At 37.3% G+C, this 60948-nt stretch overlaps 6 protein-coding genes and 1 long non-coding RNA gene across 14 annotated transcripts in view; all 7 read left to right on the forward strand.

Annotated features, from left to right (window-relative positions):
• Positions 1-16890, forward strand: part of LOC116177128 (protocadherin-like wing polarity protein stan) — a 27679-nt gene extending 10789 nt beyond the window's left edge. Inside the window, exons 11-34 of one of the 3 annotated variants that reach the window (XR_004146610.1) lie at positions 1-93; positions 149-274; positions 446-680; positions 725-929; positions 3246-3678; positions 3730-3896; positions 3947-4502; positions 4550-4873; positions 6121-6320; positions 6371-6580; positions 6652-6838; positions 7944-8851; positions 10475-10693; positions 10742-10962; positions 11011-11157; positions 11204-11392; positions 11442-11541; positions 13310-13425; positions 13478-13593; positions 13644-13973; positions 14398-14796; positions 14908-15061; positions 15573-15634; positions 15690-16890. The exon at positions 1-93 is cut by the window's left edge and continues 82 nt beyond it. Coding sequence is in view for 2 of the 3 variants with exons in the window: in XM_031496007.1 (XP_031351867.1) it covers positions 1-93; positions 149-274; positions 446-680; positions 725-929; positions 3246-3678; positions 3730-3896; positions 3947-4502; positions 4550-4873; positions 6121-6320; positions 6371-6580; positions 6652-6838; positions 7944-8851; positions 10475-10693; positions 10742-10962; positions 11011-11157; positions 11204-11392; positions 11442-11541; positions 13310-13425; positions 13478-13593; positions 13644-13973; positions 14398-14796; positions 14908-15061; positions 15597-15627 (5666 nt within the window). In the remaining variant the exon portion in view is untranslated. The remainder of the gene's footprint in view (positions 94-148; positions 275-445; positions 681-724; positions 930-3245; positions 3679-3729; positions 3897-3946; positions 4503-4549; positions 4874-6120; positions 6321-6370; positions 6581-6651; positions 6839-7943; positions 8852-10474; positions 10694-10741; positions 10963-11010; positions 11158-11203; positions 11393-11441; positions 11542-13309; positions 13426-13477; positions 13594-13643; positions 13974-14397; positions 14797-14907; positions 15062-15572; positions 15635-15689) is intronic. The other 2 variants (XM_031496007.1, XM_031496008.1) reach the window with 2 other exon arrangements.
• Positions 16891-19429: 2539 nt separating this feature from the next.
• On the forward strand, positions 19430-20636 carry LOC116176411. The gene is made up of 5 exons (XM_031494952.1): positions 19430-19587; positions 19636-19778; positions 19925-20165; positions 20213-20354; positions 20408-20636. The coding sequence occupies exons 1-5, from the start codon at positions 19557-19559 to the stop codon at positions 20562-20564; spliced, it is 714 nt and encodes a 237-aa protein (XP_031350812.1). The 5' UTR covers positions 19430-19556; the 3' UTR covers positions 20565-20636.
• A 4660-nt stretch (positions 20637-25296) lies between these two features.
• Positions 25297-35726, forward strand: LOC116175908. Its single transcript, XM_031494282.1, has 9 exons — positions 25297-25457; positions 25641-25822; positions 25866-26142; positions 28743-28890; positions 28946-29094; positions 29933-30066; positions 30119-30377; positions 34868-34994; positions 35042-35726. Exons 1-9 carry the CDS (start codon positions 25421-25423, stop codon positions 35223-35225), a joined length of 1497 nt encoding a protein of 498 aa, XP_031350142.1. The 5' UTR covers positions 25297-25420; the 3' UTR covers positions 35226-35726.
• A 63-nt stretch (positions 35727-35789) lies between these two features.
• Positions 35790-36887, forward strand: LOC116175913 (27 kDa hemolymph protein-like). Its single transcript, XM_031494290.1, has 5 exons — positions 35790-35945; positions 35993-36129; positions 36174-36450; positions 36502-36646; positions 36696-36887. Exons 1-5 carry the CDS (start codon positions 35912-35914, stop codon positions 36820-36822), a joined length of 720 nt encoding a protein of 239 aa, XP_031350150.1. The 5' UTR covers positions 35790-35911; the 3' UTR covers positions 36823-36887.
• LOC116175909 (aminoacylase-1-like) lies at positions 36888-45421 on the forward strand. Of its 3 annotated transcripts, none has more exons than XM_031494286.1 (10): positions 36888-37052; positions 37977-38143; positions 38190-38463; positions 38509-38617; positions 39923-40710; positions 40762-40931; positions 40981-41152; positions 44445-44591; positions 44641-45049; positions 45097-45421. In XM_031494286.1, the coding sequence occupies exons 5-10, from the start codon at positions 40608-40610 to the stop codon at positions 45299-45301; spliced, it is 1206 nt and encodes a 401-aa protein (XP_031350146.1). In that variant the 5' UTR covers positions 36888-37052; positions 37977-38143; positions 38190-38463; positions 38509-38617; positions 39923-40607; the 3' UTR covers positions 45302-45421. The 3 variants fall into 3 exon arrangements, with proteins under 3 accessions (XP_031350146.1, XP_031350145.1, XP_031350143.1); XM_031494285.1 differs by having other exon boundaries at positions 36906-36994; positions 37048-38143; XM_031494283.1 differs by having other exon boundaries at positions 37015-38143; positions 39923-40084; positions 40143-40710.
• LOC116175614 (27 kDa glycoprotein-like) lies at positions 37988-40055 on the forward strand. The gene is made up of 4 exons (XM_031493826.1): positions 37988-38143; positions 38190-38463; positions 38509-38617; positions 39923-40055. The coding sequence occupies exons 1-4, from the start codon at positions 37988-37990 to the stop codon at positions 40053-40055; spliced, it is 672 nt and encodes a 223-aa protein (XP_031349686.1).
• Positions 45422-46365: 944 nt separating the features above from the next.
• LOC116175914 lies at positions 46366-59364 on the forward strand. Of its 4 annotated transcripts, none has more exons than XR_004146386.1 (8): positions 46366-46462; positions 57368-57957; positions 58118-58232; positions 58343-58455; positions 58578-58693; positions 58792-58904; positions 59030-59134; positions 59333-59364. It is a non-coding gene; the product is annotated as an uncharacterized LOC116175914 (long non-coding RNA). The 4 variants fall into 4 exon arrangements; XR_004146384.1 differs by lacking the exon at positions 46366-46462 and adding an exon at positions 47742-47847; XR_004146385.1 differs by lacking the exon at positions 46366-46462 and adding an exon at positions 49578-49690.
• The last annotated feature ends 1584 nt before the right edge of the window (positions 59365-60948 follow it).

Genomic DNA, 60948 nt, shown 5'->3' on the forward strand with positions numbered 1-60948 from the left:
ATGCCTCTAACTTTATTAGTAGCGATACCGTGTTGTTTAGGCCCATTTATCCTGTAACGACTTTCACATGCAGGTGTCCTAAAGGATTTACAGGTGAGTAATCGATGATTTCTTTGGCGTTTTGACTCATAGTTTGATAATCCGCTAGGATCACGTGAGCATTATCTCTGCGACACGGAGGTTAATTTGTGCTATTCAAATCCTTGTCAGAATGGTGGTGTGTGCAAGGTTAAAGAGGGCGGATACACGTGCGTTTGTCCCGGTGGCTATACAGGTGAGTTTAAGGTATGGCTCGGTGCCTTCTTGGCATTAGTAAAATTGCTAGGGAGATTTACAAAAGTTGGCTGAAGGAATTCCAAAAAGTTCTTTAAAACGTTTTCAAGAACCATTAAGATTTTAAAAAAATTCAAAGAAAAGTTCTTTTCTCCAGAGTTTGTACTTTTAGGTATTAATTGTGATATTGAACTAAACGTCGATCCCTGCAAACCGAATATATGCAGAAGTGGTTCCACGTGCACACCTAAGCTGAACGGGGGCTTTCAATGTGAAGATTGCTTACCGCTGGCGGGTTCAGAACACTACACATCCCTATGCGAGCTCCGAAGCAGAAGTTTTATAAAGAATTCCTTTTTAACATTTCCAAGCCTGAAACAAAGACACCGCCTGCATTTACAGCTCAAGTATGCATTTAAAACGCTTTCAGATGCTATAACGGTTGTTGCAGATTCGCCACACAGGCTCCGAACGGATTGCTGCTTTACAACGGGAGATACAACGAGCAACATGATTTCATCGCGCTTGAAATTGTTAATGGAAACTTGCAGTTTTCGTTTTCTTTAGGTAGCTCCGTTTCGAGAACGATTGCGTCAATTCCAGACGGCGTTGTTGACGGACGTTGGCACACTGTGACGGTGATATACTTCAATAAGGTAGGTGGAAACGGGTCCAGTAGATGGCATGCAACAAAACAAATTCGTAAAGTCACTAGATATAGAAAGTACCGCAATCATCCGCCATTTTTGGGCAAATTTGCTGCCAACTTAAAAAAATTGATAAATAAAATCTGAATAGCTGTCATTTTTCATAACCTAACTTCATAGTACTGTCATGTTTTATAATAATATATACCAATTACAGATATCTCCAGACAGGTGAAACAATCCCTAACATTAAAGTTACTAGAATCTGGTAACTTCCGCCATTCATTAACACTTATTAAATAAGAGCCTAGTGTAAAAATTTGGCGCTACCCCAAAATTGAGGTTACTTTTCTCAGGAAGCTGACATTTTTAGACTATACGTTCCTATCCTTCTTCTGTCGAGTGCAAAAAACACAAGTTGATATCTCAAAAAATCAGGAAGTTAAGGCGTTTGGAAGGGGGTCGTGTTTGTTTTTTTGAAGTCTATAAAATTATAAACAAAAGCATGTTCATAGTTCAATAATTATGCTGCTTATTGCTGTGTGCAATTGCGTGCGGTCATTACACGACCCACAAAACACTTGTTCAATTATAGCTCTTAACAAAACAACCTTTAATTTTACCTGGTTCTCATTAGGAAGAAAAATTTCAACGTTGATACTTTAAATTAATAATAAAACTACACAATTTTTCATTAAAATCTGACATCTTTGATACGAAAAGAAAAATCTGCCATGAAAATTCTATCCGGATCGCACAATGGATGCGAATAAACACACAATTAAATGAATGACAATGACAAAAATTCATTTCAAAAGGAAATAAATAAAACAAAAGCCCAATTAACACCTATTGGTAATTGGAATTCCCTCATAACGGTCGCTTATCAACCTGATATCGGCGTAAACCTACATGGCCTTGCAGTTTTAATGCTCGCTAAATTAATATAGGAAACCTGCTAATAATGGCTTAATGTGGCTGAAATTCTAAAATATTAATTTGCCCTCGTCTTCGAACGCATGAAAAATACTTGATATATCTTGACGGGAACGGTTACAAACGGCGAATTAACTGCAGTGTTATGTGCGGTAAACCACAAATTAAATCAATTACCTTAGACACTTAACTTCTAGAACCAACACAAATACTTTCGGTACGACACTTTTCGTAATAAAAGCTTCTCGATACCGGGTGTTCAGCAGAGCTGGTCGATTCCCCAATTATACAGTGTGGTCATAACTTCGGGTATGGAACTTCAAGCGGGAAACCGGGTGCTTCGTTACAGGCTTGCCTTATACACAAATGAAAACACTGAATTTTTTGTTACTATGCAGATTTTGACTTGCAAAAACGAAACCGGCGCAAAATTGAAATTCGCTACTGTGGTGACAACTCACATGTGTACATTTAAAACGATTTCTGTGACAGAAACAGGTTTGTTTATCAAAAACATGTCTATTCCTTAGAAACAGCTCTGTTCAGTAGAAATAGGTCCGTTCAACAGAACTGGATCGAATGACCTTGGACTTGGCGCATGTGCAGATTTTAAGGTCAAAGTGCGTCAGAACCGGTGTTGTTTATATGCTTGATAGTAGTAGATAGTTGGCAAACAAGCCTGATTCTAGCCCACTTTGACCTTGAGATTTGCGCAGACCTGTTAAATTTAAATTAATCAAGTGGAATAAAAGAATTAAGTACCTATACGTCTTTCGCTATAGAAACCGTTGCACGTCATTGATTTGTGTATCAATTTTAGACATATGCTGCAACACTGCAACATGTACACAAAAAAAACAAGTGTGCGAAATCTATAGAAAACTTGTCTGAAATTGATTCATAAATCAATGACGTGCACCGGTTTTTATAGCGAAAGACGTATACCTAATTATTCATTAGTACCACCTAGGGTTTTTAGTAACCGTCGTGGCACCACGCTCAGAAAGTCCCTGACAGGGCGTGTCCGAGGGCGCTAGAAATTCAAACCGTACATTCTGATGCAAAATTTAAAGACACTTTAAGGGAATTACATACCTTATCAGAGCGTAGATCCAAGCTATATGCGCCTTGAAAAAGAAGAGTGTGCATAAAACTGGAGACGGAAAACTTAAAATAAAGCAATTACAAGAAGCAATATGTGTAAACTAAAATAACGTGAAGCGTCAACTGTCAAAACGGAATAATTAATAATTATGGCGCGGAATGTATCGCGTCGTTTTGCAGAGGTTCTATTGGCCAGCCTGAATTATTTCAAAATTAGTTCGCATATTTTCCGGGGCTTTTCTGAGCATGGTGGCGCTTGTACTGAAGTATAATGATGAATTACAGAGCGCGACGTTATCGATCGACGACTGCGATATTTCCTTCGCTTTAAAACACGGCGAGGAGGTCGGCGGGAAATGGAATTGCGCCAGTTACGTCGAGCACCAATTGGAGCCTCGTTGCACCTCGCTCACCGAAACCTGTCATCGATTCCTGGACTTGACGGGCCCGTTACAATTGGGCGGACTTCCCGCTTTACCGGCGACTTTCCAACCGCACAATCACCACTACGAGGGTTGCATATCCGATTTTAAAATCGACTACCGCTTCATCGACTTGAATAGTTACGTAACCGATAACGGCACTACGGCGGGATGTCCGGAAAAACGCTCCTACTGCAACTCGCGACCGTGCCGGAACGGTGGCGACTGCCACGAAGGATGGTCCATGTATCAATGTACCTGTCGAGAGGGATACGGCGGACGTGACTGCAGTGAACGTAACTCTTACTTCTCCACTTTTAATTGATTGTAATTCCGTCCCGTTGTAGTTATAAGCCAACCGTGGAGATTTTCGGGTGATGGCACCTTATCGTTTAACCCGCTCCTTCGTCCAATTCAGCTACCTTGGCTGAACGCCTTATCGGTGAGAACTCTACAACCGGATACGTTTCTGATGTCGGTTCAAGTGGGACAAAATAGTTCGGCGGTTGTTTCGGTAAGCGACTCTCTCTATAAATACTTTTGTCACGCCTTTTCTTTCCGTAGCTCAAATCCGGGATTCTACACTACAGCTATAACGACGAATCATTAAATTTGACCTCGAAAGTTTTATCGGACGGAGAGTGGCACCGAATCGAGGTGACATGGATTGGAACTGAAATAAAGTTGTCGCTCGATTATGGCGAAAGGTCGGCGGTTATATCGTTCTCTGTCAAAATTCAAGGGTTGTTTGTCGGTAAAATCTTAATCGGTGGACCGGATAATAGCTACAGCAGTTTAAACGCCGGCTACAATTATTTAGAAGGCTGTATCCAGGACGTACGTATCGGTAATCATCAGACCACACTGAGTAGGCCGACTGTCAGGGATAATGTAATCGACGGGTGTGCTTCGTTGATGGACTGCCAGAGGGACTGCCCGTCGACGGCGGAATGCGTCGTCGAGTGGGGCGATTCGTATTGCGAGTGTAAAAAGGGGTATCTCGGTCCGTTATGCTTGCCAGTTTGTAAGATGAGTCCTTGCGAAAATACGGGCACTTGCGTGGAGAATTATTCCAAACCGAAGGGATACGAATGTAGGTGCAATTCGACCGACTATTCTGGTATGTATCCTGTTAAGGTTTTTAGTGTTATTTTCTGTGTATTTCAGGAGAGTATTGCGAGAATAAGGTGTCGCAACCCTGCCCTGCCAGTTGGTGGGGCTATCCCGTTTGTGGGCCCTGCAATTGTGATACAGACGCGGGGTACAATCCAGATTGTGATAAGAAAAATGGCCATTGCTACTGCAGAGAAAATTACTATCAGCCACCGGATACAATACAGTGCATTCCGTGTGATTGCTACTTAACGGGGTCTTACAGTGCACAATGCGATCATGCAACTGGGCAGTGTCGTTGTCGGGAAGGGGTTATTGGGCAAAAATGTGATTCTTGCCCAAATCCTTATGCGGAAATCACCTTGAGGGGCTGTGAAGGTACCTGTAGTTTTTTATTGCTCAACTTTCATATTTTGATTTGTAGTTTTGGTTGTCTATTCTTTTGTTTATTTACAGGTATATCCACAAGTAAACTTTTGATGATCACAGGTCATATGACATCTACTTCTTTCTTTTTTGATAACGATATCTAATTGATAGTATCAACATCATAAGTAGAACACCGACACCAGCCCCCCTCCCTCCTCCGGTCGGCCTTCAATTTTGATCCAAGGTCGTTCAAAACGAGCAAATGATTATTTCAATGAGATTAATTCAATTATTGTTATTATTATTGCACATTAGAATTAGTAAAGTATTGAATAATATAATAATAATAATCTTTGCAAAGAAGAAGAAAAAGTGAAGTGTTCAAGCAACACAAAAGGCTTCTGTATTTACTTTTTATTAGTTGTTCAAAAACCTTATTTTTTCCAAGTTGATACAATATTCACACGTGAAAGGGATGAACAGTTAATACTATCACTACAATCGTGTAAACTTCAGAAGAGATGAGAGGCTGGATAACATTGGTAATGATACGGTAGGCAATGTTAACGCACGCGTTTGTGGACAATTGCAAGTATCTCTATACAATGAGTTCAATCAGAAAAAAAAAACAAAGACGTAACTAATGAGAAACCTTGTTTTGTAGTGCAAACTAGTGATCTTGGTGTTTTATTTCCCTGGCAAAAAATTCGTGACTTTGATGAGTGGGATATTCCGGTTATGAACCCTAAGGGGTGACCTTGTTTTGTGTTGCAAGGTCGGGTCATTAGATTTCCCAGGCAAAAAAGCGCAGTTACGTGGTCTACTCCTAACTCCACGACCTTGGTACAGAATCCACGCCTTAGTTACGTAACCGGGGAAATGCTCCGACCTTGGGCCGAAACTGGGGGGAGTAGTGTCCGTGTTCTACTATTATGTGAACAATACCACTACTTATCAAATTATGCTTAAGTGGTATTTGGAAAAACCTGATTAGGAATCTTCTTAAACCAAATTATTCCTACAAATCTTAAGAAGAATCATCCTCAGTATGAGCTTATATAAAAAAATTCCTTAATCTTTCTTTGAAATCTTCTTAAAAATATCTTTATTTCAAAATATTCTTTAAAACGTCCCTAAGGCGTGATCTTTCTAGAAATTCTTTCTTAAAAACTGATTAGGAGTTTCTTTTGTTTATTTATTATATAGCAGAAATCTTGTTCAGTGCGGTATCCCTAATCCTCATTGTTACTTTACAGTTATATACGACGGTTGTCCACGCAGCGCATCAAATGGCATTTGGTGGCCTCGCACGAATTTCGACAACGACGCCCTTGAGAATTGCCCTAAGGGTTCCGTCGGCAAAGCGTCAAGATCGTGCGATAATCTTCTGGGCGGGTGGCAGAAACCGGACATGTTCAACTGCACTTCGGATAAGTTTGTCGAGCTCCGAAACCAGGTTAGTCGGGAATTAAAATCGCAACCATCCGAATGCAAATTTTGTTTTAGTTATCCTTAATCGAGGAGGGAGAATTAACGTTAAATTCGTTCGTTGCGATTAAGCTGGCGTCCGATCTGCAGAAGGCCACAAATTTAACTCTGAACTTGTACGGGGCGGATGTGTTGATCACGTACGATCTCCTGCAAGAGTTGCTTAAGCACGAGTTCGCCATGAATGGGCTGAATTTGACTCACAGTCAAGACAAGGACTATGTTCACGTAGGTGGCACTCTTTCGATTGTGAACCGACTAACACGTCAATTGTTCGCTATACTAATTTTGCATTTTAGAATTTAGTAACATCCGCAAGCGCTGTGCTGGATAACAAGTATTTCTCCCACTGGAGTAGAATTAAAGAACTAACAAGCGAAAGTGCTGAGCATCTCGTTTCCGCTATCGAAAATTACATTAACGTTCTGTCATCTAGTCAACATGATACTTACACTAATCCCTTTGAAATCGTTTCCTCGAATATGAGTGAGTACTTTTTCGAGAGGGGGAACAACAAAACGATCCTGTTTGACAAGCTCTCAACATTGATCTAGTAGCTTTTGGTATCGCAAGCGAAAAATTAAAGCTCTTTTTAGTCGGTAGGAATCTAAAGTTTATTTCGGGGTGGGCAAGTGGATTCGGCACTCTCACCAATTAGATTTTATAAAGTACGAGTCCTTTTAAGATTGAATCAATGCTAGAATTGATCCTTACTAAACCATGGATGCTAAAAAAATTTTAATTCAACCAAAGGAATGGTATCACTAAAATTGCCGTTTAATGAAAAAATAGTCCTTTCTTTGGATCCGATTATTATCGTTAACATGCGAAATCTGTTTCATGCAGTTGATTTTCACAGGTCGGTTCCTTTAGGAATATTATGATTACGTTAAATAATTCTTTTTATATAAATTTCTAAAAATAATTGACCAACATTTCATACAAATCAAAAATTTAAAGTAACAGCACCATGCAGTCTGTCCATGATGCCCGTTGGTGTCGCCAGGTTGATGATGAACTTACACTAAGAATGCGTGTTCTCCGGTTGCGTTGGCTATGTGTATTTTGCCCGCTAGAAAAACCGAAACGGCATACTCGTGAAGCCGGCCAGTTCTCTGTTTCTTATACATAGACATCCATACGGTCGAATGCCCCCCTACCTCTCTGCAGCAGCCGTTTTTAGAACTGGCAACACCGTGGTAGCGTTTTTCAACTAAAAACACTCACGCGCAGTTTTATCGCTCATATCTCCAGACATACTTTCGTTCAAGTTTACTATGAAGCGGTATATGAAAAAATAATTTTTGAAACTGCAAAAGCAACCGCCCGTTACTTATGTAAATAAGAGTGTTAATTAGCTGCTATTTTATGCATAAAATTCTGACTTGAAATCGGTAAAGGGCCGCAGAGGAGAGGAGCCGATAATAAATTTCAGATTCTTACCAAAATAAGCGGTCAAAAATCGCGCGTAATTTCGATGCAATTTTTGTTATTGATTAGTAAGGGGGGAGGGGAGGGGGGGTTGCGAGAACGTTTTGTTGATCCCTAAAGTCATGAAACCTTTGAGTATTACAATTGACCCCGTTTTTAGTTCTGGGGTTGGATATAATAACACCCGAATCCCTATACGGGTATGAATCGGATCACACCTCTCTATTATCGACTGTCACCGAACGGGTGGTGATACCAGACACTTCGCAGTTTTTGCAAAACGCCGCCGGCACCTCGTCATCGAACGGACCTACCGTCTCCTTCCCGAAATACAACAATTACATTAAGGACGACTCAAAATTCGACGTCCACTCGAAAGTCTTCGTACCACTGAAGCTACTGGGAATTCAACCTTTGGAAATGGGGGAGCTGTCCACCAAGCATACCTTATCCGAAAGTAAGGCGGTGTTCAGTTACGTTCAGTATAAGGAAGCCGGCCTGTTGTTTCCATCCACGTACGATGACTCGGTTGTGCGACGTTGGGGTGTTGATATAGTGGTCGGTTCGCCTCTTATCTCGATTAGCATTCTGGTACCGGAATATGTGCTGCCTATTCGAAAACAACCCGAACCTAGGCCCATATTTGAAGATTACAAGCCCAAAGACGAAGAACTAATGAAGCAGCTCAAAAAGACGGTTAGCGAGCCGGAAGTGAAGATGCACGAGAACGACGCTCAGTATTACAAGTTTGAAACGCACAGAATGAAGCGCGATCAAAGCTCCACCAGGAAGCTGCTCTACAAAAGCTTGTCGGGGGTTTCCCTCTCGATGCCCATTCGAATACAATTCTGGTTGGACTCCAATGTGACCGTTTTCAACGAACGTTCGAATCCGCAATGCGTGCATTGGTCAAGTGCCAGAGGTCACGGCGAGTGGTCACGTGTGGGCTGTCGCACGGATATCGGAGAGGACTGGTTTGACGTGCTCGAAGACGGTCCAATACTGGTCAACTGCAGTTGCAATCACTTGTCTACTTTTGGGGTGCTTGTTGATGTTGTCGATTTAGAAGTAGGTATCTTAAGTTGTGCGCCCAAAATGCCCATTATATTATACACTATACAGGGTGGTGACTATGCATCATAGGGATTTCAATTTACAATTCATAACATGCGATTATTTGGCTCCCCAAATTATTTTAGAGCAAAAATGTATTAAGGTTTTTTGTAGAAAAAAATTTTTTACTCCAATCAAACCGTATTGGTTTTCAATTTTTTGCATAATAAAGACGGAAAATTGGAAAAAAAACCTGCATCTTTTTCAATAATCTGTGATGCCATGGAATTTTCTAAAACAAAAAGATATCCAGTTATCAATTAGCAGGAGTTCGAAATGGATTTGTCTTGCAGTTAACGGTGACTTATTCGAATGTTTATTGTAAATTGTTATATTAGGAAACCGTTTTTAGTAATTTGGTCTTTCTTTATGTTGAATTCGTTGTTCTAAATATAATACTTTTTGATAGACTTTCATTTGTTTTATAGCAGACATTCCATGGCATGACGGATATTGGCGTAGTTTTTGTATTATAAAATTCCATGGCATCACAGATTATTGAAAAAGATGGGGGTTTTATGTTTCCAATTTTCCCTCTTTATTATGCAAAAAATTGAAAACTAATACGGTTAATTGACGTAACAAATTTTTTTCTACAAAAAACCTTAATACATTTTTTGCGCGATCGGTCATTTCTGACTATTTACCATGGGTGTTTCCATGACAGTAGGTAGAATTTACCAGTTGCTATGATTACGACGACGCCAAAATTACTTACCGATCTAAAAACAGAACAGCAAAAATACTTACCGACGCCTTTTTAAAAATCAACAGTCTTACATTACATTTAATCTTTAATTATTGTTAGGTACATTAAACGTACAATTTGTGCTGTTGTTTCCTATAGCAAGACGCTCATAAAGTCATAAAGGAAGTTCAAAGCTAGTAAACTACATCAGACACATGCACATTTTTATGAAATTATTAACTTCAATTTTGACAAATAAACTGGTTACCTAGTGATATACACCATACCACTTCGATCATTTCGATTTATTCTGCTCGTTAATTCTTAGTGCATATTTATATTGGTTGCATAAATTTAATTTCGATCGCGCAAAAAATGTTATAAGCACGTCGAACGTTAAGGGTTACCGTTCTCAGACAATAATTGGAGTCGTCGCTTCGCTCCTCCTCCAAACAATTGTCTTCGAACGGTAAAAATCCCTTACCGTTCTCCATACTTAATATACTATTTGCTCTAAAATAATTTGGGGAGCCAATAATCGCATGTTATAAATTTTCCATTGAAATCCCTATGGGGATTTACGATAATTCAACCGGTTTAACCGGGTTGGTAGAAATCACCATAGAAACAATTGTCTCAATAATTGTAACCATAGCAAAATCTACCAACCCGGTTAAACCGGTTGAATTATCGTAAATCCCTATGATGCGTTACGCAAGTCACCACCCTGTATATACAGGATGTCCATAATTGTCAAAAGCTTACGTGTATAAAACTTTTGCAGAAAAAATACACCCTGTATAATGTATAAAATTCCCATTAAAAATAGATCTTCTATATTTTAATAGCTTTAAACGCATTTTGGTTTTAATGCTCAATTGATTTTTCAGTACATCCCCGAACCCTCACTGTTGGAAGACATTTCGAGCTACAGCTGCTTCTGCATATCTCTTCCTTTACTTCTCGCAACCTACCTCATTCTGGCCTTAATCAGAGGACTACAAACCAACTCGAACACAGTTAGAAAAAATTTGATTCTATGCGTTTTGCTCGCCGAATCGCTGTACTTCGTCACGCTCAAGGCGCGGAAAACGGTCGTAAGCAGTGAGGTAAGCGGAATCAACCAAAAGGTCGAGATCTCAACGCGTTACTTCCAGTTCACCTGTAAATTAATAGCGATCTCCCTCCATTACTTGTGGCTGGCGGGTTTTTCGTGGATGTTAGTCGACGCCTTGCATTTGTATAGAATGCTGACCGAAATGCGTGATATTAACCATGGACCAATGCGATTTTATTATAGTGTAGGTTACGTATTGCCCGCCGTTGTAGTTAGTCTGGCAGTCGGCGTGCGCGCGCATCAGTACGGCAATTACTACTTGTACGTTTAAAGTCTCGTGTTCGCAGTAGATTACATCTTTAATTTCAGCTGTTGGGTTTCACTGTACGAGAGCGTAGTGTGGAGCCTCGTCGGACCAATTTGCCTATTGGTATTCATTAATTTAAGCGTGTTAGTCTTTTCAATACGTGCTGCGTTCACGTTACAAGATCACGTGTTGGGATTTGGAAATTTAAGGTAGTTAAATATTTACAATTTCAGTTTCTTACTTAATTCGATATAGGACGCTGCTCTGGGTGTCTGTTGTCGCCTTACCACTGCTGGGGGCTACTTGGGTGTTGGCTCTGTTGGCGGCGTCAGAACGTTATCCTTTGTTAACGCCTTTGCTGTCAATCGCAGTTTTGACGCACGCGGTTTTTTCACTGGGGGGATACTGTTTTGCCAATACCAGAGTGAGGCAAAATTTGTTGCGGTAAGTTGTCAGAACATTCAACGGAGTATTACCTTTGCTTCATGTTTAGATCGGTGATGCGGTGCATGGGGAAAAAGGTGCCATTACTCGAAACGACATCTACTGCTGCTGTAGTTAGTAGCAGCAGTCATAATATTAGCGGACAATCGGTAAGTGTAGTTTGTGTGTTTAGAGGAACTTTAACAAAGTTAACATTGTACAGTCATCTCCACACTACTGTCTAAAATAAAGATATGTATACAGAGTGCTCCAAATTGCGTGTTTTCGATGTTTTTCGGGGATATATTGAAAACTAAAAGAGATAGAGTGATGTGGTTTGCACTTCTTGTGGTTACTGTTCAAAGCTGCCTAGATTGACGATGTTAATTTTGACTTACACAAACGTGGCAACAGCGCAAAATTCCAAAAATGCAATAAAACGTTTTTGCTTTACAACTCGGTTATGTGAAGGGAATATCAAAAAAGTAGAAAGAATAAAAGTTTTCCATAGCCTGCTTGATTTTTTAAGATACAACACCAAACTTTATTTTTACCAAGGTATCATTGGGGTAAAAAATGACCCCCCCCCCCCATTTTTTGACGGAAATACACGTTTTGAACCAGAAATCTGAATCAAACAAAATCTCACTGATGTTGGCTGTACTCTCATTTCTGACTAAACAGTGGAACTAATTGGAACCAAATTTGGTACACATATTCTTAGACATAAAAGAAAAAGCTGGAAAACCTTTGGTCAGAACGCTCATGCGCAGGTGTGCGGTTGGTATTTGTGCTAGCCACAGCAAATTTTTCAAATGGAATGTATAATATTTTTTTGCACCAATAATTCCTTATTTTTTTTCGAATTAGGAATATACCGGGTGCTGGTCCGACCTCTCAGTAATAGCAATTTACATGTAAAATCACACTTTTGCAGAGATCAAAGTTATTCAGAATTTAAAATGCTATATGATAGGTAGGTATTTATTTTCAAAATAGTACTAATTGTAGAAGAAAACGAAGATATAAATTAGTAACAATTTGAAAAAAATAACAATAGCTATAATTTTATAACAACATTTTGCGTCATCAGCAACTATCAGTTGTTTTTAATAAAATCAAATTAAATGCTCAAAGATCATCAGCGGGGGCATATTTTTGTTTAATGGCAACTACTAGTTTTCATTACATATTCTTAAAGTGCACACTTTTTTGAATATGACAACATAAAAAATTTATTACGTTACATAATGAAATTTAAGAGCAAAATTTAAAGTAAGGAATGTAGTGTTAATTAATTTTATAATTTCACTTTTTGCGTTGAAAAAAAAACGTTATTCTTTTGCTAGTTATCACAAAGCAATTTATTGTATCAAAAATTATTCAAAATTTACAGGTAAATCTATATGCTTAAAGATTATTTACAGTGGCGTGCGTCTATAGAACTACGAGCTTTATAAAGAAAAGTACTATTTTCTGAGAGTGCGAGTAAACTATAAGCACTCTGTAAAAAGCTATCCCCTGTTCCCCCACATTCATATACATCCATCTCTTTTGTTATGAGTGACTCTAATCTATCTAATCTCAGAAAAAAGAAGTCATATTGATTTTTCTTTCGGTTTTTCACAGATAAAGCTCCAGTCTAAATTAGCCTTGATAACACCAGTGCGTCCCCACTTACTCCGAACTAATGCGCACATCGTTGAACACCGTTATAACAAAACCTCTTATCGCAAACGACCAGATGTGCCTAGATTAAAGCATCTTAACTAAATTGAATGAATTACAACAACCAATAATTCTAAAATGGAAAAATAACACTACAGAAATACAAATTCAAATGAAATAAACCGATTCTGTGCTTATTCGTGAATAATGTAAATGTGTTTAGCATGATGACCATAACGGCCTTAAAATTAAATGCAAATCCCCTTTCAGAGAACAGCTATGAATTACCGCGGCGCAGGATTTGACCTAAATCGTAGGAACATTGGAATTTCGGCGTCTAGCACCACTTCCAGATCAACTACAAAAACGGGGTCAAGTCCTTACAGGTGCGCCCCTCTGAAATAAATACACAAAAATGTGCACAATTTAAATTTTCAGAAGTGACAATCAGCTACGGCAGACATCGACGAGTACATCAAATTACAACTCGACTAGCGACGTGCCTTCTTATATGCACGGCTTCGAAAACGACACCGCCTTACAGCATCACAGAAGTATGACCGCGCCAAAACGCGAATTTCCCCTAATCGTACCCCTCTTTCAGTTGCAGAGGAAGAGGAGCACCGTCGAGAGAGACGACCGCAGAGCGATTCGGATTCGGACGCGTCCGACGGCCGCAGCTTGGAGCTCGCGTCCAGCCACTCCAGCGATGACGACGAGTCGAGCTCGAGGCGCCATCGAACTCGAAACGCCGGTGTCAGCACGATGCGGCAGGGATACCTACCCAATATAACGGAGCATGTCGCGTCGCGTTGCGGGACGCCGCCCTCGCTGAACGTCGTGACAAACTCGCAATTGTTTCCCGCCATTCAGCCGATGTACGCGACGCGATGGTCCAGCCAACTTCCCGAGGCTTATCTGCACAACACTAATTGTAAGGAGCCTTTAATCTTTATAGACTCATTAAGAGCGGCTTTTTTACGTTTCTTAAAAGCGCATGACGGCCTTTTTTAGTCTTTGAGAGTAGCCTTCATAAGTCACCAAATGTTTTCCCCAAATGGTCTCTCCCCAGCCTTCTAGTGGCTTTTGTGTATACAGTATTTAGAAGACGTATTAGTTAATATCCAAATTGTGAAAAATCTTTAGAGCTTTACAACCTTTATGGGTCTCTAAGTATTTAACAGCTTTTAAGAGGCAAAGTTTCTAATACTTTAAGAAGGGTCTCCAAAGTTTTTAAGAGAAAAAACAATCCAAGGACATCTTGATATGTCATTTATGTAAATATTAAACAATAGGGGTTCAATACTGGAACCTTGAGGCACTCCGCTAGACTTAATTGAGGAATGTAACATTTGCAGTACCGGAAGTTGGTCGTTGGTCTGCCGAAACGGGATCGGACAACGAGTTCTGCCAGAAGACGAGCTCTCCCAATCCCCTTCCGAATCCCGACGTCACGCCGGATACCTGCGTGCCCGCCAATCACCCGGAACAGTACGTGGGAAGGATGCACTACGATCCGCACTACATCATGAACACGGAGCCCAATCAGGCTTACATGGGCAAAATGATGATGCACCGCGATAAGGAGTACGGCGATTACGTCGAGGATCACTGTTCCGATCTCGAGGAGAATAAGCATCACATCAACGATAAATATTTATTTCCCTATACCGCCGAGGAGGATCACCTAAATGTGCATAACTATCCGCAGTCGGGTCGAATGATTTCCTCTGTTGGGAATGACGTGAACCATACAGGTGAGGGTTTTATACAGTGTGTTTCAAGTTAAGGTTAAGCATTAAGTTATTATTATTATTATTATTAAGTCGGTCGTAGTTCAACACTGTAATTTCAAATGTATCTCACAGGCGTCGACTATCACGGTTCAAGGATTGGTTCCCGTATGGGATCAGTTCTTGGTTCCGTGCACGAATCGATCTGTGGCAGTGTTAGAAGTTCTCCTTCTCCGCTTATGCCACCTGTTTCGATGATGCACGCAACTCACCATACGGATCCTCCACAGTAAGTGCTTGCAAATTTCTTAAATTTTAACGATTTCGTGCGCAGCTGAACCCTGATTATCGCAGCTTCTTGATAGTTTTTTCAGGTATCTATTTGATTATATAGGCAACACACAATACTAATATGTATATTTGGTTGCATAACTATAATACAAGCAAAGATGGAACATGAGAATATACCTGTTTACCAATTCTCCAAAGAAAACAAATGACTGTCATTGTAAAAAACAAATAATCAATATCACTGTAATTATTTATTTTATTTCTCAACTTATACAGGGTGTTCCAGATTGAGTGGGATTGTAAGTTTGTTTGCAATAATACATGGTGGGCCTTGTGAACCCTAAAATTGTGCAACAGCACAGTTGTTATTAATTTTTTTTTCAATTAGTATCAAAATAAAATTTGAAGGTCCAATGAGCATATTATTTCAGGATAATCAGGGTTCTACTGTACAATTAAACGCTTGAATTAACCACTCGTGCATTCTGATTTTGATTTTCAAAATATAGCTATTAATAATATTTCTTGGATAGATGGTGTTGGGAATATACCATTAACAATTAATCACAGGGTAAGCCCCGATTAAAATCTTTTGAATTTGAATTCAAACACAATCTCTGAAACAGGATCGCCAACGATGAGGAGACATCGGTATGAATTCCAACAGGACAGCTACACCATCGAATCCGTGTATATATTCAAGATGTTTACCGCTTATTCATTTCATTTCGTGCTTCCATTGTTCATTTGAAAGGTCCCCTACTTCACCCACGCACGTTCAGTAATTTATTACGAGCTTCACTTTGCGGTAGATGTCTTGTATCTTCAGCTTTATAAATATTGTGAAAAATGCACTGAAAATACGAAAGCTTTAATATTAGTATATTCTAAATTGAAAGTATATCGGTAGCACTCAATCTACTTTAATATTGATGTAGAATATATTGCAAATTATTGCGTTTTGACCAAGTGTTTATATATACTACGTACTTTTAATTTGCAACAAATTGCCATTTTGTGTAGTACAATAGACAGTCGCTTAGAAAAGAATGGACCTGTCAAGCTAAGTCATTGCTGATTGAATATGCGTTTGTTTCTTTGAGTAAAATCTGCAGTAGAGTTTTCCACAATGGTGCAAGTTTCATCTAGAAACTTTTGTAAGTGTTTTCCAGACCTTTTGGCAGCTTTATAGTTCTAGAACTTTTTGTTCACACAGGTCCATTCTTTATTGCCGGACGTACTGTACAAAGTTTTTTTTTAGTAATTGATGCGAGTTGCGCCGGTCTTCGACCATTTGGTCCGGTGTACTGCCTTTAAACACCCGACTAATGGAGGACACCGCAACCTACATCATTAAAATTTTGTTTTATTGACTGACTAGAGATGTTAGTTGTCTTGTACTTAGCCATTTGAAAGACTTACGTTTTATAATATATTATACCCAAAAGTATATTCGATATTTTACAAATACTCAGTATTTTTCCAAAACCTTTTGGAATATTTTAGAATAATTTTGTTTATATACACTTTGTATTTGAGAGAGATATTTTTAGTACTTAAAGCAGAACCCAGTGCCTGAAATTTTTGTATATTAATAGTTTGCTTTAGAAGCTAATTTAAAAATTAAGGGTCGCCCTCTAATTTTTAAATTGTAGAATTATCGTAAGATCTCATTTTATAGTTTGTAGTGTTAAATTGTACAACAACAACAATACTGGGATTGAAATAACCAAAATTGTGCAATCTTAAACATTCCTTATGTAATACATTCCATGTTTCTTATACACTCAAGATAATTGTGATTTTTTTTCAAATAAATACATATAGAACTCATATTTGTTCATATAGTTAAGTATCTTTCTAGGTTGGCTATTTTTTAAGAATATATTTAGAGCAGCTCTTTAAAAATTCTTCAGACATTTGAGATTCCTTCGATTATTTTTTCACTTTCATCAACTTCTTCGAATTCTTTACATTTATCAAAGTTGTTAATATCTGTGTGATTCTTTCCTCTCTTTCTCTCTATTTAATTTTTTTTTTTATGTCGAGGTACATTCACCCTCCTTGCGATAATGCTCGAAAATTAAAACTTTTTAATTGATTACGTCCTTCTCAGACAAAAAATACGGGAATTTCGAAAGCAAATTCAAAGGGCTGTAACTTTTGAACTAGTAGCCCAATCTTGGAACTGTTTGAAATTATGGATTCTACAGGTGACATTCTATAAGAAAATGTTTTTTCCCGGTCGATCTGAGACAATTTTTTTTTCGGGCCAAAAAAAAAGGCAGTGTATAACCTTCCTTTTTTACCAAAAATCGACTGCACCAAAATTTCTCAGGAAAACACTTTTTCTTATTAATTTTGGTGCGTAGAATCCAAAACAATTCGTACTTTTTCGATCGGACTTCTCAATCAAAAGTTATAGACTAGAAACCAATTTCGAAAGAAAATTCAAAGGACTGTAACTTTTGAACTAGTAGCCCAATCTTGGAACTGTTTGAAATTATGGATTCTACAGGCCACATTCTACAAGAAAAATTTTTTTCCGAGTCGATCTGAGACAATTTTTTTTTCGCGCCAAAAAAAAGGCAGTGTTTTTAACCTTCCTTTTTTACCCAAAATTAACTGCACCAAAATTTCTCGGGAAAACACTTTTTCTTATTAATTTTGGTGCGTAGAATCCAAAACAATTCGTACTTTTTCGATCAGACTTCTCAATCAAAGTTATACACTAGAAACCAATTTCGAAAGCAAATTCAAAGGGCTGTAACTTTTGAACTAGTAGCCCAATCTTGGAACTGTTTGAAATTATGGATTCTACAGGCCACATTCTATAAGAAAATTTTTTTTCCGAGTCGATCTGAGACAATTTTTTTTTCGGGGCTCAAAAAAAGGCAGTGTATAACCTTCCTTTTTTACCAAAAATCGACTGCACCAAAATTTCTCGGGAAAACACTTTTCCTTATTAATTTTGGTGCGTAGAATCCAAAACAATTCGTACTTTTTCGATCAGACTTCTCAATCAAAAGTTATAGACTAGAAATCAATTTCGAAAGAAAATTCAAAGGGCTGTAACTTTTGAACTAGTAGCCCAATCTTGGAACTGTTTGAAATTATGGATTCTACAGGTCACATTTTATCAGAAAATTTTTTTCCGGGTCGATCTGAGACATTTTTTTTTCGGGCCTCAAAAAAAGGCAGTGTATAACCTTCCTTTTTTACAAAAAATCGACTGCACCAAAATTTCTCGGGAAAACACTTTTTCTTATTAATTTTGGTGCGTAGAATCCAAAACAATTCGTACTTTTTCGATTAGACTTCTCAAAAAAAAGTTATAGACTAGAACCAATTTCCTGATTTTTTTGTAAATTATTAAATATTCAAAGCAAAAAAGCATGGTCCTGACATCTATCATTATTAATGAAAACTAACATGTTAACGATAAATGCTGGATACTTTATTATTACCATTATTTTAATTACACCTATTTCTGGAAGATGTCGCCAGAAAATTTTTAAATATAATTCATGAAACCAACGTTAGATGTCAGAGCGTTTTTTTTACCTACAGTAACCATAGATACTGTAACGTGATTTATAAATTCGAGTTCGATTGATATCAATATTTATTAAACAAAACTAAAACACTATAAAAACTGTACAATTTATATCGACTATTTATATCACACACTTCGCAATTTATATTTCCGCGCTCTATGTTTCATCCGTACTCTATCTCGTTCGGTAGTAGACTGCCGCGATGTTCGGTCCGCAACCATTTATACACGCAAGCAATGTAAGTCCAGAACACTCGTGAACAGTCTCGAATATTCCTACACAAATCCCACTATCGCGCGCGTAGAAAATTCCAGAGCGCCAAAGGCGACGTCATGTCTGGAGCGTATAGACTAGAAACCAATTTGAAAAAAAATTCAAAGGGCTGTAACTTTTGAACTAGTAGCCCAATCTTGGAACTGTTTGAAATTATGGATTCTACAGGCCACATTCTATAAGAAAATTTTTTTCCGGGTCGATCTGAGACAATTTTTTATTCTGCCCAGCTCTGCTCGTGGTAGTTCTCTAGTGATTTCTCCGATGACTGCACTTAAAGAATTTTCGTGGAAACTTTGAATTCTTAAAAATTGTCATAGAAATCCTTTTAGAAACCATTTAAAAACCAAGAAATATCTGGAACATGCAACCAAGGCAACTCTTTTACGATCATATGATGTTCATGATTCATCCTGTGTTATTATTTAATAACTACGTTTTCGTTTGATAAACAAAATTCTCATAATTGAAAATGGCATCTAATTGACATTAAACCTCCAGCAATTGCCATACCTTTTGAACGTAACGAAAAATAACCGACTTCCAGTGGTCATTAACAATTTGCAAGAAATTGTTAATCCGCCTTAACTAACGCATTATTCAATTGACAATATCCCACTATAAAAAAGGATTTTGTTCCGTATCTTTGCGATTTGCGAAACGATGCGTCTTCTGGCGGTTTTATGTTTGTTGGGTGAGTACGTTCCAGAACGCTAACTTTCCGTTGAAACTGTGCTTTCAGGTGGGGCTTCGTGTAACGTCATCAGGACGGAGCAGAAGACCGCCAAAAGCGATGGCGATCTCGGCGTTAAGTTTATCTTCGAGGGTTGGCTGAAGGATAAGTGCAGGAAGGTCGGAGTGGTCGATCCTTATACCGGTTTCTTCGTGAGTACGCGCACCAAGTCGGCGCAAAAAGTGTGTAGACTCGAGTTTGAGGATTTGGGGTTTCTTGTACCTCAAAAAAGAGGACTATGTACTTTTTGGGCTCGTAAGAGTACCATATATTGCTCTGCAAGTCGCATCTTTTGTAGCAAGCCTTAGAAGGTGCCTTCACGTGTGTCGGACGTCATCTGCAGAGCAGCGAAACCGACTCGAGTTCCTCAGAGGAGCTGTGCGACTACCACAAAAATAACATACGTCACTGTTTCGATGACATACTCGCGAACATCAAAGAATGCTTAGATCCCGAGGAGAAATATTTGCCGGAATTTATATTTAACGCCATGGACGGCTTGTTAAAGTTAGCTTGCAGTGATGACTCGATAGAAGACGGTGAGTTGCGGGTTTCTAATTTTGAATAATCACGAGTGGTACTTTAGCATTGGAAAGGCCGAGCGCAACGAAGTGCATAGACGATGCTTTCAATGATACCAAGCTGTTAGACGCCTGTTTCGACAATGTGTCGCTTCAGTCATTCAATTTTGAAGACAATTTTGTTCTTAAAGAGGAGGAACTGTGCTAGTAAGCGCCTTTTTGTTGGTAGTACCGAGGGTGTTCATCATTTCTCTTTTTAGCTACCTTTTCACTTTTTATAATTGCTCTGATAACTATTTGCGAAAAAGGTGTTCTTATGACAGAGAGGTAAGAAAGGTTTTGAGAAAGGTATATCAGGCAGTTACATCGCCATGTGAAAATATAGGAAGGCAAAGGGAGAAACGCTCAATTGTATAACTATCATATTACATTTTTGTTTATTACTGTATATGTGTCGCTTATTGGTCATGAATTAAAGCTTAAACGTTTTGAAAAGGTGTTAATGGGGGGAGGGGGGGGGGGATGGAACGCCCTCCAGTAAACGATAGTTCCAGGGCCATTTCCAGAATATCGCCATAAGAGTGCTGAGGTTTTAACATAATTTTTCAGAAATAGTCGTAGATTTTCTCATTTGCTGGGGGGTATTCCCCTCCACCCCCCTCCCGCCCCGGTTGTATGTTCTCTGCGGTACGAAAAAGAGGATCTCATAATCCTTCTCCTACAACTATCATAAGATCTGAAGACTAACCATTTTGTGAAAGATGGTGTTACTGGTGGCCTTGGGGGGGGGGTGATTATTCCATACGACAATTACATTGCCATGTCTAGAATATAATAATACCACCATAAGTGCATCAATTTCGTTAGTAGGTAATAATAATAGTAATAATAATAAATAAATAAATAAATAAATAAGAGTGTGTGAATTTTTATTTTATTTATTTATTTTATTTATTTTTTTTAGGACCCTACATAACTTCACCAGACACAGACACTAATCGTTACTTGATTTTAATCCGTGCGATTAGTTAACCAGGCTAGACCTGAGTTCTCACAAGATACACCGACAACAATAATAATAATAATAATAATGATTTATTGTCCAACAGATGTTTGTACATCCAATTACAGAACAATTACAGAAGTTAAATATGGCATGATTGAAAAATAAACATAATATACTATAAATTGATTATCAAAAAAAAAATAAAGAGATATTTAAATGTAAGGAGACATATATATCTACGAAATGACAAACCAATTAAAGATTAATGAAATAGATTAATTACATCTGATAATGAGCAGATATTTAAATCACATTGTGTGCAGTATTGATTACAATTTTGTGACATCAAACACACTGGCGATTTTAACAGCAAGTTCGTTTTGGGTGTAGGATTAAGAAAAACTAACAGATAGCGACTAGTACGGGGCGGAACATGAAAGTTAAATAAGGACAGGACGTTTACTATTACGAATTATGAAACCCAATGTTTGTATAGCTGACGCAGAAATAGCTTGAATGTGGTATGAAAAATTTAACCGTTGATCAAACACGACTCCCAAATCTTTTGCAACGGTCACACGATTAAGAGGAACAGAGTCAATACAATAATCATACTGAATGACATTATGCTTTCTAGTATAAGACAATATTTTGCATTTACCAATGTTTAGATCCAATCTGTTATCAGTACACCAATCATGGATAATATTTAATTGTTCTTGCAAGTGAACACAGTCGCTCTCAGAGCCAATCTTCCGAAATATTTTTAAGTCATCCGCAAATAATAGGCACTTACAGGAGAGAACCTTGGTAATGTCGTTAATAAATAGAAGGAACAAGAGGGGTCCCAAGTTAGATCCTTGAGGCACCCCAGAGGATGCAATAAAGACTTCGGATTTAAAATTATTATAGCATACATACTGTAGACGATTAGATAAGTATGATGTAAAGAGCAGGCTAAGAGAGTCGCTGAATCCAAAATTTTTTATCTTTTTAATAATTAAGTTGTGATCGATAGTATCGAAATGGTATAACAATACCAAGGTATGAATGGGCAGATATTGTAATCTATTTAGGATCTCTTGACAAAGATGTGTACTATAATTAACCTATGCCATAATGCAACCGTTGCGGAAATGGAGATAAATAAAAACTATTCCCAGATGGTATTTCAGCAGATTTTTGCCACGGATCTAATTTCAAGTACCTATGCAAATTAACAAACTTTCAAAACAAGAAAATGTGCCTTGTTACACTTTCTGGTTGAAGGCGCATTGAACCTGGAATGTGCACAGTTGGATACGTTAAGGTGGTTGACTTATTGTCACTTAAGCGTTTTATTAATAAAGGTGCAGGTCGGCAATATTAGTAATAATTCTCTTTTATGGTGGGCGAGATATAAAACATTACAGGTTGCCTATCGCATTGGCGTATCCAAGGGCTAAAGTTGAAGAAGTCGCAAACCAGAGATTCCGCTTTCCATTCTCCTGCGCTCGGGAGACATGAAACGTGCTAAAATAAAGCATCAAGGGGGTGCAAAGTGAACGTGATGAAAATGTTGCGCAGTGAAGAATCTGCCTTTCCTAGGTTCAACGCACCATAGGCATGGGCAAATTTGCTGCAAAAAATTGCTCCGTGTCTTGCCAAAATTGCACGTGCAAGTTCTTGCCGCAAGACATTCTCCAATTTTCTTGTTTAGAACTTGTGCTATTTTTCTTGAAATTTAGTAATTATTTTAGTAACATTTAATTTTTAAATTAATTAAATTGGTGCCTATGCTCTGGAAAACATTTCCTCCCTAGCTAGGTTTGTTACTTAAAACTGAAATACCTAGCTGATTATTTTTATACAAAAATATGAGCAATTTGTTAGTTTGCACAAATTCACCACTGTTAAATTACCCGCTATTTTTATTCATTTTCGAACTCGTAAAGGTTCCAAATCGAATTAATTACTTTACTCTCAAATAGATGCCCAAGAAAGAACTAAATATGAGCAAACAACAAAAGTTTCGGTATAGTTTTCATCACCAGATCCAACTGACAACTTTTTCTGCGTCCTAATCGTTTTCTAAGCCATTGCCATGGCGTTCTGTGTCTTTTCCATAACCGTTGAACTTGTCTTGGGTCGTATGTAGCTCCAGAAAAATTTAAATTGTCCCTGGAGGAAACAATTAAAAAGCTCTAAACCTTTCCAAAATCCAACAAGTTTTCTTCAGATCACTCAAACGTTTTGCAGTGCAATTAAATCCAGGTTTTTTTATAGCTCATATAGGCCTCTACCTCTTTTCCAGGCCCCCCTCTTACCAACATTGTTAGGACCTTTTTAAATCGGGAAAAGCCTTTCAAATGCCTTTCAGAATATCGAGTTTCCGAAGCAAAAAAACCATTCCAAGATCTATCGCCTTTTCATGCTATACAGGATGTCCCGCGAGGGAAGGGCCAAATTTTAGTACTACCTACTGTTGTTACTGTTCTTTAGGTGAATTTGGGTCAATAATTGCCTATCAATATAGCTCCGCAAATGTTTCGTTATTGAGATACGATTTTTTCCGAGGCTTGAAAGAGCTTGATGTTTAATTGGAGAAAACAAAACTTGAGTGAATCAAAATGCAATTATCTTGATTAAATCAAGATCTGGTGTACTTTAGAGAAGTTCAAATTTTACGCATTTCTCCATTCATTTTTATCGCTGATAAAAAGCCATATAGCTTGCTTTTAATCCTTTAACAAACCTTTGTTGAATTTTGAACTTTCTGTCCGTCCGTCCGTGTACATGATATAAATCGCGAACGGTTTCGAATTGTTTCCATCAGTATTATGTTTATCATCACCCAAGGAAGAATTGATTAAATTTTTTAGTGGCCCAGGAGCTTCTGCTCGTCCGTCCGTCCGTAACAAACATAATACGAACTCCTGGATCACAAACATTTAATCAGTTCTTCCTTGGGTGATAATAACAGAATTGGAAATCAGAGACAGTTCGTGAGTTATCTTGTACAACACAGGAAGGAAAAACTGATTAAATTTTCAATGACTCAGGAGCTCGCTTTTTATACTTGTTAAAAGTTTATTATTAACTTCAATAAATTTTCCAAAACGCGTATATACATTCTGCTGTGAACTAGTGTGGAGATACCGTGAAGGAGGCGTAAAGAAGGTTCGAAGGAAGTTTGAATAAGGCCTGAATGAGACTGAGAATGGAACGTAAAGGTACTTGAAAGAATCATAAAAAAATTTGATGTATTTGTGAGCGAGGAAAAAGAGGGAGGTCTTGAACTAAAAAGACGTGATTTATTGAAGGGGGGGGGGTAGAGGTGTGAAAGACATGTAAAATAAATGTTGAAGTAATGCGGAAGTGTTAGAGAGACTTCAAGACTTGAGACGAAAACGGAACTCAAAGAATAGTAGACATACACGGTTATGTAAATGTTAAGCAGAACAAAAGCGGGACGAAGGGGGAGAGAAGGTGTAAAAGAGATCTAAAGAAAGTATTGAAGCAAATGCAAGAGAGGCTTGACATGAGAAGGGGATGTCTTGTATGCACGAAGAAGAAGTGAAGCAGGTGAGACTCGAAGGAGTAAGGAAGAAAGCTTCAAAGAAGAAGGGCTGGTATATATTTCAAGCAGGCATCGTCATGGGGGCGGGGGTGAAACAGAACGGCGAACTAAAACCTGAAGGTGCGGCTACCAAGCCTATCGACATTGAGTGATTCAGGATGGATGTGGGCAGACCTCTAACGAGATAAGTGACCAACATCAAATCTTTTCCTCAAGGAAGAAAACAAATGATGCCTTAAATTGATTTTTCCATTTAAAATTTTAGGTCGATTCGATTACAATTACACAAAAATCTGTTCAATACAAACACAATTAGACATAATGATTAAACACGAAATACCCTAATTACATGTGTGATTAATTTCCGTAATTAACGTCCTATTTTGATCGTATTTGCGCTTTCGGGACTATTTCGTATACGTAAACAACACTTGTGCAATATTGAAAAAGTTAACTACCGCTGTTTTCGGAAAATCAATCTGCGCAAATGGCGGCGATACTCAAAACTACTTTCTAATTTGTGACGTAAAGGGCACGCTGACCAATAGAAAGACGAGGTAAATCAGTGCCACTCAAACGGGATATAAATACCAATTTTACGTGCACGAGATTTCCATTCCAGTACTTTTCGGCTTTCGCTTTACACCCCGATTTCGTTTTAGAGAACTAGTGCGTCGCTTTTCCACACCGTTGCTAGTTTTTTTAGAAATGCAGCTCGTCATTAATTTTCTGCTCGTCTGTATAGGTAATTATAATAAATTTCCAAGTTGACCTTTGTATTATTAAATTCAAAAAACAGAAAAGGCCCTTTTGTTTGTTTAGATTATGTAATTTACCCATTCTTGATGGTTTTTTTGTGTGTAATTGGTGGACTTGTTAATCTTTGAACCTCTAATCATAGGTAAGATTATAATAGTGATTTTGCTAGGCGGTGTGCTGTGTGACCAACCGAATTTGGCGACCGATTTGGAAAGCATACAGAATAAGATCAATGAGATTCCGGGTTTGGAACACCTCGACAAGGACGTACCGTCACAGGAGGAGATTCTTAACGTGACCAAATGGAAATGCGAGCAAAACGGCGGACCGCTTGCCTTTGAGAACTTGATGGTGAGCGAAAGTTAAAGTCGACCGTTTCTACCTTCTCTTTCAGGCGGCCAAAGACGAAATACAGAAGTGCATCGAGGACAACTTCGATTTCAGCAAAATCGAATCCGAGCTGAGCGAGAAACGGAAGACCGGGTCGATGGACGATGTGTTTGTGAAGTATTGCGGGAAAAAGTCGGTGGTCGATGCTTGCATGCAGAATTTCACCGAGGCGGTTTCGCCTTGTTTGGAAAACGTGGAAAAGTCCAGCCTGAAACTGCTTCTCAACATTACCGATAATTTGATCGATTTCGGTTGTCACAAGGATGGGGACCGAATTGCAAGTGAGTATAAGGTCATGGGAAGGGATGCACTTGGTTTAAATTTCCCCAAGTTTCTGTTTTTATCAAGGCTTAAGCGGTATTAGGTTATCCCGGTCATTATCAGCTTTAATAGAGAAACCACTGTTCAATCATTTCCAATTATTTAAATGAACTTGTACCTAATGATTTGTTTGAACTCCGTCTCCTTTGTAATTGGTAGGTGGAGCTTAATGAGGCTCGTTTGCACAACAATAAGTATTAATCAAATATGATGTTCTTTTATTTCTTGTTTGCATTTGTTTTCTTCTGATCCTTTTTTGTTTTCACAATTAGAGAGGTCAAAGAAAAGAAAAATACTGTCTACCTTCTTTCATATTTAATGAAAAAGTCACTGAGACAAACAGGTGTGTATATATCTCAAAATTACTTGTTGAGTCCCCTGTATTTATTTATAAGCAAAATATCAATACAGGCCACTAAAGCAAAACATCTTCTAAAAGGAAACCAGCTTCAATTAAATAATACCTGCTCTCGTGTAGAAAAAATCGCAATTCTGTTATGGGTTTGCAAACATCACTTTAGACACAAAAATTAAGATATGTCAAAAACAGCTAAATTTAGGTATAGGAAATAAAAATAATAATTTAATATATAGTGTGTTCCATTTCAATGAAAATATTTTAAGACTCCTTTTCGAGATACAGATAGCTAGCATTTGTTGTGGAACACCCTGTAGAGTAGTTCAAAATTGCGACTTTTGTATGTGTACGGAGTTGGTTAAAAAAATTGACACTTGGTGTAAACAGAGTTTGTACAGAGTAGGTCAAAAAGTGCTTTCCTTTCTTTCCAAACACAAAATTACTGAAAAAACTCGCTGGGGCAGTCAAGGTTTGTACAGAATGGGTTAAAATTGACACTTGGTGTAAACGGAGTAGGTCAAAAGGTGCTTTGCTTTTTTTCAAACACAAAATTAACGAAAAAATTCACTGAAGCAGTCGGGGTCTGTACAGAATGGGTCAAAATTGACACTTGGTGTAAACAGAGTTTGTACAGGGTGGGTCAAAAAGTGATTTCCTTTTTTCCAAAGACAAGATTAACCAAAAAAATTCACTAGAGCAGTTAGAGTTCGTACAGAGTGGGTCAAAATTTACATTTGGTGTAAGCAGAGTTTGTACAGAGTGGTTTAAAAAGTACTTCGCTTTTTTCCAAACACAAAAGCAACGAAAAATTCATTGGAGCACTCAGGGTTTGTACAGAGTGGGTCAAAAAGTGCTCTCCCTTTTTTTCAAACACAAAATTAACGGAAAAATTCACTGAAACAATCAGGGTCTGTATAGAATGGGTCAAAATTGACACTTGGTGTAAACAGAGTTTGTACAGGGTGGGTCAAAAAGTCATTTCCTTTTTTCCAAACACAAAATTAACCAAAAACTTCACTAGAGCAGTTAGAGTTTGTACAGAATGGGCCAACATTTATATTTGGGGTAAGCAGAGTTTGTACAGAGTGGGTCAAAAACTGCTTCGCTTTTTCTCCAAACACAAAATTTATTGGAGCAGTTGGAGTCTGTACAGAATGGGTCAAAATTGACGCTTGGTGTAAACAGAGTAGGTCAAAAAGTGCTTTGATTTTTTTCAAACTACAAAATTGACGAAAAAATTCACTGAATCACTCAGGGTTTGTACAGAATAGATCAAAATTGACACTTGGTGTAAAAGGAGTTTGTAACAAGTGGGTCAAAAAGTGCTTTCCCTTTTTTTCAAACACAAAATTAATGGAAAAATTCACTGAAGCAGTCAGGGTCTGCACAGAATGGGTCAAAATTGACACTTGGTGTAAACAGAGTTTGTACAGGGTGGGTCAAAAAGTGGTTTCCTTTTTTCCAAACACAAAATTAACAAAAAACTTCCCTAGAGCAGTTAGAGTTTGTACAGAATGGGCCAAAATTTATATTTGGTGTAAGCAGAGTTTGTACAGAGTGGGTCAAAAACTGCTTCGCTTTTTCTCCAAACACAAAATTAACGAAAAAATTTATTGGAACAGTCAGGGGCTGTGCTTTCCTTTGTTTCCAAACACAAAATTACCTAACAAACTCACTGGGGCAATCAGGGTTTGTAAAAAATGGGTCAAAATTGACACTTCGTGTAAAGAGAGTTTGTACAGAGTGGTTCTGAAAATACTGTTACAATTAGGAAATTAATTACGCAAAAAATGAGTTATCTATTTATACAAAGAACGCCACGGAATCACAGTTCTTCACCTTTCGCCGTTTAACAATACTTTCCCTTTTCTTTCGAACACAAATTTAATGGAAAAGTCCCTAGGTCAAACAGAGTTTGTACAGAGTGAATCAAAATTTATACTTTCATGTCTCCATTTACGTTTCTGTCTAAAAAAAATACTTTATCTTCTCCCAGATTGAAATTTAATGTAAAAGTCACACAGGGTACAAAGGGTTTGTACAGAGTGCGTCAAAATTGGCATTTTCGTATGTACTTCTATTTTATCTCAATTGTATTAAATGCATGTAGAGACATCTGTGATTATTTTAATGAAACTTGGCGATTGAAACAATTGATGGTATTTAATTTTTTTTTAATGTTTACTAACGCCCCTTTTTTAGTGTTTTTAGCCGAAGGCGGTTTGGAATGCCTCCGCAACAAGACCGATGGCATCGAAGACTGCTTCAACAAAACCATCCGTCATCGCATTCCTCAATCCTTCGCGCTCACCGCCTTGCCACTATTTGCCATGAACGACGACGGATGCGAGTACGTATACGACCCGCCGCCGATTTCTTTAGAACTAATTCTCTTAATTCCGCAGCGACTTCTCCAATTTGCACAAGTGCGTAACGGGCGTACTCGAGACATGCACCGATCATACGCCGGCGAATTTAGTCGACGCCGCCTTTAAGTACACGCTCCGTTCGACACCTTGTAAAGACCGAAAAAGGGCGGCGCCCGCCGGAACGCGTAAGTCTAAAGATGGAAACTCTTCGGTTGTACATACGGCCAGCTTCTTGTTAGTTTTTGTATTTTACGCAATTAATCATGTTTTATAATCGACCAGTACAACTTAAGTTAATTTTAGCCTACTGTTAAGTGTTGGCGGGTGAATTTAGCGTTGTCTAAATGCACTCGATGCCCTTTGGTCTTCCTAAACTAGTTACCATGACTGAACAACACGCAGCCTACAAGCTCTGTGATAAAACATAACATTTTTAGACATTTGTACGTTAGTATGAAGGTGAAAGCGATGTGATATGCAAACTCAAACTATTTTTATTTTGTTAATTTTATATTTACAACGAAGAGATTGTACTGAATCGGTTAATTGTGTAATTTTTGTTAGGATTAATAAATGCACTGTAATCCTTAGTGTTTGATTTTCTTTTTTTCCAGCTTTTTTGCACATCTGCATGGTTTTGTTTCCTTTACTGTGGTGTCTCTGGTTTTAGTGCTTTTCATTTACTTAACAAAAATTGCATTAACTGATTTGTCAAAGAGTATTAAATGTAAAGAAATTCAGTGTTTGCTTTCTTCAAAAGTATGAAGCCAACCCAGGCCGAGATGTACTTTGGCAACACTGCATTTTGCGTAATTGCACGAATCTGTATTTTGTTGGTACTGAACCATGTCAATAGAGGGCATAATTTCTAGCAGTTATTATTCTTTGATTTTATGATTATTGATTGGCTGCCATTAACTTTAATATTAACCGAATGCACTCATACAAAGTGGTGAGTATGACTAATTGCAACCTGTCGCAGGAGATCCCATCGGTTACACTTACCGTGACTTTTCGTTACAGGTCGTCGCATATTCAGAAGGGACACTCCCTCGCAGGAACTATTCGCCATACAGCACGCCTACGATAAGCTGAAGCAAAAGTTCGAGCCCCACTGCCTGCAGAACGGCGGCCAGAAAGCGGCGAACGAATTTCGGGTAAATTATCTCTCGATCTTTGCTTTCTCTCTCCAATCCAGCGCGTTTTTAGGAGGCGCTGACGTACGTCGAGCGCTGCCAGAATCAGGAACAAACGAAGTTCATGCGTAAGAACGAGGAGGTTCGTGGAATTTCGTACGATTACATGTGCAAGGAGTTTCGTCAGGGCTTGAGGGGTTGCTTGTCCAATTTGACGAAGAAGATGGAGGTGTGTTCGAATCCGGCGGAAAAATACGTCCCCAAGTTCGGTTTGGAAATGTACGATTCCGTTTTTAACTACAAGTGTAAAGATGATGCGCGCGCGCTAAAGAGTAAGTAGTTTTGTATCTTGAGTTTATTTTTACAGGCACCTGCACGCTAGCAACTCAAGTTCCTCCATACGAGGTGGGGGCTATACAATTCTTTGGCTTATTTTATGACTACAAGTTCACAAACTCTTCCGTTACCAATCTACAGGGTGTTATAATTTCACGATTGTTGAAGGATTTTCTTTATATCTCCTGCAGTTTTTGAGATATTTAGTTCAAGTTTTGAACACAAGTTATGGTTTACCTCATTGGTCATGTCAATGGTAGTGAGAATCTGCAGGCTGAGCTTTTTTCAACTACCGGATATAGGGAGATAAAAATGGTCCAACAATTTAAATCTGCATTCATTTCTAGCATCAGAAATAGTGGTTGCAATTTGAAAAACTGAGGTTTTTGATTGATATTGATACGTACTGAAGTGTTTCACTTTATAGATACTGGGTCTGGGAGAAGGTGAGAGGTATAATTATCCTTGTCTTACTACAATACTTAAATTTTAATTGTGTTGAATTTAGAATAAAATAATAAAAATTGAAAATGCTGTTTCTATTTAAACAAAAACAAGATGGCGCCACTTCCGGTATTTTCGGAAGCGGCGCCATCTTGAAATTATTTTATTTTAATTCGCAATGGTCGATTATGACTAAACCAAATTTCAAGTTTCTATTTCAACTGAAAGTTTAAAAACTTTTAAAGAACTTGACTCACCCTGTATAAATGTTTTCTTATTGAAACACATGTTTCTTTCAAACATAGGACAATAATGACTTCCTCCCCCTTAGCTCAATTTTTAGTGTATTTTCCAATGAAGATGGTCGTTGTCTGTCTGTCCTTTCGTCCACCCACCCCAGGCGTTATCTACTCCTACAGTTTTCAATATATTTAATTCGTTCTTTTTGTATTCGGTAGCTTATACAATGTGGGCCAAAAGAAGTCATCCGATGTTGTTTGGCTGTCATTTTTTTTCTAAATGAAAAACTTCGATTCTGTGTTTTGATTGTTTATTTGAATTTTTAGAATTTTATTGGCCAAGTCGAGAAGATGATATCGGTCAAATGCCGTCACAATTGATTGCTATACGGGCTCGTTTTATGGCATTTTTCATCACTTCGGCGAGAACTTCGGGTGACAAATTCTCGCATTCGAGTCGAATTTTGTCCTTGAGGGCTTCCAGGGTCTCAGGCTTGTTCATGTACACACGGGACGTCAAAAATCCCACAAAAAAAACTGGAACGGTTAAATCGGGCGATCTTGCGGGCCAGTGTAAATCGCCAAAACGAGAGATGAATTGTTACGCAAAAAAATAGACACGATTATTCGCATTCTTAGAGAGTGTTTCGCTCCATGGCTTGTTCGCTTGTATTCTAAACCTGTCTAGTTCACAAATGTCAAAACAGATTTGACATTGGCCGCCATTTGCAAAAATAAGAGCATCTTCCAATAGGGTGATTTCTTTTGGCCCACCTAGTAGCTCTGGCCCTTGGGCCATGAAAAGTGGCTCTGGCCCTTGGGCCATGAAAAATTTTGGGGATTAATTAATTAATTAAATATAAAGGTTTGCTAATTTCCTGAAAGAACTTTCTCAAAACAGTAGAATAAGTTAGTGTGGTTTGTTTTAATCTGTAACACAATTTTTTAAATTTTGATTTCAAGAAACATTTTGAAATTTTCAAGAAAATCTTCGGATGGATTTTAAGAAAATTCTGGGAATGTCCCAAAACTGTTTCCAAAGAGATTTCTAATGCATTATTATCTTGACGCCTCTTCTTTACTTTTTGTCTCAAACCCTTTTTCGAGGCTTTTTGAGCTTTCTGTAGACTTCCTTTGAGCCTTCTTCACAACTTTGTCTCCTTACCTTCTTTGATCCTTCTCGACATCTCCTTTAAACCTTCTTGACTTCTTCAGGTCCTTTTTTAAGTGTCCTTTTTTTCGAATGTTCTTTAGCCCTTTCCTGAACCTTTTTTACGTTTCGTTTTGCCTCTTTGGCACTTTATTGCCTTATCAGCGCAATCTCTTTTCTTCTTAGGGCTTCTTGACGCCTCCTTCGAACTTTTTAATATCACCTTCTTACCTACTCAGTGCCATCTTCAAGTTTTCTCAACGATTCATATCACGACGCCCCTTTTGAGCTCTTTTCTTGTCCCTTGCATGTAGTCTGGATGTTTTTTTTTGACAGTCCCCGCGTCTTCTTCTTGGTCTTCTCCAAGTTTCCTTTTTCCGATGACTTCTTTGAGTCTTATACACACCTCCTTCGCTCTTTCTTTTTTCTGCTGTACAGGGTGGCCAAATAAGAATGCGAGGTACTGTATCTGAAAACCTGTCCATCGCAGAGGCTTGCGGTAAAAAAATTTATTGCTAAAACGGCCACGAGAAAAACCTAGAAAATATTTTTAAGTTTCTGCAATGGCCGCTAGGGGGCGTAACTGCAATCTGGAATCTAAAAAAGTGATTTTTCTGTGAATTCCGCCATATTAACCTAACAAAAAAATGTCCGGTCTTTGAAGTTGACGATAATCTGAACCTTTTTTGTTTGACAATTTTTCCTGTATCTCTAAAAATGAAGTGGTGGGGGGTATTCAAAGGTTTCCGTAAAGAACACCCTGTATCTTCGAAACGACTGAGCCGATTTTAACAAACTCGGGTTAATTGAAAAGAGTTATTCTTCAGCTACAAATATGATAATATTTGAAGTTTTGTTAGTTTCACATATCGCCGCTTGAGGGCTTTTTTTGACATTCCGACAGAAATGGTTAATTTTCTCAAAAAAATTAAATGCGTTGGTTTGATTTTTTTTCATGAAAAAGTAGCTAAATGATGCCTAAAGAAGCTCGCGAAAATCGCATCTCGATATCTTGTTCCTAACTTAAAATTTAGGCCAAAGAAAATTTTATACCCTCAAAATTTTATTTTTTTAAGCTAATTTTTCAGGAATTATTTTTCTTATATAATTTGGTGCCCTAAGGTGGATCGATTTAAAAAAGGAAGCTTTTAATGCCGCCGTAAATGTTCGAAATGCTGGTCATCACGATATAAAAATATATATATATATCTCTCAAGATATCGAGATGCTGTTTTCGCGAACTTGTTTAGGCATCATTTAGCTACTTTTTCATGAAAAAAAAATCGAACCAATGCATTTAATTTGTTTGAGAAAATGAACCATTTCTGTCGGAAAAAAGCCCTCAAGCGGTGATATGTGAAACTAACAAAACTTCAAATAGTATAACATTTGTAGGTGAAGAGTAGCTCTTCTGAACTAACCCGAGTTTGTTTAAATCGGATCAGCCGTTTCGAAGATACAGGGTGTTCTTTACGGAAACCTTCATTTTTAGAGATACAGGAAAAATTGTCAAACAAAAATTGTTCAGATTATCGTCAACTTCAAAGACCGGACATTTTTTTGTTAGGTTAATATAGCGGAATTCATAGAAACATCAATTTTGTAGATTCCAGATAGCAGTTACGCCCCCTAGCGGTCATTTCAGAAACTATTTTCCAGGTTTTGCTCGTGGCCGTTTTAGTAATAATTTTTTTTACCGCAAGCCTCTACGATGGATAGATTCTCAGATACAGTACCTCGCATTCTTAGTTGGCCATTTCATTGTCATCGAGCCTCTCTTCTCTTCTAGGCGCTTCTTGATCATTTTTTGACGTATTCATTGAACCTTTTCGACGTCACCGAACCTTCTTGGCTCCTCCTTGCCTTCTCCACGTCTTCGCGTATTTTTAACGCATCTTTAGATTCTTCTTCACAACTCCTTCAAGCCTTTCTCACGTTTCATCTTGCCTTCCCTGCACTTTCGTTCACAGCGCTTCGCATTTGTTTCTTTCACGGCGCTTGTTTTTTGACGCCTGCTTTGAGTCCTCTGACACCTCCTTACTTTTTGATTTCAATTTCTTAGATTTTCTACGCCTTCTTGTTCCTTTTTGACGCTTCTTTCTTGCCTTTTTTTACGGCCCCTACTTGGAATTCCCGCATTTTTCCTCACCATGTTGACGTTTTTTTTTCTTTTGACGACTTCTTTGAGTCTTATCCAGGTCTTCGGCTCCTAAGTCTTTCTTATACTAGCTATACAATACACTTTTACTCCTCTTCCTTCATCTTCATCACGCCTTTTACTCGCTTTCTTCGCGCATTCTTCATGTCACTTTCAGGTCTCACTCTTCACATATCTTTCAAGTTTTTTTCATGCCCGTTTAACATGGGAACAATAAAAATTGCGAAAGGCATGCGCAGTTCAAGGTCAGGTGATCGATTGCTACACGAGACTTGTAATTTTCATGTGGCAATTGAAATAGAATTGCACCATGCGAAATGCAATGCAATTCCTTGACCTTGTAAGTTCTTGCGCGTTGTATTGTTTCATGTCAAGCGGCATCTAAGCCTTCTTCGCGTTTTTTAAATGTCTCCTTCAATTGTTTCACATCTTCTTTACAAGATCCTGCTTTCAGGATAAGCAAAGTTGTCAAAATAAAATTTCTTTTGTTTGTAGTGCTATTTGGGGAGCAAGATATCTGCACGAAGACCATTCTCGGCTCGACCGACGTTTGCATTGGAAAAACCAAACACATTCGCGATTACTCCAAGGAAGCGGTGGTTACCAAAACGGAATTGTGCAGGTACGTACACGTACGTTGACCTCCACAACTCAATCATTTTTTTACAGCGACATGAAACTGTTGAGAAATTGCTTCCGAGATATGGTCTCGCAGCATTGTCCGAACAACAACAACGTCAACGATCTCGTCAAGGGCCTCAGTGACGCAATATACGCGCCGTGCGCTTCGTGCGGCGCGCTCGCGAATTTGGCGCTGACGCTCGCGCTGGTAATTTTAAGTAGGCTATTTTAAAAAGACCAAAGATTTTAAACGAATGGGGATGAAAACGATTTTGTTGATTTATAAAGGGTTTACTTTTTGTTATTCTCAACTTTTCGGTTGAGAAATTGTATTACGCCGTTCGATTTCCTAACTTAAAAGGTCACCAGTTCAAATCTAGAGATAATATGTTTACGAAGCTACGTTTATCTCGTGTATACCTGATAAGATTTCCACGAAAGTGTACTAAATTGTAACGCTATTGTGAAGTATTTTGCTAGATGTATTGCCTGTATGTCCCACCAGGTGTCGTGCACCTGCGCACTTTTTTAAGATGAAGGTATTGTCTATATGGGCGTATGCCCCAGGCAGCTGGCTTGATAGTTTGTGCCTCGATGTTAATATACTCTGAAATGTACCTTAATAGTGCCTACGTATACAAATTCTTCGCATTTTTATATTGTCATTTTCTAATTTAGGGCTCTTGTGGAATGTTTACTGATTAAATGTCTTAAATACACATATAGCAAATGATGCATTTTTTATTAGTAATTAACGCAACATGCCCATACTGATAGCTTACAAGTCGGGTCACAATTAGTTTGACCTCCCTAATCAGTTAATTAAGTCCATTGAAAATATTTAATCGTTTAATCGGGCGATCACTGCTCATTCTCTTTTTGTCTGCACTGCACTTTGCTGCTCCAGATAAGACCAAGATGCAGAAGCTCGTTGGATTGCTGTTTTTCATTGGTAAGTTTAAAGCGTCCACGCTTTCATGTGACGACACGTTTGAATAGGGCTAGCATGTGCCGCCACCGACTTTATGCAACATCTGCCCGGATTACCCAACATTGACGATGTGGCTAATTTGGAAGGCGCAGCCAAGGAAAAGTGCATCCAGCATGGTGGTGAAGACGCATTTAAAACCTTGAAGGTATAAGCGGGTGGTTTTTCGAAATGCTAGCTTTGTTCTTATAGAAACTCGCAGTCGAATTGCAAAGCTTCATCATGCAAAACTTTGAGCCGGTCACTATCAGGCAGGAACTCGAAGAGGCCCGCAAAACCGGATCTATGGACGACGTTTTTAAGAAATACTGCGACCTGAGGCCCGATTTCTTCAAGCACAGTCACAAAGTTAACGACGCCATTGAATCCTGCCTGTCCGAAGCCGAAAGGCCCGTCTTCAAGCTTGGCGTCAACGTGTCTGAGAGCTTAATGGAATTCGTCTGTGAGAAAGACGGAGATCGTGTGGCCAGTATGTGCTAAGGCTTTTTTTTTGTTGTTGTAAATTAATGAGCGTTTCTAGTGTTTATCGCCGAGAACGGATTCGAGTGTATCAAATCCCAACAGGATAATTTGCAGAAGTGCTCCTCGGACATTGTCAACAAGCACAAGCCGACCAACTTCAACGCCATTCCGGCTCTCGCCAAGATCACCAAGGAGCAGTGCACGTAAGTTCTGTTTAAATTTGGAGCAGAAATTAACACACAACTTCACTAGCGAGTACCAATCCTTCCAAAAGTGCGTGGTCGACACTCTCGAGGGATGTACCGAGAAGACACCGGCCAACATTGTCGACGCCTTCTTCAAGTTTGTTTATAAACTAATTCAATGCAAAAATCTTTAATTATTGTACCGTTTCTCTTACAAGTAAATTTATGTCATAACGTTAGCAGTAAATGATGAATCTTATTTTGTAGTTTCAATTGGGCCAAGTTGTGCAATAGGTTGACCTTTGAATGTGCGCACTGATGCTGCTAGGTTAGCCTGTGCCTGTCCCAATTAGCATAAAAGCTTTTGTGAGATAGTGAACGAAAAAGTGTGAAATTACTTTAAGAATTTTGTATTACAGTATAGGTACGTATGCAGGTAATAAAGAAGTGGGACGTGCAACACATGTTCATAATTCAGTGAGTGTTTTAACACTGATAGTGCTCTGACAGCTTGACCTGCTGAAGAGATTTTGCAGTCTAAAACAAAGGAAATACAGTAGCAATCTAGATCTAAAAAGAAAGAAGCGTAGAAGAACTGCAAGGAATTCCGGGAAAAACAGATGACAATAACAAATGAAAAAGTTGAAAAAATAAAGAACACGAACAGAATTGAAGACAAAAAAAATCGGCATAGAATTATAAGAAAGGGATGAAAGAAGAAGGATCCCTGAGAAGAGTTGTAGGAAACAAATCAAAATTAAAAACAACCTCCCTTCTTGGTACTGTTCTTTCGAACCTTCTTTAACACCTACTTGCAGCCTTCTCGATACCTTCCTCAAGTCCTCTTGACTTCTCCTCCAAGTTTCCTTCACGCCAACTCATATTATGCCTTTAAGCTTGAGTGTTCTCAGGGCGCTTCTCCTTTGAAATTACTTGGACGCGTCTTTCAATTCTTTTATTGACGTCTTTTGAGCCTTGTTTACCAACCTTCTTGAAGATTCCTTGTATCCCTTTCAGTATCCTCAGGGCCTTCTTGACGCTTTTTTCCTTTGAGACTTCTTGGATGCGCCTTTTGTAGAATTTCGTCGCACCCCCTTCTTGCCCCTTGCCTTTCATCGGACTTTTCCTTCGAACCTGTTTCGCGTGTCAACATCTTCGTCATGATCTTGGGGGGCCTACCTAGGAAACATTTGAATTTTCGCGATCTCAATATTTAGCAAAATTAATATTTTCAAAAAAGAAGAAACCTGTAAAGTTGAGGTCACTCCTGATAGCCATAAAAGATGAATCTATTATTTTGTACTTTAAACCAAGCACTAATTGCGTAGTAGATCGATCTTGATTTCAGTTTCTTCGAATATGCGCATCCGTTTATATCTATTGTTATTACTGGGTGCGTCCGGAGCAACCTCCAATTCCAGTCCCCCGACCTTTCTGGATTTCGCAAACTTTACGGCGACAGAAGCGCAGATTAGGAACAAGTGTCCGTCCAGTTCCGCCTTTGACAAGTTGAAGGTAAAACCGAAACGCGATCACGCACTTAGTGAATTTGTTAACCTAGGCCGGGTACGCGCAAATTCGCGCCAACATAACCGAAGAGTTTCAACTGGAAACGATTCTAAATGAAGCGGAATCGTTCCGAAAGCGGTTTCTGCACGACGCCCTTTTGGGGTACTGCGACCGTCGGGGCTGGTACAGACGGGCGACCAAGAAGACGCTCCTGGCGTTGCGGAACTGTCTCGACCCCAGCGAAAAATCAGTCATTCACTTAGTGAACGCGGTCATTGAGGTAGTGAACGAGTTTATTTGCTACGAGGATGGGGCTCGAGCTGCAAGTAAAAACTGTTCAGTTTTTCGTCTTCTAAACCATTTATTTTTAGTGTTCGTCAGCGAAGACGGTTTCGAATGCGTCCTAGTCAAAGCGGAGAAGATGCGCACGTGTTTGTCTAATACGATTGCGATCCACCCAACACTGACAATAATCCTGGAGTAAGTCACATCCAGAGCTGGACAGAATACTTTCAAAAAGTATTTGAATACTACCTAAATAGTAAATACTTTACACCAATCAAAGGTATTTGAATACTAAATACTTTTACGTCCCGCACAAGCGAATACTAGATACAGATACATTGAAAAGTATTCAAATACTTTAAAAAAAATATTTGAATAGGTAACTTAAAAGTAGGTACTGCCTTTTTTTGAGGCCGGAAAAAAAAATTGTCTCAGATCGACCCGGAAAAAAATTTTTCTTATAGAATGTGGCCTGTAGAATCCATAATTTCAAACAGTTCCAAGATTGGGCTACTAGTTCAAAAGTTACAGCCCTTTGAATTTTCTTTCGAAATTGGTTTCTAGTCTATAACTTTTGATTGAGAAGTCTGATCGAAAAAGTACGAATTGTTTTTGATTCTACGCACCAAAATTAATAAGAAAAAGTGTTTTCCCGAGAAATTTTGGTGCAGTCGATTTTTGGTAAAAAAGGAAGGTTATACACTGCCTTTTTTTGAGGCCCTCAGAAGAAATTGTCTCAGATCAACCCGGAAAAAAATTTTTCTTATAGAATGTGGCCTGTAGAATCCATAATTTCAAACAGTTCCAAGATTGGGCTACTAGTTCAAAAGTTACAGCCCTTTGAATTTTTTTTCGAAATTGGTTTCTAGTCTATAACTTTTGATTGAGAAGTCTGATCGAAAAAGTACGAATTGTTTTGGATTCTACGCACCAAAATTAAAAAGAAAAAGTGTTTTCCCGAGAAATTTTGGTGTAGTGGATTTTTGGTAAAAAAAGGAAGGTTGTACACTACCTTTTTTGAGGCCCGCAAAAAAATTGTCTCAGATCGACCCGGAAAAAATTTTCTTATAGAATGTGACCTGTAGAATCCATAATTTCAAACAGTTCCAAGATTGGGCTACTAGTTCAAAAGTTACAGTCCTTTGAATTTTCTTTCGAAATTGGTTTCTAGTCTATAACTTTTGATTGAGAAGTCTGATCGAAAAAGTACGAATTGTTTTGGATTCTACGCACCAAAATTAATAAGAAAAAGTGTTTTCCCGAGAAATTTTGGTGTAGTCGATTTTTGGTAAAAAAGGAAGGTTAGTATTCAAATACTTTGCGAAGTATTCGAATACTAAATATTTGTGAAAGTATTTGAGTTACAAAAACAAATACTGCTTCCATAAAAGTATTTAATTACAATGGATTTGAATACTAAAAAGTAAAAACAAAATCGAATACTGCCCAGCTCTGGTCACATCATATATCGATATTTTATCGGCTTAATTCTGCTTTTAGGGATTATCTAAGCATGAGTAAGTGCGTGGTAAGGACTTTGGACGAGTGCGACGACGTCACCGCGGCAAATATGGTGCATGCCTTAATGAAGCGTGTCCACATATTCAGTTCGAATTACACTGCTACTGTTTGACTGTCCCGAGAAGGCAAAGCATTTGTGATGTAATTATTTTATTAAACTGTTCTTTGCTAATTGATTAATTGCGAGTGCCTTAATTAGGAAGTACTTCAAGATTTGAATAATTGTCATCTTGCATGATAATTGGTAGACTTTGTATTTTGTCGGTCTTGACCTTCGATTTATATCCAATGCAATTGAGCAGTTTACTATTCAATAGCATAGATTACACTATCTAAGTACCTAAATTTACACTGTTGTCACGAAACGAAACGAAAGCATATCCTTAGAGAAGGAAAGCGAGGCATAAGAGCATATCAAATTTTCTGATAAAGGTGTGCCCAATTTAAGTGAGAAAAAAAACTGATTCTAGTAAATTAGGACCTGGAGACTCCAAAACACGTGATTAGATTTAGGTGCAACCTGCAGGGGCTGTCGATCAAACAGTGTGGTCTTGCATTTGTTCGTAAGTTTCCACACTAATCAGTTTCGGGGACTTTGGAACTCACTACGTGGTGCGCCATCTACCTACTGTCCGTTGCACTACAGAAATTTTGAACAAAAATAATGATCAACAACGATTTTAATTTTAAAGAAGACGAACAGACTGCCATAGATAACTTTCGAGAATACCTACGAATACCGAGTGTGCACCCCAATGTAAACTATGGTTCGACACTAAATACTGAAGACGAGCATATTCTAATTGTCCCATTTGCAGATGCCTGTGTTAGATTTTTGCAAGCACAAGCAGAGAGTCTCAAACTGCCTTGTCGTGTGTATCACTGTAAACCGAACAATCCGATTGTCGTCATTTCGTGCATCGGCTCCGAGCCGAGCCTAAAGTCGATCCTGCTGAACAGTCATATGGATGTTGTCCCGGTTTTCGAGGTAGGTACAACATTGAATTTACATACTGAAACCTTTCATAAAATTGTAGGATAAATGGACTCACAAACCGTTCGATGCTCACATGGATGAGCGAGGGAATATATTCGCTCGAGGAACACAGGATATGAAGTCGGTCGGTATCCAATACTTGGAGGCCGTTCGGAGATTGCAACGTGACAATGTCGTCTTAAGACGAACAATTCACCTTTCGTTTGTACCTGGTAAAAGTTCACAAATCGAGGGTGGTGTCCACATGTATTGCAGAAATCGTATGATTTTCTTTGAACATTACAATTTGTGGGGAGGAATTATTGATTGAGTATTTATTTTTGAAATACAATTACAAATTCTATCCATATTTAAATAGGGGGTGATTAACGTAGGATCCTATAAGGAAACTATTCAATGGTATTTCTAAAAGTAGCTCTAGTTCAAAACTGCAGAACTTTGTACGGACAGACGGACAAAATGCAAACACGCATTTTTTGACATTTTTTCTTGGGCTCAAAGTACAATAGAAATTCTATTCCTATTTAATAACCCCCCCCCCCCCCCCACCCTCGTGCAGTACACATTAGCAAAAAGGATCAAATCCAACAAATCTCTGACAAATTGTTTATAACGATAGAAGTGTACCCGTATGTGACTTCTTCCATTATTTTAATACTTCAGCGATCATATACGAGTCTTGCGACCTTCATTTAGAATACTTACCCCAAATAGACTAGTCAAAATAGGTGGTTAAGGTAGAAAAAATTAGTAACAAAGTGATCTCTGCGGAAATGAGTACCCAATAGGGTCCTTATTAACCCCTCAAAAATCGCACTTTGTCGCAATGGTGGAACTTGGAAAAAAATGGATATTGGCGTAGTTTTTCTATTATGAAATTCCATGGCATCACAGATTATTGAAAAAGATCGGGGTTTTAATTTTCCAATTTTCCGTCTTTATTATGCAAAAAATTGAAAACTGTATACGGTTGATTGCCGTAAAAAAATTTTTCCTACAAAAACCTTAATACATTTTTGGTCTAAAATAATTTGGGGAGCCAATAATCGCATGTTATGAATTTTACATTGAAATCCCTATGATGCGTTACGCAAGTCACCACCCTGTATAGTGTGTAACGTAACTAATATCATGAATCTTCTTTGGACACCGGTACAGATTTAAAATAATTTTAAGTCCTGTTTTAATTAAAACTGCTATATCTGCATTAAGTTCTTGAAATACATTCTAAGTCTCGACACAGATGTGATAATTATCCAAATCATATAAATTTCAATAACTTTTTGTTTTTTGATCAATAGACTTAAACATTTTTTATCATAGGTAACTTTTGATTCTCCATAAAAAAAGTCTCTTGAGTTTTTTTGATATAATGTATACTTTACGAAATATTTAATAAATTCGAAAAAAATCAAGATGGCGGCCAAAGTGCGATTTTTGAGGGGTTAATAAGGACCCTATTGAGTACTCATTTCCGCAGAGATCACTTTGTTACTAATTTTTTCTACCTCATTTCTATAAATCTGCCTAGATTGACCAGCCTAATAAAGGATAGAACCAGTTTTTAAATAAGTAGATAAAAATCAGATGTTTTGAGAAAACAATTGCACTATTTTGGAAATGTCCAATAAGCCCCGATACAGGATACAACAGAGTACCAAATATGCTAAAAAATACCACTCGTGTTTTTGAAATATTCGAGGTAATTGCTTATAAATTCGCTCTTTTTCAGTCAAATATCGCCCTATTAGTTACTTGTTTACGTAAAAACCACACAATTAGAACAGTTAAATAATGATGAAGAACCGGCAATTGTTACATGGCTACTTGATTTTTTTAATTAAAACTTGGAAATTATCTCCAATATTTCAAAATATAGTATCATACTTTTCTAGTGTATTTGGTCTTAGAATTGCATGCTCTTTCCAAATTCAGCATAAAAGACAGGGTTTCCATAAAAAATTATGAAAGGGTTTACACGCACCCGTCCCCAAGGCTACCTCGATCCTTGCACTCATCCCAATTGTTTATCCGTATGAAAACCTTCTGAGTCTGTGCCTCCACAGCTAAGTGTAAAGGCTCCAGTCCCAGAAGTTGGCGTGGTTTTTAGGGCCCCAGTGACTTCCAGACAGGCGAGTCTCTGGACCTTTCCTTGCTGCTTCCTGTAGGTTACCCTACGCATGGCAGGCCACCATATACAATTGGCCTTATCACTACAGTGTAAAGCCAAGATATCAGTTTTGAGGGTTCAATAAGCTTCATGTACAACCAAAAGTCCTTCTACATGTCCATACACATGTAGTGCCCTTTTTTGCTTATTCGCTCGATGTGCCCTTTCCAGGATCAATGATGACTCCCAAATATTTCAGTGACCTAATCAGACCCAGTTGATAAAACATGTCGGCAATGATGTTATCTTTACTAGAAACATGCTGGATATCAGTTGAAAACTGACTGATGAAATCTAGTTGGCGGTGAGGATTTTCGGTTTTTTCGGTTTAAATGCCCAATCGGAGGTTTTTGATCGGGATGAATCGGAAGCAGAGACCCGGACCCAAATGAAATATCGGTTCCTGTTCTGTTTATATTTAAGCGAAAATATTTATAACGGTTCCGGTCCGGTTTCGGTTCTAAAAAGAAATAATGGTTCGGTTCTGCGCATTTTTTTCGGTCCATAACGGTTATTTGCGGTTCTAGTCTTTTAGAAAGTATGGCATTCAAAAAATTCATTATAAAAAAGTGATTTGTTAATAATAAGTGTGAAAAAGAAGTCATGAATACCAAAACGTGACGTATCGTCAGTGTAGTTAATTTATAACGACAAGGGGAATAAAGGAGGAAGAGGGAGATATGTATTTAAACTTAATTTATTACTAAAAAACAGAAAAAATACACAAAAAGTAAGAAAAATGTGTATTGTTTTTAATTTTTATTTTCTAAAACCTCACCCCTCCTTTTATTATTTACATTTACAGTAGTTGCTAAATTAGCGCCACCGCCACCCGTAATACCTTCAATTTCGACACCTTATTAAAAATTTATAACCCACCGATGGATCAAATAGAGTAATATTTTATCAATCTTCAGGACGTGGTTGCCGGCGCGTCCTTCAACTTCCAATAACCTGTTAAGAACCGTAAAAAACCGAAAAGAACCGAAAAAAGTAATCTGGGTTCCGGTTCTCATTACGTTTTCATTTCTGAAGTAATAACGGTTTCGGTTCGGTTTTCGGTCCAGAAAAAATACCGGTTTCGGTCCGGTTTTCGGTTCTTTTTCGGTCCGGCCCGGGTCCCTGATCGGAAGTAAGTAAGGACTTTTCAGATGGAATTATACTTCCGTCCGGATACTACTATGCATTCATCTACTGTTTCAAAAAGTCTAAGAATTCAAATGTTCTGAAAATCTCATGATTTTAGTCTGAACATTGTACTTAAGTGACTATACAATTTATGTGGGCACCCCCTCACGGCAAATCTTGATGTTAATAATCGCCTTCATTTCCAGACGAGGAGCGCGGCGGGGAGCTGGGAATGAGAGAATTCGTAAAAACCGAAAGCTTCAGGAAACTAAACGTCGGATTCGCGTTAGACGAAGGACTGGCTAGTGTCGACGATACTTACAAAGTCTATTACGGCGAAAGAACATGTTGGCGTAAGAATCCAGTCTTGTAGTAGAGCGTTCACAACATTTGATCGATCAGGTTTTCACATCCACTGCGTTGGTACCGCCGGACACGCCTCTTTGCTCACCGAGAATAACGCCGGTGACAAGATCAGGCACTTACTCGATAGGTTTTACGATTTTCGCGATGAAGAAAAGCGGAAATTGAAAGATTTGCGAATTGGGGATGTTACAAGCGTAAACTTAACGATGCTCCAAGGAGGCGTTCAACTCAATGTAATTCCGAACGAGTTGATCATGACTGTAGACTCGAGGATTGCTCCGACGAGAAATCTGGAGGAGTGGCAGCGGACCCTCGAGCGGTGGTGCAAGGAGGCGGGTGAGGGGACGTTCATCGTCTTCGATCAGAAACATCCCCAAGTACCGGTCACGTGCATAGATAACTCGAACCCTTACTGGGTCGCTTTTAAAAACGTTTTCGAGCAGCTGTAAGTGTTCAAAACCCCAAATCAATTTGCTACGCAATTTGTTTCAGGGATCTACGCATGGAAACTGAAATATTTCCCGCGGGTACCGATTGTCGTTACATTAGAGGAGTCGGTATTCCGGCAATCGGATTTTCGCCAATTTGTAATACGCCAGTTTTACTCCATGACCATGATGAGCACTTGAATGTTCGAGTGTTTCTTGATGGTATCAATATTTATTATAGGCTTATAAAATCTATTGGCAATTGTTAACAAATTGTTATCTACTATGTACTATATGCGATCAAAAATGAGTTTCTGTCAAGTCGCCTTTGAAATTTATGTTTTCATGGAAAATCGTACTTAACTTGAACTTCCAAAGGCGACTAGACAGCAACCCATTTTTGATTTATTTAAAATAAATATTTCTGTGTAGTCATATTTGTCAAAAATTAACATTTCAAGTCGAGAGGAACTAACTGAAGCAGTTCAAGGAAAGCTAGTACAATTAGAATAGTCTGTACTAGCGGTATAAGGGCAATTCTTGAAAGATACTGCATTTTGTGATACCAAATACTGAGTACGACGTCTTCAGAAAGTTTGGTATCTTGGCAGGGAAGCCTCTCATGCACTTCCGACTCCTATAGGTCATTTTTGTTAGCATAAATCAATTCCTTGACCCCAAAAACATAAATCTAGAACCTTACACGACCACGGTGTGTTTTAAAAATATAATTCAACCGAAAGTCTTGCTAATTGCTGATTTTGACGGACTTCCCCTATTCCCTATCCGGATTAAGTACATTTCTGGCGCTACCATTAGATTCCTCGGATTAAAATCATGTTAATCACCCCCATCCCTTCTAAAATCTACCCGTACGGAAAAGTCACGTGTTCTTCGGGCCAAATCGTCTAAATGATTCCAAGGAACAGCTGTACTAAGTGGTCCCTTGGTATCACAAAATGCAGTATCTTGGGGCGTACCGCTAGTACTAGAACTAACGTTTGAGGGACGATTTGGACATCGGAATAAGGAACCGACGAATATGTCACTTTGCGCTAGCTTTGTCGCCATAGAGCCTTTTTTTTTTGCTAAAAGTGTGTTTGGTAAATACCAGACGTTGGGTCAAGTAGATGGGGTAGTTTTAAAAGCATTTAGATTTCATTGAACTCAAAAATGCCAGTAGAAAACAGCGGCGATTTTTATTAAGAAAAATTTCAATTCTCAATTATTAAGGCATATGGTTACTAAAGATAACCGAGGTTGCGTCGACCGACGCCGACCTCGCCTCTTATCGCTTCACCTGTAACAATTCGACGCGCATTCCTTGGTGAAAGTTTAAACTGTGCGGTTAATTTGGAGTAGTTCCGATGGTCAATGGGGTGAATGGTAATGGTCTTTCGCTTGGAGAGACTGCAACTGATAAGGCTAGGGTGAGTTTTTATTTTTAATTATTTGGGATACATGCAAAACTCACTCAACCCCAAAAATCATCCCCTAAATCCCCAATTAAATTAATTTAGTGTTTTGAGTCCGCGTTTTGGGTCTTTGAGTGTAGCACCATTAGTCACTACGCATCATTCTAGAATCGGAATTTTGGTTTCTTATGAGACGCGACGTAAAAACCCAAAAAAAAGTACCTAATTATTGTACGCATGATTAAATTAAAACCCCATTCTAAATTTATTGCGATTCTTTCATTTCTTTCCAAAAATTTGGCAAACATGTGCCATTTACAAACAGGGCATTAGTCATCCATCAACAGATGTGCTGATGATTGTTGAAGAAAATGATCTCAAATGATCATAGGTATTTTTACTGCTAAATAAAAGTAAATTTGGTTTTATTGGATACAAAGTTTCAATTCTTCATTTTTTACGTGATTCCTGAACTCCGAGTATTAGCCAAAATGTATTTAGTATAAATAGAGCTTTGGGGGTTTGACTATAATTCTAATAATAATTACAGCTCCTATTTATTTAACTAGATTAAGATTTAGGTTTTTTTAAATCGGCAGCATTGTTATTAAAAAAGGTAGGTAATTATTGATTGGATTAAAAATCAAAATCTTCTCGTAAATAAATAAACTGCGATACTTTCTTTATCAAAAACTTCATGATACCTGCAAGTTGCAGATAAGCTATTAGTCATTAACGTATGAGCCGTTTAAATATACCTATATGTATTTGGATTTTGAATGGTACCTATACTAAGTACCTACAGGATAATTCCCGATAATTCCAAAATCATTACAGGTTACTATAAACAGTATAAACCAAGATCGGACAAATATATCACTTTACGGTAGCTTTGTCACCATAGAGCCTTTTTTGTTGCTAAAAGTGCGTTTGTTAAATTCAAGCACACCGAAGGACCGGCTTTTGCTGCCCGCAAATTCAACGATTTTATGAGTAATGTGGTTGGTATTAAACGTTGAGATAAAAAAATAAGTAAATGGGGTAGTTTTAAAAGTAGTTTAGATTTCATTGAACTCAAAAAAGGCTATTATTTCAATTCAAAATTAAGGCATATTATAGTGACTAAAGGTCAAATTTTCTTAGTCGCAGTTTGCCTAGAAAATTTCAAGAAATGAGAGGCGGGAACCTTACAAATTTTCTTAGATTTTTTTAGCGCATTTTTTAACGAGGTTGCGCCGATGCCGACCGAAACTGTTATCGCTTTGCCTGTAACAATCCGACGCGCATTCGTTGGCAAAAGTTTAAATGGTGTGCGCGTGTTTGTGGTGTCCTTCCAATGGTTAATGGGGTGAATGGTTATGGTTCTTCCCTTGGAGAGACTGAACTCTTTAAGGCTAAGGGTGAGTGGGTATTCCGTATTTGTTTAATTGTGAGCCATATAAACTTACCAAACCCGCAAAAATATCATTATTGCTGTACCACATTCCCAAAATTCTGTTAAAATATCTATCTTAAAATGCACTTAAGTTTTGGGTCTTTTAATACCTTACCCTCAATGCAGTACCATTATAGTCATTGCGCATATCGGAATCGGAATTTTGGTTTCTCATGAGACGCCGTAAAAACGCAAAAAAGGTACCTAATTATTACGTTCGCATGATTAACCTCATCCTAAATGTATTGCGATTCTATACTTTCTTTCTTTATCAAACATTTTGAACACGTGTCCTTTCTACAGGTATCTAAGTGTTAATTATCAACAGATGTGCCGTTGATGAAAATTATCCTAAATGGTCATATTTTTACTGCTGGTCATTTTGTATATAAATTTTGAATTTTTTTACGGGATGCCCTCTAAATAAGTATTTCCGGAACTTTGCCAAAAAGTACCTATTTTAATACCTAAATGCGTCTCCTTTTAGGGATTGACTAAAATTCTGATTACCGCTCCTATTTAATTAGATTTGACTTTTTTTAATCGGCAGTAGATAATTAGTCATTGTTAACGTGATTTGAAATTGATTTTTGATTTTCGTGAAGTAACGCAAAGACTAACAAAAAGGTAATCATTGATCGAATTAAAAATGAAAATCCTATCGTAAATAAATTGCGATACTTTCTTTACCAAAAACTTCACGAAACCTGCAAGTTGTAGATAAGCCATTAGTCATCCCTCTTCAACATATTCCTCGTTCAAAAATACGTCGCCTATCAAAAATCATTACACATGTTGCTAAATCAAGGTAGATTTGAATATAAATTTTCAAACGGAAAATTGTTGCGTTCTTAGTTTTCTCTGTTTTCCAAAAAGGAGCGAGGGTTAGCCAAAAATATATCAAGCAAACTAAGTTGCTTTTGAAGACTTACACGCTTTTAAATGAAATATTTTTTTATGCAGAAACGCAAATGGAGCCATTTTTGTTATATGGAAAGCCAGTGCATTAATGTTACGGACTTGCAATTTTAACCATTTAGGCCTTTGCATCATTGCCGTGTTTATTTCATCCGGTAGGATGAAATGTAGGAAACTTTAGTTAAGATGGACAAGGAAGGGCGGTCTTCTTCTTACGTAATTAACATTTGTAATTAAGTAAATTTTATTAATTTGTCGTTGGTCTATGTAACGGCATGGGGATTATTTGGATCATACGCGAAAGGGATCAAGGTTATTTTTGTTTACATTTTTATTTAAGGTAGACATTTCTGGGAATTTTATTTGGTTTTTATCTGTTATCAAATTTAAATGCTTAATTTAATTGACAGGTGGATGTGATTTATCGCCTTTTCTGAGTAGTTAAGAGAGAAGTTTTATTTTTTCCTAGAATTGATTTATAAAAATTAATCTACCTTAATTTTTCTTGACCTACTAACGTACGTCGAGGGGGTAGTCTTTGTTGTCAACTGTGTATTATTATGGTTGTTGTAATTTTGATTTTCGGAAGCAGTTGAAAAATGCGCAAAAAATATTCTAAGAAATTTTCTTAGTCGCAGTTTGCCTAGAAAATTTCAAGAAATGAGAGGCGGGAACCTTACAAATTTTCTTAGATTTTTTTAGCGCATTTTTTAACGAGGTTGCGCCGATGCCGACCGAAACTGTTATCGCTTTGCCTGTAACAATCCGACGCGCATTCGTTGGCGAAAGTTTAAACCCTGTGCGCGTGTTTGTGGTGTTTTTTCCAATGGTTAATGGGGTAAATGGTTATGGTTCTTCCCTTGGAGAGACTGAACTCTTTAAGGCTAAGGGTGAGTGGGTATTTGTTTAATTGTGAGCCATATAAACTTACCAAACCCGCAAAAAATACCATTATTGCTGTACCACATTCCCAAAATTCTGTTAAAATATCTATCTTAAAATGCACTTAAGTTTAAGTCACTGTTTTGGGTCTTTTAATACCTTACCCTCAATGTAGTACCATTATAGTAATTGCGCACATCGGAATCGGAATTTTGGTTTCTCATGAGACGATGTAAAAACGCAAAAAAGGTACCTAATTATTACGTTCGCATGATTAAACTCATCCTAAATGTATTGTGATTCTATACTTTCTTTCTTTATCAAACATTTTGAACACGTGTCCTTTCTACAGGTATCTAAGTGTTAATTAGCAACAGATGTGCCGTTGATGAAAATTATCCTAAATGATCATATTTTTACTGCTGGTCATTTTGTATATAAATTTTGAATTTTTTACGTGATGCTCTCCAAATAAGTATTTCCGTAATTTGGCCAAAAAGTACCTATTTTAGTACCTAAATGCGTCTTCTTTTAGGGATTGACTAAAATTCTGATTACCGCGTCTATTTAATTAGATTTGGAGTTTTTTAATCGGCAGTAGGTATTAGTCGTTGTTAACGTGATTTGAAATTGATTTTTGATTTTCGTGAGATAACGCAAAGACTAACAAAAAGGTAATCATTGCGATCGAATTAAAAATGAAAATTCTATCGTAAATAAATTGCGATACTTTCTTTACCAAAAACTTCAAGACACCTGCAAGTTGTAGATAAGCCATTAGTCATCACTCTTCAACATAATGCGTCGCCTATCCAAAATCATTACATATGGTGCTAAATCAAGGTAGATTTGAATACAAATTTTCAAACTGAAAATTGTTGCGTTCCTAGTTTTCTGTTTTCCAAAATGTGCGAGGATTAGCAAAAAAATATATCAAGCAAACTAAGTAGCTTTTGGAGACTTGAATGCTTTTAAATGAAATATTTTTTTATGCAGAAACGCAAATGGAGCCATTTTTGTTATATGGAAGTTACGGACTTGCAATTTTAAACATTTAGGCCTTTGCACCAATAAGTTAAGCTAATATTGCCATGTTTATTTCATACGGTAGGATGAAATGTAGAAAATCTTATTTAAGATGGACAAGGGCGGTCTCCTTCTTACGTAACTAACATTTGTAATTAAATTTTATTAATTTGTCGTTGGTCTATGTAACGGCATGGGGATTATTTGGATCATACGCGAAAGCGATCAAGGTTATTTTTGTTTACATTTTTATTTAAGGTAGAAATTTCTGGGAATTTTGTTTGGTTTTTATCTGTTATCAAATTTAAATGCTTAATTTAATTGACAGGTGGATGTGATTTATTGCCTTTTCTGAGTAGTTAAGAGAGAAATTTTATTTTTTCCTAGAATTGATTTATACAAATTAATCTACCTTAATTTTTCTTGACCTACTAACGCACGTCGAGGGGGTAGTCTTTGTTGTCAACTGTGTATTATTGGTTGTTGTAATTTTGATTTTCGGAAGCAGTTGGAAAATGCGCAAGAAAATATTCTAAGAAATTTTCTTAGAAAATGCTAAATAATTCGCAGTCTGCCTAGAAACTTTCAAGAAATGTGAGAAGGGAAAGCTTACGAATTTTCTTAGATGTTTTTAGCGCATTTTTTAACGAAGTTGGGTGGGAAAATTTCTTGAAGAACCTTTCAAAGAATCTTTTAGATAGAAAAATCGTATTAGAAAGCATATTTTTTACAGCAGCTGTAGGACATAGACACAATTCACAAACCATCCTAGGAAATCACATTAGAAACGGACTGGGGTTCTTTGGAAATCTTAATTTGGTTAAAAATTTTGCTCTTGGAAACTACTTAAAAATATAAGACCCCTTAGAAAGTCCGTCGAAGCCATCTTCCAAAATGTCTTAAAAACAACGTTAATAGAAGAAAATCGTCTTGGAAACTTGTTAAAATCTCTCTCGTAATTCTAATTGCCTTCTAAAATGCTCTACAAATCTTAAATTTAGAATTTATAAAGACATTTCTTTAAGATTAGCTATTTATTTGAAAATCCTATCGGAAATCTACAGGATTTTCTAAGATTTTGCTAGAAACCTGTTAAAGAATTTTGCTCTTGCTAAACGTTCTTTTCAAACCGTCTTCGCAATTATAGAAAGAATCGCAGTGAAAATATTCTAAGGATTTTACCTTCAATATCAATACTTTTAATAAGTTCCTCATCTTCATAATAATTTTTCTAAAAAGCAAATCATCTTAGTAACGTAGAAACGATTTTCTTAGAAATAATCTTAGACGTCATTTTAGAAAATAATAAATAGGTACCATAAAATGTCTTTGAAATCCTCCTAGAACAAATTAAAAATCTTAGCGATGGTGGAGATATTCTTCAAGATCTTCAAACCAACTCCGAAATTTTTAGGAAAGATTCTTTGATAGTATTCTTGGTTTTTTTTTGATATATTCGGCAGACTTTTCTTAAGAATCATTTTGAAAATATTCTCAGAAAAATCCCTAATAATTTAGTTTTCTTAAAAAAATTACATTGAAATCTTCTTTAAATTGAAACCGGTTCCCATAAACAATTTTTTTAGAGGCGTTATACGTGCTTTTATTAGAAACTTTCTCGTAATTTTCTTATAAAAACCATTAAGAGCTTTTATGTTAATTTTCTCAAAAATTGGATTAATCTCTGAGAAGATTTGCAAACGTCCGAAGAGATATTTCTAGAAACCATCTTAAAAGAGATTGCCTTAGAAATTGGACCCTGGAATCTTTTCGGAAACTTTCTTGGGAATCTCTCTAGGAGGCTTCTTAGGAAAATCTTGTTGAAATCGTTTTTAGAAATTGTTATAAAAATCCTTTATTTCCTTTAAAAATGCTGGAAGCCTCCTTATTTTGCCAAAGGTGACTTACTAGAAACTTTGGTCACGTATTTTTGTATACACATAATTTTGCAATTAGAATTTAAATTTTTAGTGTGCTTCTGGGGGAATTTTTGTCTCTAATTTTTGGTTAAATTTTCTGAATTTTGAAAATTCCTCCATTCTAGTTTGTTCAATTTGAATCACTGCAATCCCCAAAATTGATCTGCTGCTAAAGGAATATTTCCACGTGTTGCATGCATGTGGTCGAGGGGTATTAAAGGTGCACACCCCATGTCCTAACTATGAATCAATCCGCTTGATCGTTTTCATTACGGCATCCTGTATTTGTGGCTTTTTGTAAATTGGTTCTACTTAAATACGAAGAGGCGATTTGCAAAACTAACACACATTAATTACTATTGTTGTTTAAAAATCGCGTTTAATGTGAATTTACATTTCACTGTTAGCACATTAGCTAAAAATGGTTTTAAGGTTCTTAACTGAAATTCAGAAATTTTATTTTTACAAATTTGTAGGTTTCTGGACACTTTGAATTTAAGTTCTGGGAATTTTGAGATTATTCACTGTCTGTCGGTATTCCAAAGTTCCTAAAATAATTTGAAAAATACTGCATTATTGTTTTGACACCATTTTAATTAAAACGAAATTAAGAAATTTCAGCGAATTCTAGGATTTTCCCTGTATTTGGACATGCTCCTAGCAAATTAATTAGAAACTCTCTAAAAATTGTGTACTTTTTATCTTTTCTGAAAAAAAATTTTAATTCTTAAACTTGGCATTTTGTATTTTATGTAAATTTACAGTTTTTTATTTGTTTAAAATTTGGTTAATTTAAATTCACTTTCATTTTACAAATTTTGAGAGGCTCTGGGAACTTTGGAAAAGCCTCTAAACCTAAACAAGCTTAAAAATGTTCTATAGGAAAATCACTCCACAAATCATTGAATCTGTGGAAAATATGTATAACCAATCTTGGTAGGGGGTAGGGCCGTAAGGGGATGGGATAGAATACAGTTCTTTTAGTTGTGATCTTTCATTAGAGTACCTACATTTTTTAAATTTAATTATTCATCTGAAAATGGTTGTAAACCGCCGAAGTCGTTTTTGAGGGACAGACGGACGGACAAATATATCACTTTCCGGTAGCTTTGTCGCCATAGAGCCTTTTTTGTTGCTAAAAGTGCGTTTGTTGAATTCAAGCACACCGAAGGACCGGCTTTTGCTGCCCGGATCAACGATTTTATGAGTAATGTGGTTGGTATTAAACGTTGAGATAAAAAAATAAGTAAATGGGGTAGTTTTCAAAGTAGTTTAGATGTCATTGAACTCAAAAAAGGCTATTATTTCAATTCAAAATTAATGTAGGTATATTATGGTGACTAAAGGTAAACGAGGTTGCGCCGATGCCGACCGAACCTATAATCGCTTTGCCTGTAACATTCCGAAGCGCATTCGTTGGCGAAAGTTTAAACGGTGTGCGCGTGTTTGTGGTGGTGTTCCAATGGTTAATGGGGTAAATGGTTATGGTTCCTCCCTTGGAGAGACTGAACTCTTTAAGGCTAAGGGTGAGTGGGTATTTGCAAAATTTATTTCCAAAAATATCATTATTGCTGTACCACATTCCCAAAATTCTGCTAAAATATCTTTCTTCAAATGCACTTAAGTTTAAGTCACTGTTTTGGGTCTTTTAATACCTTACCCTCAATGTAATACCATTATAGCCATTGCGCACATCGGAATCGGAATTTTGGTTTTTCATGAGACGCCGTAAAAACGCAAAAAAGGTACCTAATTATTACGTTCGCATGATTAACCTCATCCTAAATGTATTGCGATTCTATACTTTCTTTCTTTATCAAACATTTTGAACACGTGTCCTTTCTACAGGTATCTAAGTGTTAATTATCAACAGATGTGCCGTTGATGAAAATTATCTTAAATGGTCATATTTTTATTGCTAGTTATTTTGTATACAAATTTTGAATTTTTTTACGTGATGCCCTCTAAGTAAGTATTTGCGGAAATTGGCCAAAAAGTGCCTATTTTAGTACCCACATGCGTCTCAAACAAAAAGTGAATCATTGATCGAATTAAAAATGAAAATCCTATTGTGAATAAATTGCCGATACTTTCTTTACCAAAAACTTCACGACACCTGCAAGTTGTAGATAAGCCATTAGTCATCACTCTTCAACAAATGCCCCGTTCAAATGTATACGTCTTATCCAAAATCATTACATATGTTGCTAAACCAAGGTAGATTTTTGAATACAAATTTTCAAACGGAAAATTGTTGCGTTCTTAGTTTTCTCTGTTTTCCAAAATGTGCGAGGGTTAGCCAAAAAATATATCAAGCAAACTAAGTTGCTTTTGGAGATTTGCATGCTTTTAAATGAAAATTTTTTATGCAGAAACGCAAATGGAGCCATTTTTGTTATATGGAAAGCCAGTGCATTCATGTTAAGGAAATTTTAAACATTTAGACCTTTGCAACAATAAGTTAAACTAATAAATTAAATTAATAAATGTTATTAAATCTTATTATTTGTATCATACAAGAAAGCGGTCAAGGTTGTTTTTGTTTACATTTTTATTTAAAGGTAAAAATGTCTGGGAATTTTGTTTGGTTTTTATCTGCTATCAAATGTAAATGCTTAATTAAATTGACAGGTGGATGTGATTATCGCCTTTTCTGAGTAGTTAAGACAGAAATTTGATTTTTTCCTAGAATTGTTTCTCTTAAATGCCTGATAACAAATTGATTTATAAAAATGAATCTACCTTAATTTAGCGCAATTGATCTTCCTAAAAATCTTAAAACATAATTCCAGAATTTTAACGAAATATGCTTTGAGTTCTTTGAGGAATCGTTTTTTAACATAATCAGAAAAGTTTTCCTAAAAATCTTTTTGGAAATTTTCGAAACTTTTAAGAAGGTTCTTAAAAATCTAAATTGAAGCTTTCGCTAAATCTACTTTTTTATACAGGGTGGCAATTTGAAAACTTACCACTCCTCATGTCTTAGTAAATAAACGAGATATTTTAAAAAATTAAAATCCGCTTCGGTAATTCGGAGTGGAATCACAATGACATAGTTGACGACGCACCCCCTCCAACCCCCTGCGCCCCAGCACCCCAACTTTTAAATCTTAATTAGTGCTCCCCCCATGTGTGATACGTCGTTGGAAAGCTCTGAAAAAATGCTTTCATATTTCGACATTTTTGAATTACTCTCTGTCTTAGTTCGCCGGTTGCGTTTTAAATACGACAGATTTCAAATGTATCATATTAGTTTATTTTTTGATTTGCACGATAATTACTAACCTAAATGTAATGCTATTTGGTATGGTTGGAAAGCATTTTTTCATAGCTTTCCAACGACATATCGCACATGGGGGGTCACTATTTAAGATTTAAAATTTGGGGAGGCTGGGGCGCAGGGGGTTGAGGAGGTCATTGTGATTCCCCCTCCGAATTACCGAAACGGATTTTGATTTTTTTAAATATCTCGTTTATTTACTAAGAAATGGGGGGTAGTAAGTTTTCAAATTGCCACCCGGCATTTCTAAGAAACGTTTTTAAGAAAATCAAGTTTTAGGGCACCTCTCCCTGGAATTTCTTTAATTTTCTTGAATATCCGAAAAGATATGTTGTTTGAAAATCAAATGAAAGTAAATAAATAACTAGACATGTGTTTGTGGATGGGGGGATCGTATCCTACAGCCCAACGTTCAATTAATTTAGCCCAGATCGTTTTCTTTGTGCCATCCTGTATTTGAGACTTAAACCAGTTGCGCAGAAACCAATAATTCTTATCGCAACAAACGAATGACTTATGTTCTCACTTTTTAGTCCTTTGTCTGTCGGTTCACGTTGTAGCCCAATCTCTTCCCTAGTGATAACTGTCAGAAATTGCTTTTTTCGTTGATTATATTGCAGCCGAAAAATATCAAACTTGCCATCTTTCTTAGTCCAAATCATTATAAATACAGGGTGTCCAAAAGAGACTGTTTAGTTAACTGGTTGTACTAGAAAATAAACCGAAATCATTATTTGAAATAGAATATCCTTATTTTTATCGTTTCCTTTCTAATTCTACACGTTAAATTTTAATTAAAACCTTGGTTTCTGAATTATTAACGAGCTCCTAGCGAGTTTATAATTTTGCGATGTCTGTCCGTCCGTCCGTCCGTTAGTACGATAACTCATAAACGAATGGACCGATTACAATGAAATTTCTTTATCAAATTTGTAAATCGGAGTTCGTGAATTGGCAATGTAGATCAAAAAATAAAGTAGGCCCTTTTGACATCTCCGTTAGTTATGAACCGAATTGCATGATATTCAATACGCGCATAGCTCTAGCCATATTAAACACAATTCCAAAAGTTGAGTCTAATCGATCAGCATTCACAGTGCCCTTTGCGCATCTCCACCATTTACAGACCGAATTGCAAAGTTTCTTATTTATGAAGTCATTTAAATAAAATTTGATACATAGCCACTTGGAATAAAACCCAATTTAACCCCAGTTTCAAAATTTGGTTTTGCGCATGCGCAGGGCCAACTTTCTTATTTATGGAGGCATTCAAATGAAATTTGGTATATACATATACACTTTAAATAAAAGCAAAACTAACATCCGGTTTAAAATTTGGTCATTTGGCCATACCCAAGAGCTCGTTTTCTATATTTGTTTAGTTTATTTAGTATGTATACCCTTTTTAAATAAATATACTCTTGTTTCGCAACTGTTTGACGTAAATTTTCTTGTTACAGATTCCAGAAGGGCAGCCTTATTAAGGTAGGATTTTTCTTTTTTATGCATGGGTCTATCGTATTTCTTTTTTTTTATGTATTTAGCAGTGAGAGTGGGAAGTGATTAGTGTACATACGACTATAGTGTAGTTGATTTTCGTATCATAGTAATAAGTGGAGTTGTAATCATCTCCTCAGTCGAGCAACTTGGTAAAGTAAATTGACTGCAATGATCCATTCGCCAAAATTCACTTTACTGTACATAGACCAGTATGACTATGAATTCACAGCCATGCCAGTTTTGTAAAGTAAACTGATTTTCCCTGAGAATGCGACTGTTGCAGCAAATTTCTCCTTTCCCAAGCGAACTGACTTTAATCAAATGCAGACCATTGCTTAACGTTATACCTCATTTATTATCTACACGAAAATCAACTTAGAAGAAGGTAAGTGCGATTGTGTTCAAAAGAATAGGTTTCCTAAAATAAGCCTACTATCTAATCTTTCCGTGTGTTCGCAGAGCCATTGCTGCCCTTATTGGAAGACTTGCGCCACTTGCTTTTACTGATGAAGATCCAACGCCACTTTTCTCCTCGATTCTGTCAAACGAGGTGAGTACACCACTGTCGTTACAGTTCTACAGCAACTGGCAACTGGATTTTGACTTCAAACATAGCACGACCAAGTGCCCATCATCCATGTATAAATTCTTCATTCTAAAATTTCTTCAATGCGGCATTAGGAGCAATAATATAATATTTTACCTTTCAGAGACTGGTAATGGTAGTATCACGTGCCTTTACTACAAGACCTTCGCGACCTGCATCTGCTGGTGAAGATCCAACTCCTGCCAGAGTCACGTTTGCCCTAAATCTCGTTGAACGAGGTGAGTACGCCATTGTCGTGATAAATACATCTCATTAGCACTGTGTACCTTCTTCATTCCAAAGTTTCTTGGCGGGATTAGAAGCAATAATATAATTTTTTACCTTCCAGATATCGGTAATGGGAATATCGTTTGCTCGTACTACAAGATTTGCGCGACCTGCATCTACTGGTGAAAATCCAACTTCTGCTAGACTCACCTACCCTAACTCCTGTTGAACGAGGTGAGTACGCCATTGTCGTGCTTCCATCATTTGATAAATACACCTCATTATCAGTGTGTACCTTCTTCATTTCAAAATTTCTTCAATGCGGCATAAGAAGCATATTATTTTTTACTTTTCAGATATCGGTAATGAGAATTATCGTTTGGCCTTACTACAAGACTTGCGCGACCTGCATCTACTCGTGAAGATCCAACTCCTGCCAGAGCCACGTCTACCCTAAATCTCGTTGAACGAGGTGAGTACGCCATGTCGTGCATCAGTGTGTAGCTTCTTCATTCCAAAATTTCTTGAATGCGGCATTAGAAGCAATAATAATAATTTTTTATCTTCCAGATATCGTTAATGGGAATATCATTTGCTCGTACTACAAGATTTGCGCGACCTGCATCTACTGGTGAAGATCCAACTTCTGCTAGACCCACCCACACCAACTCCTGTTGAACGAGGTGAGTACGCTATTGTCGTTCATTTATTTGATTTAACTAAATATCAGTGTTGTACCTACCTTCTTCATTCCATAACATTTTAGCAATGCGCCATTAGAAGATAATAATAATACTGTACTTTTCAGGTATTGGTGCACCTTACCATGCTCGTTTGCCAGGAGTCGGAGTGCGATTGTGCCTCCTGTGGATAATGGTCCTTCTCGGGAGAGTCCCAATTATTAAGGCTAAAGGTAAGTTTCCATTTTTTGCGTAGTTGTAAGCGTAGTCATTTACTAACATCCCTTTCAACAAACAACAATTTTGAATTTCCGGAAAGATTCCCAAAATGTCTGCAAGCCCTTTTCCCGCAGAAAGTTTTAATCCTGTTTATTTTGCGCTTACCATAGAATTTTCTGGTTTTTTTAACGTAAATCCTCTCCTTGTTTCAGATTTCAGATGAGCAGCCTTATAAAGGTAGGATTTTTTTTCTATGCATGGGTTTTTTTTATTTTTTATGTATGCGGCATCAGCGAGACCACTTGAGTTTTGCGTTTTTATTTGCGAAAATCTCTCACGCGAAATGTTTCGTACAACGGTATGCGGTCGAAATATCTTTTGAAATTTGAATTTTAACTGAAAAATTGACTTAACATTCTTATAAATTTGAAAGTTACGAAGGCCACCATCACCTTCCGTAAATTCCAATGAAATCTCTAATCAAATTTTGAATTGAAATTAACATTAGGATAAACATAAATTAGAAAAATCGACACATTAAAATAAAACTACCTGGATCCCAAAGTGGGATACAAATTGACACGTAATTAATTATTAAAAACAAATTCGTTTTCGGCCCATTACAATTTAGAATTCTTCACTTCACTCGAAATCTAAAAATTCAGGATAAGGGAGTCTGATTCGCTATCGTTTTCGGTAAATAAATCTCATTTAGAGATTTTGGGGCACACTTAATTTCTTAGAAATATAAGTAAGGTCCAGTAGCCTTTGAGAAATTTTCGTTCTGTAAAATTTAAAACACAAGAATAATGGACGTAGACACATATACCTAGGAGGAATTTTAGGGGGTTGAAAAGAAAGATTAAGGGGTACTTTTTTATTATTAACGGAAGATTTATTGCAGTGATTAAGTCTTATTTGGGGGTTCAGTGGGGCCACTTGAGTCATCTGCGGATGGCCAACGCCCACCCCCATTTTTTTTAGAATTAAAACTCTAAAAATAGGCAGATTTCTTTATTCTAAGGTTTGAGGACGAAAAAATAATCCGAATTGTATCTTGGGCACAGTTTATTAGAAAGTTTATAAATATCCATAGAACTTTCTTAAGTATTTTTGGAATATTTGTAGAAATCTCCTTGAATGAATTCCCTATTTCGAAATTTCAATACTTAAACTTCTGGAAGAAGTACACCGGGTGAATTTTTAGAACGTGTCTTGGACTTCGGTACTGTTCGAAAATGTCTCAGGTTTTTTTCAGCAATTCTGTAGAATTGTTCTAATTATACATAATTTCTATTATAATGACGCGGGTTCGAACCCCCCAAACGCGCGGTTTTTTCTATAATAGATCACGGTGAGGCCACTAACCGAATCACTGAGAGACTGAAAAGTGATAACGTAACGTAGATTTAGTATACAAACGACATATTGACGGTGAGAGTTATAAGACTGGGAAAGTTGAAAGTAATTCCAAGATATGATTGATAAATGAAATAATAAACCATAGAAAGAAATAAAATTCAAACTTAATTGTAATAAAAAGCCAGTATACATTTTTTGTAATTTTTTTAAAATTAGAGTAAAAATTGTACGGTAACCTTATCGAGAACCACTGTTGTAGCCGATTTAGAAGCCTAGACGAGCTTAAATTTATTTATTATATTTATAATAATTTATTTATTTATTTACAGCCCACCAGGCAAGTTTGATTGTATTGGGCAATTCGGGAGTTCAGTGGGGCCACTTGAGTCATCTGCGGATGGCCAACGCCCACTCCCATTTTTTATAATTAAAATTCTAAAAAAAGTCAGATTTTCTTATTCTAAAC

This window comes from Photinus pyralis, unplaced genomic scaffold, assembly GCF_008802855.1.
Source record: "Photinus pyralis isolate 1611_PpyrPB1 unplaced genomic scaffold, Ppyr1.3 Ppyr1.4_LG7, whole genome shotgun sequence".
Taxonomy (NCBI): domain Eukaryota; kingdom Metazoa; phylum Arthropoda; class Insecta; order Coleoptera; family Lampyridae; genus Photinus; species Photinus pyralis.

Coding starts and splice junctions, on each gene's coding strand:
- LOC116176411 (XM_031494952.1), top strand. CDS start 19,557: ATGCGTCTTCTGGCGGTTTTATGTTTGTTGG. Junction 20,166..20,212: donor TGATGACTCGATAGAAGACG/GTGAGTTGCGGG, acceptor GTGGTACTTTAG/CATTGGAAAGGCCGAGCGCA. Junction 20,355..20,407: donor AAAGAGGAGGAACTGTGCTA/GTAAGCGCCTTT, acceptor TTCTCTTTTTAG/CTACCTTTTCACTTTTTATA.
- LOC116175908 (XM_031494282.1), top strand. CDS start 25,421: ATGCAGCTCGTCATTAATTTTCTGCTCGTCTGTATAG. Junction 25,458..25,640: donor TTTTCTGCTCGTCTGTATAG/GTAATTATAATA, acceptor TGATTTTGCTAG/GCGGTGTGCTGTGTGACCAA. Junction 34,995..35,041: donor ACCAAAACGGAATTGTGCAG/GTACGTACACGT, acceptor ATTTTTTTACAG/CGACATGAAACTGTTGAGAA.
- LOC116175913 (XM_031494290.1), top strand. CDS start 35,912: ATGCAGAAGCTCGTTGGATTGCTGTTTTTCATTG. Junction 36,130..36,173: donor ACGCATTTAAAACCTTGAAG/GTATAAGCGGGT, acceptor TTGTTCTTATAG/AAACTCGCAGTCGAATTGCA. Junction 36,647..36,695: donor ATCACCAAGGAGCAGTGCAC/GTAAGTTCTGTT, acceptor CAACTTCACTAG/CGAGTACCAATCCTTCCAAA.
- LOC116175614 (XM_031493826.1), top strand. CDS start 37,988: ATGCGCATCCGTTTATATCTATTGTTATTACTGGGTGCGTCCGGAGCA. Junction 38,464..38,508: donor GGATGGGGCTCGAGCTGCAA/GTAAAAACTGTT, acceptor ATTTATTTTTAG/TGTTCGTCAGCGAAGACGGT. Junction 38,618..39,922: donor ACACTGACAATAATCCTGGA/GTAAGTCACATC, acceptor TTCTGCTTTTAG/GGATTATCTAAGCATGAGTA.
- LOC116175909 (XM_031494286.1), top strand. CDS start 40,608: ATGATCAACAACGATTTTAATTTTAAAGAAGACGAACAGACTGCCATA. Junction 40,932..40,980: donor ATGTTGTCCCGGTTTTCGAG/GTAGGTACAACA, acceptor ATAAAATTGTAG/GATAAATGGACTCACAAACC. Junction 45,050..45,096: donor AAAAACGTTTTCGAGCAGCT/GTAAGTGTTCAA, acceptor AATTTGTTTCAG/GGATCTACGCATGGAAACTG.